Below are 60948 nucleotides of genomic sequence, written 5' to 3'. Positions count from 1 at the left end.
TTTTGTTGAACTTTCTTCAAATTGATCGATCACTGTGAAGTACGTTTTAAAAGCATGATACTGTTTTGATGATAAGTATGTGATGTGATTTTCAATTGCAACTGCATTGACAATAGAGCCCTCAGTACCAGGCCATTAATGACCTGATGGTTGTTAGGGAGTTGGGTACAACCAACGCATGTCCAGAGTGCATAGAAGGAGATTTCCGTGGCTTAATGTTCACGTGGAATATGACTGCGGTCACGACTCATGACTGCTGGTGTGGCAGTAATACGGTCACCGCAACAGCCCTATAAAAGATCAATGTTTTTTAAGCCCTACTGGTGCAACTAGACCCTATTGTTGCTCCCTGTGTTTCAGGTCGGACTGTGCAGTGTGGAGCTTCACCCACACACCCAGAAGTGTGCTGTTTCCCGTTAAGACGACCCCATCCAGATCTACAACCCCAAGAGGTAAGTAGCAGACTCATGGCCCCACTGTCGGTCTATTGCAATGGTGCTGTGTCATTGACTATTAAACTCTATGGGAGTTTCTCAACTCCTCCGTCCTGTTCTCTGGGGCCTGAAAATTGATGTGGTCGAGGAGAATGCTAATTCGTTAGTAGGTGAACGGAGGAATATGCTCACCTCCTCGATTACATCCTTCGGCAGAGGGTTCACAAGAGTATCCTACGGTCGGCTATCGCGGAAGAGTTTTGAAACCAGTCACACCCCCTTTGAAACAGCTGTTGTGTTCTCTGAGGAGAAAAGAATGCACATATTTGAAAACAAAACTTATCTTTAATCTATAAAATGTCTAGCACAACTATCTAATTACATTTTTCCTGAAGATATTTATTTTGGGATTCCTAAACGTGATTTACATGATGACGCGCAAGTGGAGAAGGAGAGTCATTTCATATAAGCAAAATTGTTTCCTCTCTTCGCCGCCTCTTGATTATTTTTTACCTTTTCAAAAGGTGAGGAGAGGACGTGAGGAGCCGAGCAAAACCAATTGAGAATCTTCGTATGGGTCGGTTTCCTGGATTCAGATGAAACCTATGTCCTCAAAATCATATTCAGTCAGACCAACCTAGTGTGGTGTTAAACTTGTTCTGTCTCGCTCTCTCTCTCGCTCTGTCTCTCTCTCAAACACTGTCTCTCTCCCTCAGTGCTCCTACTCCCACCCTAAAGCACCGTCTGCAGCGCAGTGTGGCAGCCCTGCAGTGGAAGCCTCTGTGTGCGTCTGCCCTGGCCGTGGCCTGTCACAACTGCCTGCTGGTCTGGCATGTGGACCCCACCTCGTTCTCTGCCAGGTATACATGCTCATTATTATACTCCTCAACTTTCTTTTTCTCCGTCCTCCCTATTTCTCAATTCAATCTCTTTCTATCTCTCCTTCCCTCCCACAGACTCTCTTCTGGCTGTGCCCAGGTCCTGTCCCACCCAGGCCACTCCGCTGTCACTTCCATGGCATGGTCACCTAACGGATCTCTCCTGGTGTCGGCCTCTCCCAGGGACACTGCCATGCTGGTAGGAACCAGCAGTCTCAACCTCTACTCAACTGTGAAAGTATTTTACTGTGATGCTGGAACATCCTTGTGACTCTGTATTTCTCTCGCTTTCGCTCTCTCTTTCTCTCTGTCTCTGTTTCTATCTCTGTCAGGTGTGGGATGTAGCTGTTGAGAGCTGTGTGCCTCTACCGTGTGGGAGGGGGAGGAGTCACGTACCTGTCCTGGTCCCCTGATGGCAGTCGCGTGCTGGCAGCTTCCCCCTCCTCCCTCTTCAGGTCAGAGACAGTAGTGCAGGAGAGCTTTATGTCGTTAAGGCCCATTATCAGCAACCAACTCACTCCTGTTTTCCAATGGCACGTTGTGTTAGCTAATCCAAGTTTATCATTTTAAAAGTCTAATTGATCACTAGAAAACCCTTTTGCAAGTATGTTAGCACAGCTGAAAACTGTTGTTCTGATTAAAGAAGCAATAAAACTGGTCTTCCATTGGAACACAGGAGTGATGGTTGCTAATAATGGGCTTGTGTAGATATTCCCTTCATCCGTTTCCAGCTAGAATAGTCATTTACAACATTAACAATGTCTACACTGCATTTCTAATTAATTTGATGTTATATTAATGGACAAAATGTGCTTTTCTTTCAAAAACAAGGACATTTCTATGTGAACCCAAACTTTAGAACAGTAGTGTATGTATTGTGTGTGTTGCTGCAGGGTTTGGGAAACCAGGATGTGGACTTGCGAGCGGTGGCCTTGTCTGAAGGGGCGCTGTCAGGTGAGACACCTGGTCTGTGTGATTGTTTGTGTGTTTGGCTAACTGTCTCTCTGTAACTGTCTAGTCTGGCAGTTGGAGTCCCGATGGGAGTCGGCTGCTCTTCAGTGTGCAAGGTGAGACTGTCATCTATGCCCTAACTTTCACTGACACCCCAGGTACAAACACAATACCATGTATGATATGAAGCACACCAACCTCTTACAGTTGTTTTACACTGTGTGCTGTGTGCTTGCGTTGTTTGTTTTGATGTAAGTCCTCCTCTTTCTCCACTAGGGATGCCCTTAGGGATGTCAGGGGGGCCGAAGGCAGCAACAGTGGTGGCCGACCTGTCTAAGACAACCTTAAATACACCAGATGGAGATATGGCGTAAGGAAAGGCCTGGGTTAACTAGTCATTCACTAAACTAGTTATTGATTAACCTTACAGATTAGCTTATTGTGTATGTGTTTTTTTCAGGGTCGGAGGAGAGATCCAGTCGCTAGCGTGGGACCCGACAGGAGAGAGACTAGCCGTGCTTCTCAAAAGTCAGGCTCCTTCCCTCCTCTTTCTCCAAGTTGGAAAGTGTTGTTTTTTTTCTTCATCTTCTCTCCTCCACTCACTTCCTCCCTCTTACCCGTTCCATCAGGAGATGCTGAAGCAGGCCACCCTGCCATGATCGCAGTGTTCAAGACTCAAATCAACCCCGCTTTTAAGCTTCTGCCATGGTAGGTGCTCTAGTATGTTATATATCCAGGAGGGTGTCTCAGTGTTGTGTATCTCTGTATGTCAGTGGTAATAACTGTCTGTCTATGTGTTCCAGTGGTTTTGTTCAGGGGAGGCCGGGACAGAGCCCAGACTGATGCAGTTCAACCCCAATTACCATCATGGAGCCCAGCTCACTGTGGTCAGTCTCTACAAACGCTATTCTTTACATGTAGGGGACCACCAGGCATTTAGATGTTTCCCCACAGTGCTGCTTAAACTGATCTTAAAGCTATATTTTACTTTCAATTTTAAAGTTTTTATTTGTTTTTAGTTTTACTCAAAAGTAGTTTATGCATTAATGTCATTTGAATGGGAAAGATGGGCAATGAGACTTCAACTAGAAATTGTACATGGTCTACACACTGATCATTCCATTTGACATGGCTGTTGACGTGCTGCAGTGAATAGAGCACAAGGTCTAGCTAGGTGGCACTCATCTCAGTGACTAGTGATGTTGTCACTCCACAGTGTTGGTCTAATGGAAAGATTACCCATATGCCTTTTTGCTTTATGAGTGCTGGGAATCCCCAGCCCGGCCTGGGAGGCAGCCCCTCTCTCCCCCTGTCCCATGGCAGGCCAGCAGACTACGCCAACCAGACACTCTACACAGAACTCCTAACCACACACACACGCAAACTAACATAGAAACCATATTTCAAGTCATGTTTGTAAGTACAATTTATAATTTTTGGAACACTTGTTAAATAAACGTGTACAAAGTGTTATGCAAATGGGTATTTGTGTCTTTTTTTTATGCCTAGTCCAAGACATGGCAAGGGGGTTGGTGGGATGAGGTAAAGGTCAAGCCATCGCCGGTTTGTTCTTGCAAAAGAGTTGAATGAGTTGATTGGGAGGCTTCAGTGTGTCTTTAATGATGTTTCTTAAATCATCTCCATGTTCTAAGGTAAAAGAGTATACTGTATCGTCCCTTATTCTATACTTGGCAATAATAAGTATTCAATCTTAGAACAATCTGGCATTAATAGGATAGTTTGGTGTTTTACCTTCCTGATTTGCCCTTCACTTTCGGTCAAGAATAATCAGAAGGATTTAAGTAAACTATAATGTGACATTAGTGATAATGTCAATGTAGGTTTGTGATAACAAGAATATTTTCCCTTTACAGAAGAATATATCACTGTTTAGTCTTTTCAGTCTAATTTTTATTGCTCAGAAGAAAGATATGGAGAGGTACAGAGAGGAGAACGGAAGTGTAGAGGATAAGGGAAACAGACAAGCGGGTCACCAAACGCTGACAAACACCTACGTGGTCATGTCTTGAAGCATCATTAAAACATTACTGTTAATGTACAAAATACTTCAATTCCATTCAGCACATTATTTTCTCTACTTTATTTATCTCTTAGTTGAAACAGAAAGAAGTCAACCATGCCTGACCCCACCCTGAAAACCGGTGAATGAATACAGTACTTTAATTCCTGTGTTATGACATTCTCTCATAGGAAAACACACTCACACATGCATACTTACACACACATGCCATGCACTCACAAACATTCAAAAAGGGTAACTGACCTCTCAACAACTACAAGAAAAACTAAGTACACAGGCCTTGGGTTCAGTTAACAGAAAAGGTTATTTAACCCCCATGCCTTTTCTGTACTTATTTCAAAGAAACTCAGTTAAAAGTCAACTTAATTGTTACTTGGTATTTCCTTTTTATTTCCAATTTACATCAATTAAAAGTGTAACAAAATAAACAAACAAAAAAAAAATGATCATGATCATAATAAAATTTAATAATAACAAAAAAATATACACACCCTCACACACACAGAGACAACCCACCCTGGTTGTTTTGGGCGGCTCTCCTTGGAGTCCCGTCATTCTATTTGTGGGGCATGAACTCCATAGGGTACTACCCAAAGTCCCTTGGTTCTCTGCCTTGCCTGGCTGCACTTGTCCTCCAGGGTGGGGTGTGTGTGTGTGGTGTGAGGCTAGTGGGAATTGGGGGGGGGGGGGGGGGGGACAATGGCAGAGACTGAATGCTAGAACTCATAGCACCTTCTGAAGACGGAGCAACCCAAAGCAAAGATGGCCGTTCAGCCCCAGTTCCACCCAAAAGCAAATTTTGGTCAGCTCAAGATTTAAGGTCAACGTTTTCACTTTGTTTTTCAGCGTGAGGTAGCTTTAAACAATCAGGATGACTACAACTTCCACCAATTTTATTAGAAAATGTAGGTTGTTTGTGAACTGAGTAAGATATTTTCCTCTAATGGACAGTGAAGGGGTAAAAGACAATGGAAAAATACATCCCAAATGAATCCTCATTTTCCAAAAAGTGTTGGTGTGCATATATCTAGACACATGTACACACGCAATGTGGAAATATATATATAAAACCATCTGGCTGTTTATAAACACACACTTTTACAACATAGAACCAAAGATTTATAATGCACAGTCAAAGTTTCGCTCCTCGTCTTGATGGTAAAAAAACATTTGGAGCACTTGGACTTGTTTATAATAACTGAAAATATGTTTTGGTCTACATTGATTCAAAATGGCATATTTGTAGCTAGGTCGGGGAGGAGACGGGGGAGGGAGGTGGAGTAGAAGTGGGAGGTTCTGGGTCTTCTGTGGTAGGATGGGCTTGTGTTGCTCTTATGGTGAAGCTCCCTAGTCCTACTGTACCTCTCCTCTGCCCATGTGAGGTTTAGACAATAAATAAGTGACATCGAGTCATGTTCCTGTTTCTTCATCACTCGTCTCTTGGCTTGGTCCCTCTTCCTCCTGGCTCATTCCCTTCAACTGTGAGCCATGGGAAACATGACTGGATCTCAGGAAGTGGGTTGACAGGGACTGCTGGAACGCCGGTGCCCTTCAGTGCTAACATCCATGGAGTACAACTTGGAGAGCACTTTGCCAGAGAAAAAGTTTCCTTTTTTTAAGTTAGTCTTCTTTTTTTGTAGAGTGTGTGTGTGTATTGTTTCATAGTTGAGTTATTTCTTTCATGTTTTAGTTTTTTTGCCGTTGTGTTTATTTCACTTTACAAAAAGCAGACTGCACCCACATCCAGACCGAACTCCTGGTCCGCTCCTCCAATGTCCATAGGAGCAATGTCCACGATGGGCAGACGGGAGGTCTTCTGTGTTTTGTACTCGAAGACAGTCTTTCCCCACTGGCCTGTGTGTTTCTGTGGGACGACAACAGAGACGTGTTGAAGCACAGTAACCCACTATATATTCCCATAGACTACAACAACAGAAAAACTGCTTCTTTTTTTTACGGTGACTGCACTGTGCCTTCCCCCATGGTCCTACTTAACTATGTCCATCCTTTCCCTGACCTAACTTGACAGTGCCTATCCCTCTCACCTTGCAGCCATCCTCCACAACGCTGTAGGTGAAGCGGCTGTTTCCCTCAGCTCTGATCTCCACGTCGTTGGAGCCCTGGAGCAGCAGACCCTTCTTCAGGTTGCTGGTGGATGCGTCCATGTAGGCCACGCTGTTCTTGCAGTGGTAGGTGAGGTTCTGAGATGCTTCCGTGGACAGCAGCCTTAGGAAGGTCAGCTGGATACTGGCAGCGTTGGTACCGTCCTCAGCGTAGCTGAACTATACAGGGAGAGGGAGGGTTAAGTGTGACATGGTAAGGACGAGTGCAGTCACAAAAATGGAGGTCATATGGAGGTCATAGGTTTATGGATGGTAGGATTTGGTGATGTCTACCAATTATCTGCGAGGCTGAAATATAGGTTGTCTAATTCATAAAAGGAAACACTGAGGAAGGGTTTGACTGATGATCAGGATATCCCTTGAAATGAAGTTCTACTAAAGGAGTAGCTATGTTTCACTCCAAGGTGCCAATGACATTATTATTCATAGAAAGAAGAGACTCACGTGGAATCCTCCATTCATAGTCTCTCCGAACCAGACGTGTTTGCGGTCCTTGCTCTTGCTTGTCCACCAGTTCTTTTGAGGCACGTTGGCTATGCTGGGGTACACACAGGTCTCGCCAGTCTCCATGTTGCAGAAGACCTTGATGGCATCAGCTGTGCTACCAATGTTAGGATCCACCCAGTAGTCACCTGAAGAACGAGAGGAGCAGAGGAAGAATTGTTCAAACCCTAGCACTGTTTGGACTGATCATGTTATACACGTGCTCTTTCCTTTCTACACTGTATATTTTTGGGGAATCTTCCTTGATGAATAAAAAACACAATTCCATAAATCCATTTCTCTTTTTTCTTTCCATTCACTCTATCTTCTCCCTCTCCTCTGCCCGTTCCCCCACTCACCGCTCTTCCACTCTGGGTGGCACAGTCTGAGGTCTCTGCAGGTGCGGGCAGGGTTCTTCTGGCTACCATCAGGGCTGCGCAGGTTCTCGATCTGGTTGTTGAGGGACTTGAGTGTGGAGTCCACCTCCACGTCGTGCTGCCTCAGGGAGCTGGACGCCTCATCAGCCCTCATGTACCTCAGGGGATCCGGAGACTTCTCAGGCTGAGACAGGCCAGCAAAGGCAGACATGTCGATGCCAGGGCCGGGAGGACCAGGTGGACCAGGGGGTCCGGGGTTACCAGGTGGACCCTGAAGGAGGAGAGGAGATGACATTTCAAATATGAAGAATTTAAGACTTTTGCAGCTACGTGTACAGTATATATAGTATATTCAGGTAAGTCTAAGGTTGACAAGCGTTACTCACAGCAGAGCCAGTTTCTCCAGAACGACCACGAGGTCCAGGGGGTCCGAGGGGTCCAGGCTGACCGTTAGATCCATCCTTACCAGCGGGGCCGACTGGGCCAGGGGGTCCCTGAGGAGATGGATAGGGTGGGTCAGTCATGGCTCATACATATGGATGCTAGCATAGCATGAATACATGTAAGTCTCCCTTTAGTGTTTGGTTTCACATTGTTTTAAACTTTTACCTGATATATTGTTTTTGTTCAATTGTTGTTGATTATGTGTGAGAGTACTCTCTCTTTAATTCAAGAACAACCTGCTTATCGGACATTACAAATTTAGCATTTATCTCACTTTGGGTAAAAATGATTCACGTTGTAGTGGCCAGCCCTTTCCTCCTCTTTATCATGTAATTCGTCTTAATGGATTATTTTAAAAGTAGTAACCTCTCCTGTCTGTCTTCTACTCTTCCATAGCATGTTGTAATCATAAAAGCATTAGCCTTCCTTGTTATCATAGAATAGGCTAATTAAAAACACAGTGGCTATTTCCGTCCTCCTCTTTATCATGGTGTTGGAGGATTATAACTAGATTATAATTGGTGTTGGTGGATTATGACTAGCCTGTGCCCCTCATTATCATAGCATGGGATAACTACTGTATAGGAGTAGTCTCTATTTGTCTCATCAGAGTATGGAGGGATTAGAGAAGTGTTCTGTCCTCTCCACCTCTTCTTCTCTTTCGTCTGGACTCACCTTAGCGCCACTCGGTCCGGCAGGTCCAGCAGCTCCCTGGTCTCCAGCGGAGCCCTGTTAAGATAATGACGACAGGAAGTCAGGGAACAGAACTTTTTCCACATTGAAAGTCAAGCATTCTAGTTCTATGCAGATAGAGCGGTATAATAACTGGTGCAGTGTGGCCAGAGGATTTGGGTGACTTACTGGAGGTCCGGGAAGACCCTGCAGACCGGTGAAGCCACGGTGTCCCTTCTGTCCCCTCTCTCCTGTCTCGCCAGCCTCTCCCTTGTCTCCACGGGGTCCTTGGGGTCCCTGATGTAGAGAGGCAGAGAGTGTAAATCAACTCAGTGTGCCAATGCAGGTACAGCTACAGTAGGTACAGTTTATTAGAGAATGGTATGTGTGTTTCACAATGAGGAACATTGACACTCACAGCCATTCCTCTAGCGCCAGCTGGTCCAGCGGGTCCGGCAGGTCCTTGAGCACCCTAAAAACAAGAGTGAGGTTCTTCCATTAGACAGGCTAACAACAACCTAAGTACTATCAATTACAAAACACCAACATTTCTCTCATTCATATTGTGTGTAGTTTTGTAGGGGTACTCACTCCCTCTCCTCTGTCTCCCTGCTTGCCCAGGGGGCCAACAGGGCCGGGGGCACCTGGAGCGCCAGGGGCACCAGGTGCACCTGCAGGACCAGTGTTACCACGCTCACCCTACAGGTGGAGAGAAGATCATAGGATATAAGGACATTTCAAGAACATTTGATATCTTATCCACCAATTGGACTGATTGGTTTGATTGGTGTATAATGCAGGTAAGTAAGCATCTCAGCAAACCAAAATTGGTTCTGTGAAAGTTCCTGAAACATTTGTTCGGATGCGGCAAATATTCTCATAACACAAAAACGGTCCAGTTGGGCTGATGATTATACGATGTTTGTATAAAACATTTGTCTGATGTTGCAAGAACGTTCCCAGAACACATTTCATTCTTTACTGGTACATTGTGTTGTTACATTACCTGGAAATCTAATGAGAACGTTTGGAGAATGTTCTGTGGTGGTTGTTACAGATGTTATGCACAACATTTTTGTGAATGTTAGAATATTTAATTTAAAACATAAAAAAACAAAAACATTTTGTGATCAAAAACATTATTTGAACGTTTTTGTGATTATCATCCTAATGTTAGATAAACCCTAACTAGAACTTAATGGGAATCTTAGCGAATGTTCGCACTTTGCTGGATTTCACTCCAAGGTCTACTACACAGTGTTTTATTTGTCACATGCACCGAATACAGCAGTTGTTGTCTATACCTGCTGTATTTGGTGCATGTGACAAATAACATTTTATAGAATAAAATACAATTTGATTTGGAGTGTCTCACCTTGACTCCGGTGGATCCATCTCTACCAGGGGGCCCATCAGATCCAGCGTTGCCCTGTGAGGTAGAGACAGAGATTTAATCAATACATGAAATGTATTGGCTTCCAGTCGTGAAGTAGCTGCCACAGCAAACGTTTGGGATCCATGGGTTAAGGGTGCTGTAGAAATACAGATGACTGTGGTTGCTGTTGGCGTTTGCAATTGACTATGGTTGTGTTTTTTGGTTTTCTGTTGTGTCATTGTTTGTTTTGGTTATTGTTACTGTTGTGGTCATTATTTACATTTTTGTTTTGTGGTTATTGTATGTGTGTGTGGAGGGGTGTTCTTGTTTTGGAAAGTTGCTGTTGTTGTTATGGTGATTATTGATGTATTTTTATGTTGTTGTTGTGGGTGTTGTTGTTTATGTTGCTGTTGTCGTTCCTATGGTTCTTGCAGTAGCTCAACCCAGAGGTGTAATTATATTGGCCAGCTGGTGGCACTATAGTGCAGCTATGGCCTTTATCCCAGTGATTGCTGCGTGCAGCTACAGTGGCCTATATTTGTTGTTGTTGTGGTTTATATTGTTGTTGTGGCTTGTGTTGTCGTGGTTTAGTTCTGACCTCTCTTCCGGGCTCGCCAGAAGGTCCCGACAGTCCAGGAGGCCCCACAGGCCCAGGGGGTCCACGGTCACCACCAGCACCAGGAGCTCCCTGCTTACCGGGCTCTCCCTGGGACACACAGATCAGTGAGTACGTGTCAGACGTCATCACTATAACCACAAGGACGTAACATTTGACTAGTCAATGGGTTAATGGACTTAACTATTGATTTGCAAGCAAAGTAGGACTTCAGCAACTGGCTGAAAGTCCCTATGTGGGAAAAAGCAGCAAAACCCCAATAGAAAGTCTGTTGTATGACGTAGTATGATGGAAATTAAAGTTCTGAATGCATCTCCCTTACAGCCAATTAGTCACTGAGTGATTTACTTCTTTGTGACAGTTTTAAGGAGGAAGTAGTCTGGATGTTGATCTGTCATATTGAACGTATGTGGATATCAGGACTCTGTGATTTAACAGTCGATCACTCCAGGCATCGCAGATATGATATTCTGGTAAATATGTTGCTTAGTTACCACTCAATGGTGCAGGACTAGTGGGAGTTATATGAACCTGGATTTAAAGAGAGCTTAACATACAACTGGACCAGTAAGAGCAATGGTTCCGTAACAATGACCTGGCTTTCAAGTTCATAGCCTACTGCAAGTGTGGTAGTACTATCGGGGGTGAGATACTCACAGAAGGACCAGGAAGGCCAGGGAAGCCCCTCTCTCCACGCTGCCCAGGCAGACCAACAATACCACGTGACCCAGCCAGACCCTGGGGACCTGAAGGACCATCAGGACCCTAGAGATAGAGAAGACGATAGGTCAGTTTAATACATTGACTTCACAACTTCAGTTCTAGCTCATTGACTTCACAACTCCAGTTCTAACTCATTGACTTCACAACTCCAGTTCTAAATCATTGACTTCACAACTCCAGTTCTAGCTCATTGATTTCACAACTCCAGCTCTAGCTCATTGACTTGACAACTCCAGTTCTAGCTCATTGACTTCACAACTTCAGTTCTAGCTCATTGACTTCACAACTCCAGTTCTAACTCATTGACTTCACAACTCCAGTTTTAGCTCATTGACTTCACAACTCCAGCTCTAGCTCATTGACTTCACAACTCCAGTTCTAGCTCATTGACTTCACAAATCCAGTTCTAGCTCATTGACATCACAACTCCAGCTCTAGCACATTGACTTCACAACTCCAACTCTAGCTCATTGACTTCACAACTCCAGCTCTAGCTCATTGACTTCACAACTCTAGCTCATTGACTTCACAACTTCAGTTCTAGCTCATTGACTTCACAACTCCAGTTCTAGCTCACTGACTTCACAACTCCAGTTCTAGCTCATTGACTTCACAACTCTAGCTCATTGACTTCACAACTCCAGTTCTAGCTCATTGACTTCACAACTCCAGTTCTAGCTCATTGACTTCACAACTCCAACTCTAGCTCATTGACTTCACAACTCCAACTCTAGCTCATTGACTTCACAACTTCAGTTCTAGCTCATTGACTTCACAACTCCAGCTCTAGCTCATTGACTTCACAACTCTAGCTCATTGACTTCACAACTTCAGTTCTAGCTCATTGACTTCACAACTCCAGTCCTAGCTCATTGACTTCACAACTCCAGTTCTAGCTCATTGACTTCACAACTCCAGTTCTAGCTCATTGACTTCACAACTCTAGCTCATTGACTTCACAACTCCAGTCCTAGCTCATTGACTTCACAACTCCAGTTCTAGCTCATTGACTTCACAACTCCAGTTCTAGCTCATTGACTTCACAACTCTAGCTCATTGACTTCACAACTTCAGTTCTAGCTCATTGACTTCACAACTCTAGCTCATTGACTTCACAACTCCAGTTCTAGCTCATTGACTTCACAACTCTAGCTCATTGACTTCACAACTTCAGTTCTAGCTCCATTGACTTCACAACTCCAGTTCTAGCTCATTGACTTCACAACTCCAGCTCTAGCTCATTGACTTCACAACTTCAGTTCTAGCTCATTGACTTCACAACTCCAGTTCTAACTCATTGACTTCACAACTGTAGCTCATTGACTTCACAACTTCAGTTCTAGCTCATTGACTTCACATCTCCAGCTCTAGCTCATTGACTTCACAACTCTAGCTCATTGACTTCACAACTCCAGTTCTAGCTCATTGACTTCACAACTCCAGTTCTAGCTCATTGACTTCACAACTCCAGTTCTAGCTCATTGACTTCACAACTCCAACTCTAGCTCATTGACTTCACAACTCCAACTCTAGCTCATTGACTTCACAACTTCAGTTCTAGCTCATTGACCTCACAACTCCAGCTCTAGCTCATTGACTTCACAACTCTAGCTCATTGACTTCACAACATCAGGTCTAGCTCATTGATTTCACAGCTCCAGCTCTAGCTCATTGACTTCACAACTCCAGTTCTAGCTCATTGACTTCACAACTTCAGTTCTAGCTCATTGACTTCACAACTCCAGTTCTAACTCATTGACTTCACAACTCCAGTTTTAGCTCATTGATTTCACAACTCCAGCTCTAGCTCATTGACTTCACAACTCCAGTTCTAGCTCATTGACTTCACAAATCCAGTTCTAGCTCATTGACATCACAACTCCAGCTCTAGCACATTGACTTCACAACTCCAACTCCTGGTCATTGACTTTACAACTCCAGTTCTAGCTCATTGACTTGACAACTCCAGTTCTAGCTCATTGACTTCACAACTTCAGTTCTAGCTCATTGACTTCACAACTCCAGTTCTAGCTCATTGACTTCACAACTCCAGTTCTAGCTCATTGACTTCACAACTCCAACTCTAGCTCATTGACTTCACAACTCCAACTCTAGCTCATTGACTTCACAACTTCAGTTCTAGCTCATTGACTTCACAACTCCAGCTCTAGCTCATTGACTTCACAACTCTAGCTCATTGACTTCACAACTTCAGTTCTAGCTCATTGACTTCACAACTCCAGTTCTAGCTCATTGACTTCACAACTCCAGTTCTAGCTCATTGACTTCACAACTCCAGTTCTAGCTCATTGACTTCACAACTCCAGTTCTAGCTCATTGACTTCACAACTCTAGCTCATTGACTTCACAACTTCAGTTCTAGCTCATTGTCTTCACAACTCTAGCTCATTGACTTCACAACTTCAGTTCTAGCTCATTGACTTCACAACTCCAGTTGTAGCTCATTGACTTCACAACTCCAACTCTAGCTCATTGACTTCACAACTTCAGTTCTAGCTCATTGACTTCACAACTCCAGTTCTAACTCATTGACTTCACAACTCTAGCTCATTGACTTCACAACTCCAGTTCTAGCTCATTGACTTCACAACTTCAGTTCTAGCTCATTGACTTCACAACTCCAGTTCTAGCTCATTGACTTCACAACTCCAGTTCTAGCTCATTGACTTCACAACTCCAACTCTAGCTCATTGACTTCACAACTCCAACTCTAGCTCATTGACTTCACAACTTCAGTTCTAGCTCATTGACTTCACAACTCCAGCTCTAGCTCATTGACTTCACAACTCTAGCTCATTGACTTCACAACTTCAGTTCTAGCTCATTGACTTCACAACTCCAGTTCTAGCTCATTGACTTCACAACTCCAGTTCTAGCTCATTGACTTCACAACTCCAGTTCTAGCTCATTGACTTCACAACTCCAGTTCTAGCTCATTGACTTCACAACTCCAACTCTAGCTCATTGACTTCACAACTTCAGTTCTAGCTCATTGACTTCACAACTCCAGTTCTAACTCATTGACTTCACAACTCTAGCTCATTGACTTCACAACTTCAGTTCTAGCTCATTGACTTCACAACTCTAGCTCATTGACTTCACAACTTCAGTTCTAGCTCATTGACTTCACAACTCCAGTTCTAACTCATTGACTTCACAACTCTAGCTCATTGACTTCACAACTCTAGCTCATTGACTTCACAACTCCAGTTATAGCTCATTGACTTCACAACTCCAGTTCTAACTCATTGACTTGACAACTCCAGTTCTAGCTCATTGACTTCACAACTTCAGTTCTAGCTCATTGACTTCACAACTCCAGCTCTAACTCATTGACTTCACAACTCCAGCTCTAGCTCATTGACTTCACAACTCCAGCTCTAGCACATTGAAATGAAGTGATAGACAATCAAGGTGGCTGAGTTGGTGTTACTAAGCCTACAAGGGGTAAAAGGCTGGGTGGCGTTTCCTCCATGAGATATCATATAAGAGTGGAGGGGGAAGACTCACAGGGAGACCATCCCCTCCAGCATCTCCCTTCTCGCCAGGGGCTCCAGCAACTCCACGCAGCCCAGCGTCTCCCTGTCTTCCTGGGGTTCCAGCATCACCACGAACTCCCTTAGGACCGTCTTTACCAGCAGGACCAGCGGGGCCAGCAGCACCAGGGTTACCCTGAGAGAGGGAAACAGAGAGATGCAGCATATTTCAGTCACACAGATATATACAGGTAATCTGAATGAAAAGGTGACTTTCTATTGTCTATGGATACTTGTGATGATGTGATACTCACGTTAGGCCCGGGAGAACCAACTCTTCCAGCAGCACCAGGGAAACCAGTAGCACCCTACCAACATGAGAGAGGGACAACACAATATTTCAGTAAAAGCAATTACAGAACATAGCATTTTATATTGTCACTTACTATTGGGTAATAATCTCTTATCATTGGAACTGTTGACTTACAGAAGCCCCCTGGGCACCACGAGCTCCTTTAGGTCCAGAAACACCAGTGGGACCCTGGAATAAAAAGCAACCAGAAACACAATTAAACAAAGAAACAAGAACAAAGAAACAAGAAGTGCATCAATTGTATTCTCAAATACTCTCCATTTTATTATAGATTATAGAATGGTAATGTCTTGGGCAATAAGACATCAGTCTCTGGGACATACAGCTATTTCATATCTCAAAGTTAATTTTGAGGGGTACCTACCACAGGTCCAGGGGCCCCAGAGGGTCCTTGAGGTCCATGGGCACCACCATCTCCCTTCTGTCCAGCCTCGCCTAACTCTCCCTTGGCTCCAGGCTGACCATCTGCACCCTGGAGGATGGAAGATGCAGGTCAATAAAGATCCAATGTTTTATATGGATTAGATTATTGTTTGCATTGAAATTGATGTGCTTAATGTGGTTCTACTCACAGGTGGCCCAGCGAAGCCAGCAGGCCCGGGAGGACCACCCTCACCACGGTCACCCTACAGGAAGAGAGAATAGAGAAGGGCTCAAAACAGATACCACAGAGGAAGACATTCTAACTGTACATGTATGTGTCCCTGTCCATCAAGTTGCAGGTGCAGTGATTTAATGTGAAGGAGGCTACAGTATACTCAAGAAGTTAAACATTTTGTGATGAAATTCATTCTGAGGGATTCAAGATGGTGTACTTGGAAATTATTTTACTATTCATAACTGTATATGCTGGGAAACTTGGATAGTGAGTGGTCTTTGAATCAATATGAACGGTATCTTCAGATCAAAATGTCTGGAGACTTTGACTAAATATTTGGATCTGTAGAGTTCTACATTGTTTCATGGCAGGGTCTGGTTCTCTAGTTTCTTCCTGCTCTCTGTGCTGTAGTGAAGGTAGTTTGCACTTTGTACATTTCAAACCTGGGCATGTTGACAACATGATTGATTTAATACAAATCTAAAAACGGACCATATGAAACCGGAGGCGGAGAGATATAACTTACAGGAGCACCACGGGCACCAGCAGCACCAGTTGGGCCAGAAGGTCCACCCTCACCCTGAGAGGGAAGGAGAGAGGAATGACAAACCCATACTGTACACATACAATACATTACAATCATCTGTCAAATAAATATTAGACCATACACCTAATAACAGGTGAATTTTGTCATTCTTATGGTAATTCTCACCTTTATGCCGTTGGGACCAGCTGGGCCAGGAGGACCAATGGGACCAGTCAAACCCTGAGGGAGAGGAGAGAAGAAAGATGGAGAGGAGAGAGATAGAGTTATTATCGACCTCACTTGGGGTCATTGGATCATTGTATTTTAATATGCTGACAGACTTGGCACAGAAGAGTGTGGCTATGTTCCCTGTTTCTGCTGAGTACTCACTCTAGAACCGTCTTTTCCAGAAGCGCCCTCAGGTCCTTTCTCTCCATTGTCACCCTGTAAGACACAGAAAACCATGGTATGTATCTAGCAGACATCATGATATAACCTTGCAATCCACCGTCTAGTTTTCTACGACTATGATTAGAGTATATTTTTTAGGGTTGTTACTCACTCTGTCACCCTTGGCGCCGGAGATTCCACCAGCTCCCCTCTCTCCTGGCATACCCTGCAGACCTGGGGGTCCCTGAGCTCCAGCACCACCAGCTGGCCCAATGGCTCCCTGTCAGAGAGGAGGAACATGGATTTAGAAGTTGGCTGATCACACTTTCTGATGTTTCTCTCTTCAGTAGTGGCATTGTGATTGCCAGACTATAGGGACTGAGAAGTTCTCCAAGTGCTCAATAAAAGCAGAAACTCTTATTGAAGATGAGGTTGGCCGAAGGGAGTGGCTCTTAACCTTCGGTCCATCACTTCCGGGAGTTCCAGGAAGTCCACGAGGTCCCTGCAGACCCTGAGGTCCACCACCGCCTCTCTCACCAGGGAAACCACGCTCGCCCTATAAGGGAACAGAGAGACTGGAAGTGTGAGGCAGAAACAGGGAGGACTACAGATGTAAAGGTTTGACAAGTAGATGGCGGTGGCTATGTAGATGATTATGGCAGTAAGAGAGAAAAACATCTATATCAGACTTATTGTAGAAATGAAAACTCACTCTAGGTCCAGTGGCACCAGCAGCACCAGCCTCTCCAGGAACACCCTACAGAGTTAGGAGAGAGACATTGTAGCTGCATATTTTTACAGTAGATAAATAATACCTTTTAGAATACAGCATGTGCTTGTGTTTGCTAGTATAACTTGATCAGGATAAAATGCTGAGGTGTGTGATAACAAATGGACATGAGTAACATGGTTAGATGTTCCTAATGTGTTCAATCAATCAGGGACCTGGACAGGCCTGGTGGGTTGCTGTGGCAGTGTGGACACTCACCGCATCACCAGGCTTGCCTCCCTCTCCTGGGGGGCCAGCAGGTCCGGGCAGACCCTGCACAACAACACAAGACAGTCAGTGACTTCCTATGACATCATAAAAAATGGACATCAATTTATTCCGAATGGAATCATTTATGTTCTAGCCAATCCAGAAAAGTAAGGTGAACTCACCTGGAAGCCTGAAGGTCCAGCAGCTCCTTGCTCTCCTCTCTCTCCAGCAGGTCCCTAGGATGGAAGCACCTCAGATGATCAAAAAAGGTGATCAAGTGACTGACACAGCATTAGCACCCTGTGGAGCTGTGTGTAAGTTTGGGAATGCCATTGCATTCTCATGCTCAAAGACAGATGCTAGCTATTACAGATACTATGGCTACACTTATATTATGGGTGCACCAAATAAACTGATTATATTACTATGGAGTGCAGTTGTCATGTCTAAAATAGATGTCTCCTTAAGAACTGTCTAAAATACTTTATATGTCTGTCAGAGGTTGAACACTTACAGGAGGGCCGAGAGGTCCAGCAGCACCAGTCTCACCATCTTTACCAGCCAGACCCTGTTCAGAGAGAGAAAATGTATCAGTTCTTCATGAACCACCACAGCAAAGGAAAGGATCGGTGTCAGATCCTCCACTGTTTAATTTCTTGAAACTTTGTGGGGGTTAAACACCAAAATTGCACAGATGTTAATAACTCAACTTCGCTAAGACCAAGGGATACAGGAAGGTCATCTAAAAGGTTAATCTACTTACTATCAGACCTTGACGACCCACAAGACCCTTCTCTCCTGCCTTGCCAGGCTCACCCTGTTGAAAGAAAAACACACTGGTCAGTCACAGAGAAGAAGCATGGACATCAAGTGCAAGGGGAATTAATGGGGACGTTTACATAGTTATTTTCCTGTACTGTCAGATACTGTCTGTATCTGGTGCTGGAGGCAAATCTACAGGCAATTTCTTTCCTCTGGGTATCAAAACATTATTGGAATCCCCTGTGACACTTACATTGGCTCCCTTTGGTCCAGGGAATCCCATCACACCAGGTTGGCCACGGGCTCCCTGAGGACCAGGTGGGCCGGGGCGACCGTCCTCACCAGCAGCACCCTACAGTACCACACACCGAGAAGAGAGGAGCAAGTCAACATCACTCGAGATTTTGTTTTTTTTTGTATTTTACCCCCCTTTTCTCCCCAATTTCGATTTTGTCTCATCGCTGCAACTCCCCAACGGGCTCGGGAGGCGAAGGTCGAGTGATGCATCCTCTGAAACATGACCCTCCTAACCGCGCTTCTTAACACCGCCTGCTTAACCCGGAAACCAGCAGCACCAATCTGTCGGAGGAAACACCGTTCACCTGACGACCGAGGTCAGCCTGCTGGCACCTGGCCCGCCACAAGGAGTCACTAGAGCGCGATGACCCAAGTAAAGCCCACCCAGCCAAACCCTCCCCTAACCCGGACGATGCTGGGCCAATTATGCACCGCCTATGGGACTCCCGATCACAGACGGTTGTGATACAGCCCGGGATAGAATCCGGGTCTGTAGTGACGCCTCTACCACTGCGATGCAGTGCCTTAGACCGCTGCGCCACTCGGGTGGTCCCTCCAGTGAGATCTTGTACATCTTATACATCTCATGGGTTTAGAAAGGAAAACTCTGTATTACTGCACCAAATCTTGGTTAATTGTATGGCAAAATGTTTGAGTGGAATACAGTATGTGGTCTAGACGGGGAAAGAGGCATACTTACACCAGGACCAACTTTGCCTTGAGGACCAGCATCTCCAGGGCGACCAGTAAGACCCTGTGAGCATCACAAACAATGAGAGAGTGTCAACCCAATACATGAAGGCTGACATGCTGAGCCACAGCTCTTGTTCTGGCTGGTTGTGATGATGGATGTGGTGGGGACCTGAGGTACTACTACTCACTCTGGCTCCAGGAAGACCAGGCTCTCCTGTGCGGCCGGGGTCACCAGTGCCTCCCTTAGGCCCACCCACGCCGGGAACACCACGGTCACCAGGGGCTCCCTGTGGAGGAAGAGTGGAGAGAAAGAGAGGTATTAGTGTTATGCATTCATCATTCAAGCTTAAACAACATTGTTTATAAACTGTGACTGGCTATTGTATTATATAGCTGCTACAACAGGATACCAGCAGTACAATATAACAGGTTTGGTTGTTTTGAAACTACTCAGCGGTCTACAACGACATCTTACAGTTAGGGACTCATTAAGTAGAATTTGTTATTGTGATTTTGCAACTACTTCTGTCCATTCCTGGATGTCATTGAGAACTGTAAAAGTGTCAAGACCCACCTTAGAACCAGCAAGACCATCCTGACCTGGGAAACCACGGTTACCAGGAGCTCCCTAGAAACAAGGACAGAGAGAAGAGAGAAGATTTCCATGATGAGGAATAGGATATGGGAAGAACTGATATGACCCAATGACTCAGAACAAAAACATAAACATCTGTGGTGAGATCTGTGATGATTCAGATTCTTACTCTCTCGCCAGGAGGTCCAAGTGGTCCAGCAGCACCGGGCTCTCCTCTTGCTCCTCTCTTGCCCTCCTCGCCAGCGGGGCCAAGGGCGCCTTGGGGACCAGCAGGGCCCTACAGGGGGTGACCAAGAAGATAGCAGATTAATTTCAAACAGTAGAATGAAAAAGTGCAGATTTGATATGAATGATATATGTTCCATCAAAACAGAACTCACAAGCTCTCCCTTGGGACCAGCCTCTCCTTTGAAGCCAGGAATACCGGGGTCTCCCTACAACATAAACAGGTGCAAAGTCAAAAACATCTGAAATAGGAGCAATGTTATCCACAGCACATTATCTGTCATGACCCCACCTCCCTATACACCCTCCAAGACTAACCAATGTAAACCAACCTACAGCACCACCAACATATAATTGGTGTGTCCAGGTTTTGGGGTGAATATAGGGGACTTACAGACTGTCCCTTGGGTCCAAGAGGTCCTGTTGCTCCCTGAGGTCCGGGGGGGCCACGGGGTCCGGGAAAACCAGGTGCACCAGCAATTCCAGAAGCTCCCTACAGAAAGAGAGATAAAGTAATTGAATATTACTGACTGAGCAGTAGACTGATAATGAACTAAGATCAGTGTTTATTTCATGCTGAGTATATAAAGAGTGTAGAGGGTACATTCTAAACCCAAATAGTGTAAGAATATGCTTACAGCAGATCCTTTAGCTCCAGGGATACCATCAGTACCAGGGTTGCCCTAAAGGAACAAAGAAGCAGAGACAAGGTGAAGAGATGAAAATAATGCATCAGTTAATTGATGAGAGATGATCAGTGTGAGATAATGCACTTCAGACTTTATCACAGATTGCCTGGATGTTACGTACTGAGGCACCAGCAGGTCCAGGAGATCCGGGTGTACCAGCCTCTCCACGGGGCCCCTGTGCACCCTCAGTTCCACGTGCACCAGTGGGGCCAGCTTCTCCCTGTGGGATGGAAGAGATTCAGAGGACCATTAGGACTGTTGTTGCTTCTCTGTGTAACTGTTATTCAAACTGTACTCAGTGATGAAGTAAAATGGTATGGTGATTGGAGCTCATTGCCTCCCAGAGACGTGATCGACAGATCTACAGTGACTGTTCAATGTGTCCTTGAGGTAGAGTGACTCTGAGAATCTCATCTCATTGCAGCTTATCATTATTGATCATCTTATTAGAGCTATTCACTAGTGTTGAGCTGTTCACTAGTGTTGTAGTGGAATTAAGTGTCTCACCTGATGATTGGGAATTCCTCAGACACACCGTTTGTCACATCAATAGGCTTCCATTGGATTCAATCAGGTTAGGACTGACATGATGCATGATAGAAACATAATTGCAAATAGTACAAACCTTGGCTCCTGGGGATCCAGGGAAACCGGGTGCTCCAGCAGGCCCAACGGGCCCCTGTAGGGATCAGAGGTCAGTTAACAAATGTACAAATTCCTGATTTTGCTATTATTGCACAAAAAATACAACATTGACTGGAAGAAACAGTCAAGCAATTCTAAATCTATTCAAAAGTATTTGAAAATGTGTACAATTGTGATTGTGTTATAATACATGAAGTGCATAATTGATCTCTGCATTGCATTGACGGTATCTTGTACAGCAGTGGTTCCCAACCTTTTTCGGCTACTGTACCACCAACTGAATTTTGCTTTCCCTGGAGTGCCCCTGAAGTACCTCCTCATGCATTATACCAGTAGGCCTACGTTCTCATGAGACTTCTCAAGTACCCCCTGTGGATAGGTCAACTACCCCAGGGGCCCTAGTCCCCCTGGTTTGAAACCACTTTTGTACAATAATAATAAAAGCTATATGTCTTTGAGACAGTGAGGAAGCAACACGAAGAGTGCAATACGTACGGGAGGACCAGCAGGGCCAGGCAAGCCATCATTACCTCGGGCACCCTGAGGAGAGAGCAGACATGGGAAACATTATGATGGTACAGTACTCTGGGTGTTTATCGATGGACACATTTACACCATTAAGAAGGTTAACCTAAACATAATTGTAATTTTGACTAATTGATTTGCTACACAGCACATATTGAGTAGGTCTTCATCAGGTGTCCACATTAACCAAAGAGATAGTCCTAAACACTGGGCTGGGATTGTCTGGTAGGCTAGTGTACAGAATATCACTGGGTCTGGTTAGGATTGATTGGGATTGGGCACATAAATCCTCAAAAATATTATGCATATCATTCAGGGCTTTGGATCATTTGGTGTGTAATTACCTGAATTGTTGAGTTCATGTATTATTCAAGAGTGCATTTATATCAGAGAGAGTTAAAGGCACATGTCTGTGTTACTCACAGCAGTTCCAGAAGGTCCGGGACGGCCCCTCTCGCCAGGCAGACCACGTGGTCCCTACAGGAGACAGAGACACAAGATGAACACTTAGCTTGGTCACGTTAAGCAAAACAGTAGGTGAATAAGAGCTTTTTACTCATATTATTCAGGTAATGCACAGGTGTACTGCTCTCTTACCATTGGTCCAGACGCACCGTTCTCTCCGGGAGCACCACCCTCACCCTATAGAGACGACACAGTCAGTCTGTCAGCCAATCAGACTGCTAATCAGACAGTCAGTCAGATAGTCAGACACAGGAATAGAAATGAAAAGATTTGATGAGTTGAAGATCTAGTTGGCAGTCTTACCTTGGCTCCAGCAGCACCGCCTTCTCCCTTAGCTCCATCCAGACCAGGATGACCCTACACACAGACAGGCAGACAGACAGACACAGAGAGACACTTAATCTACATCCGTCTCATTAGACTGATCAATTAACACTAATTAGCTCATCTTTTGTCTTGCTAATCATGTTGAACGTGTAACATCATAATATCCTTGCTGATGGAGTTGTGATTATAAATGACGCATGATGAAACTCCCACCCTGTGTCCTTTGATTCCAGGAAGACCAGGAGTTCCGGGGAATCCACGAGCTCCCTGAAATAAAGAGATAAATTAGATATTGAAGGATTCTGTGTGGGATTCATCTGTTAAAGGAACTTCTATCTTAAGATATTGAATGATTAATTGAATTTAATTAATCAGGAAATATTAAGATGTAACAAAGGCAATTGATGATAAAAACTAGAGAGCGATGATCCATGGCAATGTGCTCTAATGTTTTGGACATGGTTTTGTATACTTTTTGGGACTATGCTCTATGTCTCTCTGTTTACCTGAGGTCCTGCAGGTCCACGCTCACCAGCCTTTCCAGGTTTGCCAGCCTCACCCTAGAAATAAAGAGAGGGAGTAATGATTGATTATGATTATAGGTATGATTATCAGGAGTGTATCAACTGCATAATAAATGTCCAAGAGAACTTTTCACATTTTATATTTCAAGCAGACGAATTCAGCTCAGGAAGAGAATGCCCCCTGGTGGACATATTTGTGAACATGATGGGGGTTGGGGGGAGGTAAATATGGGACTGCAGATTGTGGACATAGAGCTGAAGATTATTTGCACTATAGATATTCAATGAGGGACAATGGTAGGCAAGTGTGGTGCTTTGTGGACTGCTTCGTGATACTGTGTCAAAGAGAATCATGCTTGTGGTTTTAAACAGTGGGGGAAAAACAAGGTCCACTCTTCATGATGGAACAAGGGGCACTGGAGTATGGCCTGGTCCCAGATCTGTTTGTCCTTTTGCCTACTCCATTCTCATTGTCAAGCATGACAATATCATAAGAAGTTGGCAGGAGAGCAGAAACAGACTGTCACTCAGGTTACTGGAGTATGGCAAGTCAATAGGTGAATGATAGTTTGGGCAGGCACTCTTTGTTAATGCGCTCTATGTACATAACACAATTGAAGTAACACAGCATATTTAGAGCTCTACATGTGATAGTGAAGCCTTTTGTCCTCGTTGTCCTCAGAGTGAAAATAACATGGTGTGTGCTTGTGCTCTACTTGAGCATGGCTTTGACAACAGAACTCAGACCTGAGCCGTGGATCTGGTTTTGTTGATGAAGATGACAATACTTACATCACTTCCTGGTTTGCCAGAAGGTCCGGGTGGTCCGTGTGGTCCCAGTGGGCCCTGTTATAGGGAGAGAGAGGTGTTTGTTATTGTTTAGGCTGGAGGTTGTAGGCTTAATTGTTGTGACTAAGAACAAACTAGTGTAAGAAGCTACCTTCCCATAGTTAACTAAAATGAAACAACGCCATTCCACATTTACATCATAACTTTAGTGCATTCAACCTTGACTCTAATGAAACTGTTATGTAGCAGACAGTTATGTTAAAAAGGAAACCCTGTCTATTTTTATTTTCCTGTTGCTAGTGGTTTGATTTTAAGGAAGGGTAATGATGTTGGTGATTTTCACTTGAACTCTGTGGGGGATGGAGGTCCATGTGATCCTCACATAGGCAGACATTCCATCCACTTCTACAGGTCAGGGATTCTAGGTCAACTTGGGTTGCATAAGGTCTTTTTATAGAAACAAAATGCTTAAAAAAACTATCAGTGCTGAGGATGAGAATGTATGAATTATATTGCCCATCTGAGTGGGTTTATTAGACACTTTCACTATAAACCCTCATTTCTCTGTTTCATGTGGTAAGTATGCAATCATATAGCGTACAATGGAAAATTACTCCCTAGATAGCTAATACTAGAATGCGCCGGTGTTGCTGCCAAGGTCTACGCATTCTAATTCTATGTTGTTATCGTGACACCGAGATTTGCGGTGCACCCTGGGATAGTTTTGGATACTCACAGCTGGGCCTGGCTCTCCAGTCTCTCCGGGGTTACCTTGGAAACCTTGTGGGCCCTGGAATTGATTAGAAGGAACATTTAGTCACAGACATCCTGATAGTCTGCATATTGTTATTGGCCTAGGGTGTCCACAATATGGATCCATACCGCATATTAGGATACAGATAAGCCATAAAATAATGTCTTAACCATCCAATACCGAAGGCTAAAGGGTCATGTACTATTCTACAGGACTGAGGCGTATGTACATAGACATCTAACACAATGTCAGTAGCTATTAAATTACAGTAGCAATTACACAACATTGTCCTTCTGTTGTGGTTATTACTAAGGCTTAGAGAGGTGTCCAGCCCGCAGTAAGGAAGGTGTGTATACTTACAGGGGCTCCAGAAGGGCCAGGTGGACCACGGGGACCCATAGGGCCCTACAGAGGGAGAGGAAATACATAATATTTATAACAATTTATAGCTCAAAAACTGTTGGGATATTTGATAATTAGTCATGTCTTAAGACAAAACCCTTTGAATTGTCAGGCAAGCCATTGTATCCAAATAGCATGGTCTATGTGTCTTATGATGTTGCACAATAAGTTCGTTCTCAGCCTGTAGTTGTATGGTGGTATGAGAACAAAGAAGGAAAATAAATACAGTACATGTCAATGGGTTGATGGATAGCATACAGTGGTTCATTTTCACCACAAGGTGGCAGTCTGGCTTCAAGTCTGTAATACAGCATGCTACTACCACCCTACAGTCACCATATACCTACCTATCTATTTAGCTTAAAACTATGATTTTATGTTTTTCATTCATTCATTTTGAAATATTTTGAACCCCTCTGGATTCTGTTATGTTCATGTACAGTAACGTCTCCTGTCCCCTTACCATAGGTCCTTGCATCACTCCCATCTGTGCACCTCCAGCTTTCTCGTCGAATCCACCAGCCATCTGAGCAGCAAAGTTCTGCAGAAAGGTAAGGGGACATTGTTACTGAATTGACAGCGTCTACAGTAGATTCACTGCCCCCTGGTGTCTACCAAAGCTTTCACAGGCTGTATTTCTGCCTCACTACTGCTCTGGCGCAACAAACAATATGGTAGCACATTTACTTAGTAGTTGTCAGGAGGGATAATAATGGTGAGATTGACTGTGGTACGGTAGCTTAGCAATGTGTCATCCATCTTTCTTTCTCGATCCTTATTCTACTAACACATAGAGCAGCACATAGGCTTATAGCTTAGTCTCTTTCACATGCACACACCACACACACACACACACACACACACACACACACATACACACACACACACACACACACACACACACACACACACACACACACACACACACACACACACACACACACACACTTCTGACAATTAGAGTATTCCCGATGCTCTACTGCCACAGTCTGTCAACATGGAGTGCAGAGTGCTTCTCTGCACCACACAGACAAAGACACAGAGTTTTGCGGTGGTGACGTCCTCCCCCACTGATCTACTGTCCTGTCCTTTGTCTCATGCCACTTACCCCACCAAGGCCTGGAGGTCCGTTAGGTCCGGGTGGGCCAGGGGGTCCGGGGTTCCCGGGGGTGCCAGGCTCGCCATCTCTGCCTCTGGGGCCAACATTTCCCTAGGGAAAATGAGAGAGGGACAAACGCATTCAACAATGAGTTCAATACCTAAGCATGTCCAGTATTATGACTGAATGTTATTCTGTTTGGAATCAATCAACAAATCAGTCAATCAATCAACCAATCAACCAGTCAATCAACTGTAATGCATCAATTAACCTTTCAATTTGCTGCATTACTAGCCTGGCCAATGGTGAATAATTGCAGAGAACATTTTGAGGTGCTTTAGGAATGCATGCCACTATGTTGTTTGAATCTTATTGTATTTTTTTGTAATTATAAAGGAGAATCTTCTCCATATTGGGGAGGTTTTACAAAATAATGCAGCATATATATCTTACTATCGTGGAGCTAAATTCAAAGTCTCATACATAATAAACTATGCAGTGATCTCTCACAGCAATTACAGATGTTGAATGGTTAGCCTTGATTTCAGTCCACACCACAGACGGATTCCTAAAAGTTACAGGGATTCTGTGTCTTACCTTATCACCCTTAGCTCCGGCTGATCCACGAGGTCCCTGCTCGCCTGAGGGGCCCTGCGCAAACAAACATATTAGGATGACCAATAGTACTTCATCAAGGATATTGTGCTGGGGCAAGATGCACATTACAACTCATGAAAGATATTCTGCAAGGCAAAATACAACACAAATAATATTTCATGGAATGTATTCAAACAATCGTCATTATAATTCATAAAACAAATGAGCAAATAAATATATGAGAGTATGTTTACCATAGGGCCTGCTGGTCCATTTGCTCCTACAACCTGGACAATGGAACATAAAGGATAGCTTGCTCAGATATCAACACTTGTTGGGATAAAAGTAGTCTTGTGAAAGGCTTGATGTCTTTGATACAGTGTTGGGTTGCACTGATTTGAATAGCCAAGATGCTGGGAAAGAACATTCCAGGACACTGTGGCCATGGACAAACAGCACAAAATAGACTTCACCAGGAAGTCTGTTGACAGACAAGTTAGTTTAGCTGAAAACATCTTCTGCTTGTCAGGGTTCGTTTTCCAAGAATCCTTGCATACCAGTGAATAAAAATGTTACTAAATGGATGTATGGTGATTGGTTTGGATCCATTATTTCAGAGGAATGTAGGCTTCCTTCCATGTTGTCATTCAAGGCCCTAAAAAAACTCCAGGTTCAAAGCATGGTAGCCAATCACTTATCAACTGGAGGCTTTGGCTTTCTTGGAATCATATCATTCCCAAAAAGAAGAAGAACAATGTGCAAATTGGTAATCCGTAACACTCAATGGAATGTTGCCTGTCCATCCACAGTCCATCCAAGATGCTGAGGAGAGTCAACCCAGATACTGACTTGGATAGCTTTACTGCATGTATGTGAGTTTTAAGTGAGGCTATTGTAACAGTCACATAGTCTTGAAAAGCTTTATATGCAGTTGTTCGCGAATGCTTGGCAATGGCATGCATGGGTACTTAAAAAGAACCTTCAGTGCCTTCACTTAGATTTGATGGACAAAATAACCTTCTGATGTCTTTCTGAGTAAGCATGAGCTATAGTGCAGCCCATAAGCTATCGTCGTATCCATGAACGATACTGAGAAGTAATCAGTGCGTGAGATAATACAAATCAAGAGATCCCCTGTGTCAAGAATAGCAGCTAAATAATTTGACTAAACTGTAAAGCTGAGGGTGCATACTTACATCTGCAATCTCGCCGGGTTCCCCCTTCTGGCCCTAATAGAGTAAATTAACAAGAAAGTCAGTGGTCATAATTTAAACGTATCTGTATTATGACATACTCACATCATGTAAGTCTGAGTGTTGTTTAGTCTGAGTGTTGTTTAGTCTGTGTGTGTGGATGCAGCGTTTAGATGATCACGTAATATGATACAGTGTGAAATATGATACATTGTCTAAAATAACACATTGCTGATCCAACAACAGAAAATATCATTCAATTGTGATTTGTCCAGAACAGCTTTCAGAATAGCTGTCATATCATCGTTGCCCATGGTCTCACCTTAGCACCAATCGCCACGTCTGTTGTTGCAGATGCATGGGATGAGGAAGAGAGAGAAAATAACATTAAAAAGGGTGAACCTGAGACTGCAGGATTGCTGTGTGAATGGGCCAAACCTCCAGGGGTTGAAAACCCCAGATTAAAAGCCACACCTGTGGAAACCAATGGAAACCAAAGACTGTACTCCAAACCCTAGAGTCTGAGAACCTTCCAGAGTGTGTTGGAGGGTAAGCTGTAGTTCCATGTTGAGGGAGATGGAGCAGAAGCAAGCAAAGCCAGAGGATGGGACAGATGTTTGGATCAAATCCTCAGTGTGTAGTGGATACCAAAGAGATTTGTCTCTATAGCGTATTTTGGAGCCTACAACTGAGAACATTGACACAGCCTATGGAGTTCAAAGCATAAATGGCCTTAGGGAGGAAAGCATCCTGTTATGAAATGTCACACTACATGGTTATTACGATAGATTGATGATACATATCCTCAAGTACTTAAAGTCATTACAATTTAGTTTTTAAAGACACTTCTACATCTTTCAAAATGCATGAAAATGATTGTTTCAGAAAAGAAAGACATAACACATAGACAATGACTGAAATATGACTATTCTACGTTGAAAGTAAACATATCTTAGAATCTTGATAGGATAATATTGAGTATTATAATATTTTACTATCTTTGCATCTCTTCTCTTTGCTAATGTTATATATTGTGTGTTGAGCCTGGGAGTAGGTTGGGTCAAGTCTGGTAATGTGAAGGACAGTAATGACTCTCCCATGTGTGTCACTGGAAATAGGATCATATCCATACATGACAGGAGTAATACGTGATAGGTGTTTAAAAAGATGATGCTATAGAAAATGTGTCTTCAAAAAAAGGGCAAAGCAGTCCAAATGTTATGTATACACACTAGTGATGGAAGAAATTCAACTTCAGAACCCCAAAGTTGGTGGGACTATCATGTGTTGTCACACATTGTCTTACTTCACCCAATAGGATCGCTTTGATGTGGTGGGAACGGAGCTTCCATTGGACAAAATGAGACAGTGATTGGCAGCTCAGGATAACACAGGCTCCCATAGGTTCTGAGGCTTCTTAGCCACCCGCCACTAAAATGAAAGCAAACTTAGAAGTGTGTCATTTTCATTGTTGACCCTTGTTGTTTCTGGTGGAAACCAGATGCCACGACTAAGGGATTAAACTCCTCATAAAGTGAACATCCATAGAGAGGGATATCCAGAGGATGTTGCAGGTTTAGTCTCCAACCCAAAACAAGCAGGGGAAAAGGTAACACTTTTGAATAGGGAACATCACAGCTAGCTACTTGTAAATACCTTTAGTATCAATTTATGAGCCACAAAATCTGTCCTGACTCCTGTCCAGACTCATGTCTGCACACCAAAGTCATGTACAGTACAATAAACTACTGGGGACCTGTTAACCCCAGTTAACATCTTAACTGCCATTTACTTCCCCATTCAAAAGTGTTGGCATGTTAAGGGCACAGTCATTTATTTATGAATGTGTGAATAAATAAATGACAACCAGTGGGGGCGCTGGCGTCCGCAGGGCAGATGGGGCAGCACTCTCCAGGTTGGATGATGGGGTTGGCACACTCTTTTATCTCCTCGCAGATGATCTCATCACACAACACTGACCCGCTGTCACACACACAGATACGACACGGCTCCGGCTTCCACACATCCTTATCATTATAACGATGGTCATCCTGGATGCAGGAGCCTGCCTCCTCTGTGGCCACCACCAGGGGGTGGTACAGAGGGCATGGGGCAGAGATGGGGTGGAGGGTGGTGGTGGTGGGGTGGGGGGTTGGCAAAGAGGGCACGACAGTGATCATAGTAGTTAGGTGAGGGGAGGGAGCATGAGGGGGTGGCATGGGTAAAAGAAAATGGCAGGATAGGTTAGAGGGCAAGCATGATGGGCATTGCGTGCAAGATGGTGGAGGAGAGGGGTGGGGGTCACAGAGAGACAGGGGTGGAGGTGAGTGGTGGCAGTTGGGAGGAAGAGGGAGAGGGAGAGAGACACAAGTTATCAGCTTATCATGAGGCCTAATTTACACCCCATGCACAGCACACATCATCACAACACCACAGCATCACAACACCACAGCATCACAGCATCACAACACCACAGCACACAGCATCACAACACTCTCACTCACATGACTTCACACACAGCTTGGGAGAGTTATCAACCACATTAAAGACAGAAGCATATCAGCATAATTAATCAAAAACGTATGGCATCAATATGTCCATCATATCCAGGTATTAGGCCTAATAGACTCATCTCAAAACTCTTCAACATGAATTGGTAGCATGAGCAGACAGGATCTGTCAAGGCATTGGTCTGGGTGGGTGCTGATTCGGGACATTGGTTTTACCTGGGGGCCTCAGTCTCACACGCTCTAACCACCAGCCTGAGGTTTATTTTCATAAAACAGCACAGCTCAGGAAGCCTCATCCAGGTTTATTTATCCTGCACGCAAACTGCTAGATTTATTAATTTAGAAGGAAGCCAAAGCACCAGAAACATCCATTCAGATTACAGTAATCATATGCAGAAAGCAGCTTCAATGCAGCCAACAAAGAGTACATTTAGCAGTGCCATTTAAAGGCAGTAGTAGGTATTTTTGTCCCAGTGGAGTGAGTATATTTAACCTGTAGGCCTGCTGCACTCTCTGGTGACCAATGGACCTGCATGAATGAGTCCCTCACATTGGGAGACTGTGCCCAATGGCAAGCTGCTGCCCTAAGTAAACAGGGGGTCCTTCATAAATTCTCCATCTGGATCGCATAGCTGTGTCAAGCACCAGTTCAGACACATTGGACAATTAAGAATGGGGAGCTTTCATGCATAGGGTCTCAGGTTTGGCCTGCTAAATATAACGAATTATAACTATTTGTTTTTCTTGCAATAGTGTAAAAGTGGTTCTTATCACATACCTGCTACCAAACTATACTATATAACATGAGTAGTCCATTTAAGCTTTCCCCACAGAAGGTGGGGTTGGTTGGTGACGTGTTGTTCCACAACTTTTCTTTGAGTTGTGGTGAGATATATATGGACACACGATCCCTAATTCATTACTAAAGGCTTAAACTACCACTACACTGAGCATGTGGCCCCTACATTCTCTTATTCGGGGTACTAAATGGATGACAAATTATAGCCTATGTAGCACAGGTCCATGAATACGTTGATTATAAAGCAGCACATTATATATTACACATTGCATGATGTAGTATAGCCCATCTCTCTAGTGACATACAGAGAGTATCCTGTTCCAAAGTTTGTTCATAAAGCACCTACTCCTCTCTCATTAAGTGACCAACTGCCATTCACTTCCTGCTACCCTTTGAGCCTGCTCGTCTGGGGTCAAGATGTGTCTGACCCTGTCTCTTTAAATGATGAACTATTTCATCTACAGTATTTCAGCCACCACCCAGAAACTCAAGCAATTTCAATCGCTCAATTCTAACAAATAGTCACCTTAAACAATATAACTATTCATTTGAAATCAGAACTGATAATGTTGTTTTCTCAGGATGGTAAATGCCACTCTGAACAACAGTAAAACTGCTCTAAATTGCCTAAAAAGCTAAGGAACTGCCAAAGCATCTCAAGAGAGCCACTGTGTCTGTCTGATGTAAATAGATTAGTGCTGTTAAATACTGGCACTAGAGAGAGTGCTTGTGCAGCGACGGGATCCACAGTGAATATCCAGTAGTGAAACAAACGCACACTTGTTCACCTGGTCCTCCATCCCACACGGATGTGCCTTGATAGCCTCACCTATGTTCCCCCAAAAAACTATTTCAATGTATAGGCCCTGTATATCTGCAAACACTTACAATGTAATTAACATGTTGTAATTAACTATGTCAATATCAAACCAGTATTAGCATATACTGTTCAATTCAATACCATTATTTAAATAGTCATTTCTTAATTTGACATCATGGACAGTATAACAGTCCAGATAAATCACATTTAATCTCTGAATTGTATCTGCAAGAATTGTAATTCATAATTGTGCAATTCCTCCAATGACTGACCAATACTTTTCTGAGTATGTGCCTTCCATCAATGTCAATGTTGATATATGTTGTATATCATATCTTGTTCTCAGCAGTTTTACATTCAATACTCGGCCTATTCATTTTGCAGGCAAGAATTGCGCAGAAACTGCACACTTTAAATACCAAGGTAGTGCCACAGACATACAGAAAGAAAAAAGATTAGTTGATAAAATGCGATCATCAGAAGAATCCAAAAGAAAATTCTACAGAAAGATGCAACTTACGGTCATCCTCTTCCTGACATCTGACAATGGATAGTAAAACAACTTGGGATGCTACAAGTAGCAGAACAGTCCGTGAATCCACAAAGCTGAACATGTCTAAATATTAGACATGCAGGACCTTGGGTGACGAAAAAGATGGGACAGAGCAGACGCAGCTCTCTTTCAGCGGTGTGTAATGTGTGTTCCCAGAGACTACAAGGGAACCATGCAGTCAACCTTCCAAAATCGAAGTGGAATCCAACGCGGGGCCCCAGCCGGCACTTTACACCCACCGCGTCAGAGCAAGAACCGTGGTTTTATGTCCACTGTGCCTTCTACGAATCTTCGTATATTCCAAAATACCAGTCCTCCCCCCGACCCCCAGTGGAGCTGAAACTCGACCCACATCTCCCTCCCCTCCACTCCTTCAGCGTCTATTCTGCCAGGGACCTCTCTCTCCCATTTCTCTCGTGACATGTGGAGATGAGGTAGGCTACCTATAAATCACACTTTTTGGTTCTCTTTCAACCCCCCCATTACAATAGTGTATGGCCACTCACCTGCCAGACTCATATAGATAGACAACTTCACAATATAGAGATTAGAATATTTGAGGTAGGCCTAGACCTATTAAGAAAGTCATCAACAACAGAATTATGATTTTACCATTTGCAGGTGGCAAGGTGCATTGGGCCTTCACTGAATAAGAGTAGGCCTACACTCATTCATTGGCTTCATTTTATTAGCATGTAAAATAGCCAAATCTCTTATGGGTGTATTAATACACATTTGCAACTCAATAACCTAATATGTGATCTGAATAACTTACTATTGATGTGGTAATGGTAGTGCAGCTCTGATTATTTCACATACAGTTGCAATTTATGTCAACCCCCTAGGACCCATACAGGTGAGAAACAGGGGTTTACAGATCAGCTCCTGTACTGAAGTTAGCTGGTTAAATCCCACACATCTTTGAAATAGTGCTTGGATAGTGCTTGGATTCACCCAAGGGGAAGCTTAGAATCAGATCTCCTCACTTGGTTTGCCTAGCCGACTGTCAATCATGTCAATCACATCTGAAAGTGAATTAAACTGCTGAGCTGTCTGCTTATACAGGCCCTCATCTCAGCATTGGTTGTGCATGGCAAATGTTGTAGGCCTAAAATTTCAACATTTGAACAGAGAACTCTCTCTCGCTCTCTCTACCTCATTCTCTCAGAATTATTAGCAATTTTGTTCCACACCTTTTTTACTAAACATGGTGTTCATCCTCTCACTGGCCCTGATACTAACCTAATCTGTAAAAAAAATATATATACAGTACCAGTCAAAGGTTTGGACACACCTACTCATTCAAGGGTTTTTTCCTTTATTTTTTGTTACATCTGCTCCTGCAACACCCTCTACTTCTCATCCTGTCTCTCCCTAACCGGCCGCCACTCCCCCAGTGCTCTCTCCCTCTTCCTCTCTGTGTGTGTGATTGTGTGGGCGGAGACAGGTGTGCTGGAGGCAGAGCAGATCCCCACCAGCTGCAATCTGTTTCATAATCAAGACCTCTACAAATACTCAGCCCTGCCACGCTGCCAGATCATAACCTCTGCTCAGTCAGTCTGCGGTTTTTAGCCGTTTGTTCCTGCTTAGATCCTGTTTTCGTGTTATGACTGTTTTCCCTTGCCTGGCACTGTTTTCCTCTCTGCTACAGTTCTACCCGCTCTGACTTAGGCCCCTGTCTCCAGTCCCATGTCTCGTCGGTCCTGCTACTCTGTCCTGGACCCCCCCCCCCCCCCCCCCACTCCACAGCGTCCTTGGATTCCTCTCCAGACCTGCTTACCCAATCCCAACTCCCCTCTCTCCAGCCTCAGCCTCCGCACCTAGCTTCCTGCAACCAGCCCGAGCTTCCCTGGCCTGCACCCCATCTTCCCCCTGTGTTTCAATAAATACCTTGGTTACCTCATCCCAGTCTCCTCGTCTGAGTCTGCTCTTGGGTTCACCTGTTCCGCTCCGCGTGACATTTTTACTATTTTCTACATTGTAGAATTAATAGTGAAGACATCAAAACTATGAAATAACACATATGGAATCATGTAATAATCAAAGTGTTAAACAAATAAAAATATATTTAATATTTTAGGTTCTTCAAAGTAGCCACCCTTTGCCTTGATGACAGCTTTCCAGCTTTGGACTGTCATTTCTCTTTGCTTATTTGAGCTGTTCTTGCCATAATATGGACTTGGTATTTTACCAAATAGGGCTATCTTCTGTATACCACCCCTACCTTGTCACAACACAACTGATTGGCTCAAGCGCATTAAGAAGGAAAGAAATTCCACAAATTTACTTTGACAAGGCACACTTGTTAATTGAAATGCATTCCAGTTGACTACCTCATGAAGCTGGTTGAGAGAATGCCAAGAGTGTCATCAAGGCAAAGGGTGGCTACTTTGAAGAATCTGAAATAGTACACAGCATTTTATGAGATGTTCAGTTTCTTGGCAATTTCTCGCATGGAATAGCCTTCATTTCTCAGAACAAGAATAGACTGATGAGTTTCAGAAGAAATAAAAAACATTCTGGCCATTTTGAGCCTGTAATCGAACCCACAAATACTGATGCTCCAGATATTCAACTATTCTAAAGAATGCCAGTTTTATTGCTTCTTTAATCAGAACAACAGTTTTTAACTGTGTTAACATAATTGCAAAAGAGTTTTCTAATGATCAATTAGCCTTTTAAAATGATAAACTTGGATTAACTAACACAACGTACCATTGAAACATAGGAGTGATGGTTGCTGATAATGGGCCTCTGTACGCCTATGTAGATATTCCGGCCAGTGTGTCTCTGAGGATTAACTACATCTAACCTGTCAGATTCTAGAAAGATTCTTGGATTATGGCTTTATGGGTATCTAATTATTGCAGGTCCTGAAGCAACCTCTGGGTGTGAAGAGCACTCCAGTCAATGACTGTGTACTAAGGGTCAGTCAGAGTTTTGACAAGAGGCCTCTGGGCAAAGACCAGTTAACATGAGGCTGTGAGAACCAGTTAGAAGAAGATGTCTGCCACCACTGTTTGCAATGGATATTAAGGGCTGGAAACTGTAGGCGTGTTGCCGGCATTTCCAGTAAATGTTGTGAATATCCAGTAATATTGTTGGCTTGAATAAAATGAAACGGTGAACAAATTATACAAACCAACTGTAATGAGCTGTAGCTACTCATCAACAGTGTTGGGTAATCTACTCTGAAAATACAGTTTGCCAAGCTACCAATTACCTCACACTGGAAGAAGGTAAGCTACACTAAAGCTACCAATGAAAAATAGTTTACTTAACTAAAGTTACTTTGAAAAAATAGTTCACTACATCCAAACTACTTTGTGAAAAATTATTATAGGTACATTTGAAATGTCATAGACTATAAATTGCAAAAATAGATCACTTCGGGGTCTTATGTAAAACAGAATGTGTAATTTAGCCTATTAAACACAAAAAACAATGTTTCAAGTGATAATTAGGCAGGTCTGATGCCGAGAAAAGGAAATGATTACCTACTTCACCCATATTTTATTTTAGCAAAAAAAGTAGTATGTAGATTTAAATGTATTTCAACGACCACCAAGCTACTGCAAAATGTACTTAAATTACTTGTTGAATTACATGTAGTTCACTACTCCCCAACCCTCTCATCAAGTACCATAAGTACTGTCTATTGTAAACCAAAAAAGTATCCCTTCACAGTCTGGCCTCAGAGCCATACGAAACATACTTTACGTATTTTTGAACACCCCCAAGTTGTATGATAGCTACTAACGGTCTAGTTGCTTTAGACAGAAACAAAAGTAGGGAGGTTGTTAATCCGTGACCATTTGCAACCTCTGGATTGCTATGTTTGAGTCGCGTTGGGGCAACTGTAGCATTGTAGCTAACCCTTCCTCTAAACCTTATTCTACATTTAACCCAAATCACTTAACCTGCTGCGTAAATTTCGCAGATTAGCATTGTTCGTCATGAATCTTGTTCTGGAGGCAGCTCTGCAGAGTGGTCAATAGCTGGCACAGCCACAAAGTCATAAAATCAGATTTGAACCCTAACCTTAACCACACTGCTAACCCTAATGCCTACCCCTAACCTTAAATTAAAGCCAAAAAGCAAATTTATGTTTTCATGAAATTGTACAATTGTACTTTTCAGCTGGCGGAAATTGCTCAGTTTTGCCTCCAGGGCAATATTCATGACAATAAAATTCAACCTGCATAAATTCCCCTAACCTTTGTTATTTTAGTTCTCCTAACCTTTTACGTAAATTATCCTAACCTTGTCGTAAGTTCCCCTAACCGCCAACATAAATTCTCCCCGTAATTCTCCTTTGTTGTTACAGTGCAACAAGCAACCTGTTCTCAGATAAGGACGTGTAATACTATACATCCTACAATATGTATGCTAAGTTACATCATCCAATTTGTATGCTATTGTACGACCGGGTAAGATGTATGACTATATGTCCTATAATTCGTATGATATTGTACGACCACAATTCCATTCATCATGTAACCTAACGTAACGTAACGTAATATATCATACTAAATGGGGTCACAGATTTACGTACAGAACAATAAGATTTGCCCTGAGACCACCGCTTCTTCTCCAGAACCTTAACATTCCTGATAGAGACAAGACAACACGTCAGACTCTCTTCATTGTGAAGCCCTGCAGTGGTGGATGGGGATAAAAGGGGATGAAATGTCTGTATGTATGATCTTTATCGTGTACCTCTCTGTGGCAGATAGGGCGGGCCAGGTGAGAAAGCCTGAATGCGGGTCTTTGTTGAGTGGAAAGGCACAGTCCTTCCAGGGTCATGACCTATTAGAGAGAGACCTCATTAATCATACAGGGAAGAAAGAGACTGAACCCTCCACCCATCTCACCCTGGGTCACTTTCTGATCTTACTGTAACAACTGATCCAGGGACAGCTTTATTGTTTAGTGAATATTGGTTAAGGTTAGGAATAGGGAACGGAGAGCTGATCGGAAATCAATTGTTATATAAGCGCATAGGAAGCATATTGTCCAATGCCTTCCTCATTTCTAACCATGCTTTTGTCTATTCTTGAAGCCACTATAGCGAGCAGCTAGCGCTGTATGTCTGTCAGAGAGACTAGCTGTTTTCTGAAAAGACCATCATGGATGCCCAATTTGCCGATGACCCCAGCAAAGTCTAGTTCACATAAACCTATCTGGAATTTAAAGTGCCTGTCCCAGCTGAACCAATAATATTGTAGTGAATTCGGGGGGTAGTCCTGACCGGGACTCAAACCCGGGTCCAGCGACTGTCAAGCCAACACCAAGAGGTCCGAACATCTTGACGAGGTCACTAGGTGTTTGGTTAAGGTTGCTACAATATGTTCTATTGAGACAATAGACCACAGCACACTCTCCTTCTCCATAACACATTCCCAGTTTACCAGGTCAATGTTGCCTGGTTACATGAATGAAGATGGAGGGTCAGCATTGGATTAAGAGGAAGGTGTCTTGATTTAAGGCCAAAAAAGGTGCTTAGCCTCAAAGCATGTTTATTCTACTTTACTTACAATATATCTCATTATACAAAATGATACATTAAATTGCTCTTATACCTTTGTAGTAATTCAGTAATTACTCTAGAAATTGTAGATAATTATAGAAAATTATAGTAAATTGTTATAGTAAATTGATAATTATAGTAAATTGTTAGGAAAACTGATAAGTTATGGAGGTAGTGATCATTTCTTACTTCATAGCAGGGTTTTATGATAAATGCAGCTGTTTTCAATCATACATACAGTTGAAGTCGGAAGTTTATATGCATCCTAGCCAAATACATTGTAACTCAGTTTTTCACAATTCCTGACATTTAATCCTAGTAAAAATGCCCTGTTTTAGGTCAGTTAGGATCACCACTTTATTTAAAGAATGTGAAATGTCAGAATAACAGTAGAGAGAATTATTTATTTCAGCTTTTATTTCTTTCATCACATTCCCAGTGGGTCAGAAGTTTACATACACTCAATTAGTATTTGGTAGCATTGACTTTAAATTGTTTAACTTGGGTCACACGTTTCGGGTAGCCTTCCACAAGCTTCCCACAATAAGTTGGGTGCATTTTGCCCCATTCCTCCTGACAGAGCTGGTGTAACTGAGTCAGGTTTGTAGGTCTCCTTGCTCGCACACACTTTCTACAGTTCTGCCCACAAATTTTATATGGGATTGAGTTCAGGGCTTTGTGATGGCCACTCCAATACCTTGACTTTGTTGTCCTTAAGCCATTTTGACACAACTTTGGAAGTATGCTTGGGGTCATTCTCCATTTGGAAGACCCATTTGCGACCACGCTTTAACTTTCTGACTGATGTCTTGAGATGTTGCTTCAATATATCCACATAATTTCCCTTCCTCATGTTTTGTGAAGTGCACCAGTCCCTCCTGCAGCAAAGCACCCCCACAACATGATGCTGCCACCCCTGTGCTTCACGGTTGGGATAGTGTTCTTTGGCTTGCAAGCCTCCCCATATTTCCTCCAAACATAACGATGGTCATTATGGCCAAACAGTCCTATTTTTGTTTCATCAGACCAGAGGACATTTCTCCAAAAAGTACGATCTTTGTCCCCATGTGCAGTTGCAAACCATAGTCTGGCTTTTTATGGAGGTTTTGGAGCAGTGGCTTCTTCCTTGCTGAGCGGCCTTTCAGGTTATGTTGATATAGGACTCGTTTTACTATGGATATAAATACTTTTGTATCCGTTTCCTCCAGCATCTTCACAAGGTCCTTTGCTGTTGTTCTGGGATTGATTTGCACTTTTCGCACCAAAGTACATTCATCTCTAGGAGACAGAACGCATCTTCTTCCTGAGCGGTATGACAGCTGCGTGGTCCCATGGTGTTTATACTTGCATACTATTGTTTGTACAGATGAACGTGGTACCTTCAGGCATTTGGAAATTGCTCCCAAGGATGAACCAGACTTCTGGAGGTCTACAATTTGTTTTCTGAGGTCTTGGCTGATTTCTTTTGATGTTCTCATGATGTCAGGCAAAGAGGCACTGAGTTTGAAGGTAAGCCTTGAAATACATCCACAGGTACACCTCCAATTGACTCAAATTATGTCAATTAGCCTATCAGAAGCTTCTAAAGCCATGACATAATTTTCTGGAATTTTCCAAGCTGTTTAAAGGCACAGTCAACTTAGTGTTTGTAAACTTCTGACCCACTGGAATTGTGATACAGTGAATTATAAGTGAAATAATCTGTCTGTAAACAATTGTTGGAAAAATTACCTGTGTCATGCACAAAGTAGATGTCCTAACCGACTTGCCAAAACAATAGTTTGTTAACAAGACATTTGTGGAGTGGTTAAAAACAAGTTTTAATGACACCAACCTAAGTGCATGTAAACTTCCCACTTCACCTGTATGTGGTGGTCCACCTACTCCGAGATCCCTTGATCACTTAATATCCCATCAATGCTATTCATAGATTGTTCTTCCTCTCAGATTCCAACCCACATCCTCACATTACCATTAGCATAGCAGGAGGTTGATAAAGACTACAAAGTTGGTAACTCAGTTGACTGTGGCCGATTTCCAAGAGAAACATCGTAGGAGAAAATGAGAGATTGGGAATGAAAGAGAAGAGGGGGTCGAAGGGAATATGGAATTCCTGCTTCTGTCCACTGCATCTTAAAGGTGATCCTGGTGATGGGGAATCAGAAGTACCTAACATAAAACTGGAATATGTAGAACTGCAATCTGCACTGAAAGCATCATTCAACTGCTTGCCTACTAGACGACCATTTTGTGGACTTGGAATGTTCAGTTTTACTGATACACACCGCTGCATTTCTCAATGTAGGCCAACTATTCTATACCTTTAGATTACAAGAACGGGTCAATTCAACTGTGCCACCACACTGGTAGCCTAGGTCCATCCATAGAACTAAACCTGTGATAGAAAAGCCTGTCCATTCTAGACATTCTATTTATCTCTTTCTCTAACTGTACGCTGCCTCCATCTCCCTGAGCACACAATAGGCCTCTGTGTGTAGGGCCCACGGAATGCTGCGATGCAGGCTAGTGGGGATAGCTGCCTGGTAAGGATGGGGGGGTGGGGGTTGGGGAAGGTAGAAGGATGGAGGGGGTGGGGTTGGGGGGGTATGGGAAGAGGTGGTGGTGATGGAAGGAGAGGGAGGGGGGTTCATCTTTCAGGACTGTACAAGCTGCACAGAGGCTCCAGGGGTCTAGAGGGTGTCTAGGTTTTCGGCACAGTGACCGCTGTGGAGGGGTGGCTGTGGTTTACTAAATACACAGAGAGCATGGGAGGGATGTCTGGACAGGGCCTGTATGCAAGTACATTCCCTGTCTATAAAATATCTTAGTTATTGTATCCTTTTCTATTATCATTTCATAAATGGTGCAGGAAGTAACATTTTGAAAGTTGGATAGGTTACCCAAATAATAGATTACCAGAGACCATGGGACCAGAAAGTTGATCCGATATAATCAAATACAGATACACAAACTATATATTTTTTCAACGCTGTACAATTGCACTGGGTTCAACTGGTGGAACTCTAACTTCTGCTGAGGGTAATGAGGAGAAACTCTGGAATACTTGGATGTCAGCGCATAGCTCTGGTGTGAAGATGTCTTGGTCAAGAAACTCCCTCTAGTGGAAGTCTGGTAGAACTGACTGACTACTGTAGCTCCTGTGTGTGTGAGTGTGTGTGTGTGTGTGTGTGTGTGTGTGTGTGTGTGTGTGTGTGTGTGTGTGTGTGTGTGTGTGTGTGTGTGTGTGTGTGTGTGTGTGTGTGTGTGTGTGTGTGTGTGTGTGTGTGTGTGTGTGTGTGTGTGTGTTTGTGTGTGTGTGTGTGTGTGTGTGTAAGTCGCTCTGGATAAGAGCATCTGCTAAAGGACTAAAATGTAAATGTGTGAGTGCACTGCTAGGCCTGTACGTCCGTGTGTGTGTGTGTGTTTCACTATGTGGAGGAATGTGGGAGAGAGTCAATTTGGCAAAGAGTGGGTATTCCATTCATGCTGGGTGGTAGATGGATTAATGGGCCATGTTATTTAATTTGATCTACGAATTAAACGATTCATTAAATCTATACAAGTATTTAACGTTCTCTAATTAGAGAGTTTTGTTTTACCACTCACAATTCTAATTTTGCTCTCGCTATGATCAATATCAAATGAACGCCTTACAAGTAATCTAAAGTTGAAAGCGGGGGGATATGTTGAGATTGGAAAGGAACAATTCCCTTCAGAAAGGAAAAGCATAAAATAAAGGTGTCACAGACACTTTTTTCTTCACTGGCTTTTTTTCAACATCATTCTAACCTTCTGCAGTGCAAAGCAAGAAGAGCATACCTCTCTTGCCCAAGAGGATTTAGGGAGGGTCAGAAAAACAAACAACATCCCCTCTTCCTCAGAGAATGACAGTGTAATTGGAGAAATATGACTGACTGTGGGCAAAACACTCCTCTTTGCTCTCTTCTTTAGCACTTCATGAAGTAGTTGTGTTTTAGGGTCGTGTGCACTCTCTGAAATGTGCTTGTGTGAAATCGTGCAATGCTATTAGCCAAGTAGATACCACAATTTGAGATACCCTGAACTGCTAAAGGAATCCCAGACAAGCTTTGGACCCAACAGAAATCTATAGCAGTTTCTCCTAAATCCAGGATATCATGAGTATGGGTCTTCACATTGTTTCCTCGTCATCTCAATCAAGGACCCTGTTTCGCTGGCCACTGTAGCCTTAGGCCCACTGCATGTTGTGTATAACACTTTCTGATAAAGAAAAAACATGGTGACGTTTGAGGTGAATCTGTTAATTACTATATTTCACCTGAATACTTTTTGACCCATATTCAAATCAAATCAAATGTATTTATAAAGCTCTTCTTAAATCAGCTGAGGTCACAAAGTGCTGTACAGAAACCCAGCCTAAAACCCCAAACAGCAAGCAATGCAGGTGTAGAAGCACGGCGGCTAGGAAAAACTCCCTAGAAAGGCCAGAACCTAGGAAGAAATCTAGAGGAACCAGGCTCTGAGGGGTGGCCAGTCCTCTTCTGGCTGTGCCGGGTGGAGATTATAACAGAACATGGCCAAGATGTTCAAATGTTCATAGATGACCAGCAGGGTCAAATAATAATAATCACAGTGGTTGTCGAGGGTGCAACAGGTCAGCACCTCAGGAGTAAATGTCAGTTGGCTTTTCATAGCCGATCATTCAGAGTATCTCGACCACTCCTGCTGTCTCTAGAGAGTTGAAACAGCAGGTCTGGGACAGGTAGCACGTCCGGTGAACAGGTCAGGGTTCCATAGTCGCAGGCAGAATAGTTGAAACTGGAGCAGCAGCACAGCCAGGTGGACTGGGGAGACCAAGGAGTCATCAGGCCAGGTAGTCCTGAGGCATGGTCCTAGGGCTCAGGTCCTCCGAGAGAGAGAAAGAGAGAAAGAAAGAGAAAAAGAGAGAAAATTAGAGAGAGTATACTTAAATTCACACAGGACACTGGATAAGACAGGAGAAATATTCCAGATATAACAGACTGACCCTAACCCCCGACACATAAACTATTGCAGCATAAATACTTGATGCTGAGACAGGAGGAGTCAGGAGACACTGTTTGGCCCTGTCCGGGGTTATCGTCGGACGGGGCCAAACAGGCAGGATATAACCCCACCCACTTTGCCAAAGCACAGCCCCCCACACCACTAGAGGGATATTTTCAACCACCAACCTACCATCCTGAGACAAGGCCGAGAATAGCCGACGAAGATCTCCGCCACGGCACAACCCAAGGGGGAGTGCCAACCCGGACAGGAAGATCACGTCAGTGACTCAACCCACTCAAGTGACGCACCCCTCCTAGGGACGGCATGGATGATCACCAGTAAGCCAGTGACTCAGCCCCTGTAATAGGGTTAGAGGCAGAGAATCCCAGTGGAGAGAGGGTAACCGGCCAGGCAGATACAGCAAGGGCGGTTCGTTGCTCCAGTGCCTTTCCGTTCACCTTCACACTTCTGGGCCAGACTACACTCAATCAATGGACCTACTGAAGAGATGAGTCTTCAATAAAGACTTAAAGGTTAAAGACTCTTAGAGTCAATCTGGACTGGAAGTGGATACCATAGCATTCTAACCACTAGGAGGAGAGTGGCAGAGTCTGAATGGTTAATGGCAGTTCAGCCTATACAGTTTAAAACCCATGTAATATAATATGGATGTGTGCAGAAACTTTTCAACTACGAGGACGGTTGGTGGGGAGTCTAGGGACCATTGGGGGCCTTGACTGTCTGCATGACAACAATCTTGTCTCCTGAAATAATGCAAATTGCCTGGAAGTGAGCTCCTCTTGTTAGAATCTTGGTAAATGTAATCCACCAATTTATGATGATCCTCTCCTTAACTAGGGTTTTCATATTGCATTAGACATAGATATCCAATAAGGTGCACACTGTAAATGTTTAGAGAAGAAAGTTGAGAAAAAGTGTATAGATGCACCTGTGTAGGTTCCTATTATCTTATGTTTACTGTAGTAGCCCGTAATGTCTTACCCAGTCAAATCATTTCCCAAGAGAGGCTATTTTACAACAATGTGTTGATCATGCTGAAGAAAACGTCCGTTAGTGTGTTGTACACAAACACTGAGCGCATAAAGGATCAAAGTGCTACAGAGAGGCCACTGGGCAAAAACCGGTTGAATCAACATTGTTTCCACATCATTTTAGCCAAATATTCAACATGATGACGTTGAATCAACGTGAAAAACTGACTGGATTTCCAAAAAGTCATCAACATAAGGGAATTTGGCCATTTTTTCACTCAACTACTAATCTACATCCAATGACAGGGTGACATTTTTGGTTGATTTCACATTGAATTCACGTTAGTTGACAACTCAACCAAATGTAAATCAGAACTAGACATTGAACTGGCATCTGTGCCCAGTGGGAGCTGAGAAGTAATGCTTGGGCAGGCTGCCCAGACAGGCTGAAGTACAAGACAGGAAGCCAGTCCCCTCACTCAAAGGCTTGTGGGTAGGTAGCAACACTGTGTGTGTGCGTGTGTGTGTGTGTGTGTGTGTGTGTGTGTGTGTGTGTGTGTGTGTGTGTGTGTGTGTGTGTGTGTGTGTGTGTGTGTGTGTGTGTGTGTGTGTGTGTGTGTGTGTGTGTGTGTGTGTGTGTGTGTGTGTGTGTGTGTGTGTGTGTGTGAAAGAGACTAAGCTATAAGCCTATGTGCTGCTCTATGTGTTAGTAGAATAAGGATCGAGAAAGAAAGATGGATGACACATTGCTAAGCTACCGTACCAGAGACCATGGGACCAGAAAGTTGATCCGATATAATCAAATACAGATACACAAACTATATTTTTTTTCAACGCTGTACAATTGCACTGGGTTCAACTGGTGGAACTCTAATGTTTGCTGAGGGTAATGAGGAGAAACTCTGGAATACTTGGATGTCAGCGCACAGCTCTGGTGTGAAGATGTCTTGGTCAAGAAACTCCCTCTAGTGGAAGTCTGGTAGAACTGACTGACTACTCTAGCTCCTGCCATCCATGGTCCTGTCACCACTTAGAGGAGCACTCGGTGCTGGTTTGGCATGTATTTGTATCAGTTTGAGTTCCACTACTGGGAATATACTGCATGAATGTTTTATGATGAGGCATTTAGTTTTCACTCATCATGGTCTGGCACGGCACAACAAAGCTTCAGTATTTACATAGTTGCCATCCTGTTGTGTGTCCACAAGAATAGTAAACAAACAAGAATTTGACAAACTGGGGACTACAAGGTTGATGTAGATTTAATTGAACAGGAAATATAAAGGAATCATTTGATAATTTGGTCCTACTTCCTCACGTGTACCGAAACCCATACTTACATGGTAGCTACTGCGGTAGTTACAGTGCAGAGCCCTGCATTACCGCAGGACCCCAACAGAGAAGTGTGCGGTGCAGTCGGAACGGTTCATGCTGCAGCGGGCAGCAGGCGACCAGAACCACAAATTCAGTATTCAAATATTATTTAATCCCGCAAATTATTTCATACTGGTCGTATCGCCGTGAGTTGTTAGAAAATCACTTATACAGTACCAGTCAAAAGTTTGGACACACCTATTCATTCCAGGGTTTTCCTTTATTTTTACTATTTTCTACATTGTAGTAATAGTGAAGACATGAAATAATACATATGGAATCATATAGTAACCAAAAAAGTGGTAAACAAAGCAAAATATATTCTATATTTGAGATACTTCAAAGTAGACACACTTTGCCTTGATGACAGCTTTGCACACTCTTGGCATTCTCACCAGTTTCATGAGGTAGTCAACTGGAATGCATTTCAATTAACAGGTGTGCCTTGTTAAAAGTTAATTTGTGGAATTTATTTCCTTCTTAATTCATTTGAGCCAATCAGTTGTGTTGTGACAAGGTAGGGATGGTATACAGAAGATAGCCCTATTTGTTAAAATACCAAGTCCATATTAAGGCAAGAACAGCTCCAATAAGCAAAGAGAAACGACAGTCCATCATTACTTTAAGAAATGAAGGTCAGTCAATCTGGAACATTTCAAGAACTTTGAAAGTTTCTTCAAGTGCAATCGCAAAAAAACATCAAGAGCTATGATGAAACTGGCTCTCGTGAGGACTGCCGCAGGAAAGGAAGACCCAGAGTTACCCCTGATGATAAGTTCATTATAGTTACCATCCTCAGAAGTCGCAGCCCAAATAAATGCTTCACAGAGTTCAAGTAACAGACACAACTCAACATCAACTGTTCAGAGGAAACTGTGTGAATCAGGCCTTCATCACTACACAGATGATAGGTTCATAGGGCCTATACTATGGCATAGTAGGCTACAAGCTAATAGTAGAATCTCAAATATATGTTGATTTGTTTAACACTTTTTTGGTTACTACATGATTCCATATGTGTTATTTCATTGTTTTGATGTCTTCACTATTATTATACAATGTAGAAAATATAACAAAATAAAGAAAAACCCTTGAATGAGTAGGTGTGTCCAAACTTTTGACTGGTACTGTATATCACATGAAGCCCTCTCTGTCATTCTGTCTGCTAGTGTCTCTCCCCTCTCCCCTACTCTAACTGGGGCTCACGTTACAGAACCGGCTCGTGCGCCTGCTTCAAACAGTACTGGTGGCAAAAACAATTATCTGATGTGAATGAGTTCATGTGGTCACTTGAGATGAATTATAAAAGCAATTATAAAAGCAATTGTCAGCTTGCAGTTCTCACTGAAAAGTATGCTGTTAATCATTTACTAAAGGTAATGAAATAATGGCTATTATGATTGGTCACTAGTCAGCCTATCAATAGCATATTTGTTGCCTTTCCTTTATCTTACTGAGAGTTCGAGTTGAGATGATTTTGGAATCGGAAAGTTTACAATGTGAACTCGTTCCAACTCGCAGGGGCTTTTTGTCTGCTTCAAATTAGTTTTTTTACACAGTTTATTTTAATAAAATTACTTTATTCCAAACAGCAAATATCTTATGAAACCATGCATTAATTGCACATTATAATGCATAAGATGGTGGTTTTGAAAATGTGTAATTTTGACGTTGCGGGACTGGGCAGGAGCTGGATGAGATCTGGTGGGAGCATGTGGGATGCCGGCAAAAAAAATCTGGAAAGGGGCAGGGTACTGTATGAAATCTCGTGGGAGCGGCGGGCACGGTATCAAAAATCAGTCCTGCTCAGACCGCTATTACAGCGAAGTACACATTGTTACTTACAACTGTAGTAGCAAACCTCTTTGTGCTTTGTGTAAAGGGGAGTATAATCATGTTCATATAAATGTAATAATACGATATGCAAACATAAAAAGTAAAAATATCCACTAATGTCATCACTACACAGATTATAGATTCATTGGGCTTATACTATGGCATAGTAGGCTACAAGCTAATAGTCGGCCCACATGTAGTGTGATACACTACCATATGGTGTCGCTACACAAGATACAAATGACTAGAAAATTCCCAATGCCATCTCTGCGCCTTATTGGTAACCTTCATTTCACTATAGCCAATGTGGCTATCAAATTGTAAGCAATTGAATTCAAATAAGTTTAGATAATAGTATTATTTATATATTCACATTTATTTACAGGTTCACAGATATTACCTTGTTCAACAGTTGTGAACAACAAACAAGATTACATAATATTACATCCTACACAGCAAGGCTTTTAAAGGTTTTGTTTCCATAGATGCATCTCAGAAAAGTAGCCTAAACTTAGATTTGTAATGTACCACTCAATCACGTCATTGAAATCATACCTGTGCCATGGATCGTACATTTCTCACCCTCTTCCCGGTCTGGACTCAGCTGTCATTGGTCACTGGTCTATTTCATCTGTCAACCAACTTCTGCCAGTCACAACTCCACCCCCCACGCGACAGTATCATGTCCTTGTGCTAGCATGCATAACAAATGATATAAAGCCTCAGAGGAACGACGCACTGGACACAGATCTGATGTCTCTACAGTTTTTATTCTATTTTAACTTTGTTAACCTAACCCAGCGCTATATATCTTTTGGTTGCGAACCACCCTTCAATAATGCATTGTCTGAAACGTCTGCGGATTACTAATGCGGGAGTTTTACAACTGCTCAAACATGCTGTCAACTCCGCACTAGTTGGGAGTGACAGCAATGTATTTTCCAGGAGCCAGCAACCCTTTCAGCTGTTCTGCACGAGCGCAGCACTGCACCACAACAGTCAGCAACCTCATCAAGCTGTCAATAATTTGGACCAAACAGAGTGCAGGTAAATACTTACTCAGTCACATTATCTACCAATAAGGGAATATGTACAGTATATACAGGTAACTGCCAAAATAATGGAAATACTTACAAAGTATAATGAAAGCTAGTGCTTCCACAAAGATGTGGTCCCTGAGTTAATTAAGCAATTAACATCCCATAGTGCTTAGGGTCATGTATAAAAAGGCTGGGCAGGCCATTCTTTTGGCTACCATGGCTATGCCCACATTGAATGACAATGCCCCATCCACAGGGCACAGTGATCACTAAATGGTTTGAGGAGTATGAAAACGATTTAAACCATATGCCATGGCCATCTCAGTCACCAGATCTCAACCCAATTGAACACTTATGGGAGATTCTGGAGTGGCGCCTGAGACAGCATTTTCCACCACCATCAACAAAAAACAGAATTATGGAATTTGTCGTGGAAGAATGGTGTCGTAGACTACGTTTAAGAACTTGGAGCTGAGTAGTCAGTGGAATTGGTTTGAAAGCAGATATTAACTACACTAGGCCTACACTACACTACCCTTCACACCCTACTACACTCTCCTTTTGGTGCTGGGGGGAAAAGAAAAACAGAACATTTGTTCATACACAGTTGTCAATGATTAAGTGCTCTTTTGCACATGTACAGAATGTCTTAAGGAAAGTTATACAGATGAGTCAACCCAATCAAAACACAGTGTAAAACGTGTATGCAGTGGTAATCTTTAACAATGTCCCTGTAAGACCTACACTAGTATTGTGACATGGTGCACTGTGTTGTCTGGTCTTCACAGGAACATCTTGATCTCTGGGATGGACCTTCTTTTCTACACCATCACAGAGGGCAAAGAGATGATCTCAGTCTCTCAGTTCGTCTCTGTGAGTCTCCATCTCATCACATCCTCTCTCACTGTGTAACACCATGCAGAACCTAACCTACAGTTGAAGTCGGAAGTTTACGTACACTTAAGTTGGAGTCATTAAAACTCGTTTTTCAACCACTCCACAAATTTCTTGTTAACAAACTATAGTTTTGGCAAGTCGGTTAGCACATCTACTTTGTGCATGACACAAGTAATTTTTCCAACAATTGTTTACAGTCAGATTATTTCACTTATAATTCACTGTATCACAAGTCCAGTGGGTCAGAAGTTTACATACACTAAGTTGACTGTGCCTTTAAACAGCTTGGAAAATTCCAGAAAATGATGTCATGGCTTTAGAAGCTTCTGATAGGCTAATTGACATAATTTGAGTCAATTGGAGGTGTACCTGTGGATGTATTTCAAGGCCTACCTTCAAACTCAGTGCCTCTTTGCTTGACATCATGAGAAAATCAAAAGAAATCAGCCAAGACCTGAGAAAACTAATTGTAGACCTCCAGAAGTCTGGTTCATCCTTGGGAGCAATTTCCAAATGCCTGAAGGTACCACGTTCATCTGTACAAACAATAGTATGCAAGTATAAACACCATGGGACCACGCAGCTGTCATACCGCTCAGGAAGGCGACGAGTCCTGTCTCCTAGAGATGAATGTACTTTGGTGCGAAAAGTGCAAATCAATCCCAGAACAACAGCAAAGTACCGTGTGAAGATGCTGGAGGAAACGGGTACAAAAGTATTTATATCCACAGTAAAACGAGTCCGATATCGACATAACCTGAAAGGCCGCTCAGCAAGGAAGAAGCCACTGCTCCAAAACCTCCATAAAAAGCCAGACTACGGTTTGCAACTGCACATGGGGACAAAGATTGTACTTTTTGGAGAAACGTCCTCTGGTCTGATGAAACAAAAATAGAACTGTTTGCCCATAATGACCATCGTTATGTTTGGAGGAAAAAGGGGGAGGCTTGCAAGCCAAAGAACGCCATCCCAACCGTGAAGCACGGGGGTGGCAGCATCATGTTGTGGGGGTGCTTTGCTGCCACTGGTGCACTTCACAAAACAGATGGCATCATGAGGGAGGAAAATTATGTGGATATATTGAAGCAACATCTCAAGACATCAGTCAGGAGGTTAAAGCTTGGTTGCAAATGGGTCTTCCAAATAGACAATGACCCCAAGCATACTTCCAAAGTTGTGGCAAAATGGCTTAAGGACAACAAAGTCAAGGTATTGGAGTGGCCATCACAAAGCCCTGACCTCAATCCAATAGAAAATGTGTGGGCAGAACTGAAAAAGTGTGTGCGAGCAAGGAGGCCTACAAACCTGACTCGGTTACACCAGATCTGTCAGGAGGAATGGGCCAACATTCACCCAACTTACTTACCAAGTACTAATTGAGTGTATGTAAACTTCTGACCCACTGGGAATGTGATGAAAGAAATAAAAGCTGAAATAAATAATTCTCTCTACTATTATTCTGACATTTCACATTCTTAAAATAAAGTGGGGATCCTAACTGACCTAAAACAGGGATTTCTTTACTCTGATGTCACGATTCCTACCGACGGTGGCGCCCCCTCCTGCTCGGGTGGCGCTCGGCGGTCGTCGTCACCGGCCTATTAGCTACCACCGATTCCCTTTTTGTTTTTCCCTTTTTTTTATGTTTTCTCACCTGCCCTGAGTTAGGTAATTAAGAGGGCTATTTAGTTCAGCTGGCCCGCACCCTATTGTGCGGGATTGTTTTTCTGTATGTCAACTGCGTTTGTTGACTGTGCTTGTCCATTGTATTTTTCCCTGTTGTTGGGAGACCTTTTATTTTGTACGGGTGGTTCCATTAAAATTACCACACAGTGTTCGCTGCTTCCTGCGCTTCTTTCCGCCACACCACAGACAAGACGTTACAGAATCCCGCACCACCAGAAGGAGCATGGAATCAGCGGGAGCAGCGGGCACTCCACTACCCTCAATGGAGGAACGTGTCCAGCACAATACATCGGTCCTGCATCGCATCGGATCCGCCATGGACCAGATGATGGAGAGGATGGAACGATGGGAGAGGAGTGGTATCCTCTCTCCACCTACACCCCCCCCGATACAACCATCTCCTCCTCCTACGACGTCTGGCTCTGGCGCGCTTCGCCTGGCACTCCCGAGGGAGTACGATGGGACGGCGGCTGGGTGCAAGGGGTTTCTTCTCCAGCTAGAGTTGTACCTGGCCACCGTCAGACCTGCTCCTACAGGAGAGGAGAGCGTAAGTGCCCTCGTTTCCTGCCTGACGGGCCGAGCTCTGGAGTGGGCTAATGCGGTCTGGAACACTCCAGACTCGGCGAGGGACCACTACCCAGAATTCACCCGCCGCTTTCGGGCTGTTTTCGACCACCCCCCCGAAGGTAAAGCGGCGGGTGAACGGCTGTTCCACCTCAGGCAGGAGACGAGGAGCGCTCAAGACTTCGCGCTGGAGTTTAGGACCTTGGCTGCTGGAGCGGGGTGGAATGACAGGGCCCTCATAGACCACTACCGGTGTAGTCTCCGGGCGGACGTCCGCAGGGAGCTGGCCTGTAGGGACACCAATCTATCCCTGGACGAACTCATTGACATGTCCATACGGTTGGACAATTTGCTGGCTGCCCGCGGGCGTTCGGAGAGGGTCCTGCCCGTTCCACCCCCGTGCACCCCCGCCCCTACCCCTATGGAGGTAGGGGGGGCCGTGCCAAGGGGCACCGGAGGAGGTGGCTCCTCCTGCACCAGCTGTGGTCGGAGAGGACACACGGCCGACCGGTGCTGGAGGAGCCAGTCTGGGAGTCGAAAAGGCAGGCAGAACACTTCTCGGTCACCTCAGGTGAGTCAGCACCAGACTCGCCCAGAACCCCCTGTTGGTCATGTGTTTTTGCCTGTTTCATTTTCTAATTTTTTCCCTCTTCCCAGCATAGGGCGCTAGTCTATTCAGGCGCAGCTGGGAACTTTATGGACCGTGGACTTGCCATTAAGCTGGGCATTCCACGGGTGCCGATAGATTCCCCCTTCCCCGTGCACTCCTTAGATAGCCGACCATTAGGGTCAGGGCTAGTCAGGGAGTCTACGGTGCCGCTGGACATGGTAACGCTGGGGAATCATAGGGAAAGCATTAACTTTTTCCTTATTGATTCACCTGCGTTTCCAGTGGTGCTGGGGGTCCCCTGGCTGGCTGGTCACAATCCCCTCATTTCATGGAAACAGGGGGTTCTCCAGGGGTGGTCGGAGGAGTGTTCAGGAAAATGTCTAGGAGTTTCCATAGGTGCCACGTCGGTGGAGAGTCCAGACCAGGTGTCCACCGTGCGCATTCCCCCTGAATACGCCGATTTGGCGATCGCTTTTTGTAAAAAGAGAGCGACTAAATTACCACCTCATCGACAAGGGGATTGTGCGATAGATCTCCAGGTTAACGCTGCGCTTCCCAGGAGTCACGTGTACCCCTTGTCACAAGAGGAGACGGCGGCTATGGAGACATACGTCACGGAATCCTTGGGACAGGGGTACATTCGGCCCTCCATCTCACCCGCTTCCTCGAGATTCTTTTTGGTGAAGAAAAAGGAGGGAGGTCTGCGTCCGTGCATTGATTATAGAGGTCTAAACGCGATCACGGTGGGGTTTAGTTACCCACTACCTCTTATCGCTACGGCGGTGGAATCATTTCACGGAGCACAGTTCTTCACAAAATTGGATCTCAGGAGCGCGTATAACCTGGTGCGTATCAAGAAGGGAGATGAGTGGAAAACCGCCTTTAGTACCACATCAGGCCATTATGAGTACCTCGTCATGCCGTATGGGTTGAAAAATGCTCCAGCCGTCTTTCAATCCTTTGTTGACGAGATTCTCAGGGACCTGCACGGGCAGGGCGTGATTGTCTATATCGATGACATTCTGATATATTCCGCCACCCGCTCCGCGCATGTGTCCCTGGTGCGCAGGGTGCTTGGTAGACTGCTGGAGCATGACCTATACGTTAAGGCTGAGAAGTGTGAGTTTTTCAAACGAGCCGTCTCCTTTCTGGGTTATCGCATTTCCACCACGGGGGTGGTGATGGAGTGTGACCGCGTTAAGGCCGTGCGTAATTGGCCGACTCCAACCACGGTGAAGGAAGTGCAGCGGTTCTTGGGCTTTGCCAACTACTACCGGAGGTTTATCCGGGGGTTTGGCCAGGTAGCGGCTCCCATTACCTCACTGCTGAAGGGGGGGCCGGCGCGTTTGAGATGGTCGACGGAGGCGGACGGAGCCTTCAAGAAGTTGAAGACCCTGTTCACCGACGCGCCCGTGTTGGCGCACCCGGACCCGTCTTTAGCGTTCGTAGTAGAGGTGGACGCATCCGAGGCTGGGGTGGGTGCCGTGCTATCACAGCGCTCGGGTGCGCCACCGAAACTCCGCCCCTGCGCTTTCTTCTCAGGGAAGCTCAGTTCGGCGGAGCGTAACTACGATGTGGGGGACAGGGAGTTGCTAGCGGTAGTCAAAGCCTTGAGGGTGTGGCGACACTGGCTTGAGGGGGCTAAGCACCCCTTTCTCATCTGGACCGACCACCGAAACCTGGAGTACATCCGGGCAGCGAGGAGACTGAATCCACGTCAGGCAAGGTGGGCCATGTTCTTCGCCCGGTTTAGGTTTACCATCTCATATAGACCGGGTTCCCTTAATACTAAAGCCGACGCGCTGTCCCGTCTGTATGACACGGATGACCGCCCCATCGATCCAACTCCCATCATTCCAGCGTCTAGGCTGGTAGCACCAGTGGTGTGGGAGGTGGACGCGGACATCGAGCGGGCACTGGTGTTGGATCCTGCGCCTGCGCAGGTGCCCGTGGGGCGCATGTATGTGCCGCTCGATGTTCGCGATCGGTTGATTCGGTGGGCGCACACGCTACCTGCGGCGGGTCATCCTGGTGTAGAGAGGACAGGGCGGAGTCTAAGGGGGAAGTATTGGTGGCCCACCTTGGCTAAGGACGTGAGGTCATATGTCTCTTCCTGTTCGGTCTGTGCCCAGAGTAAGGCTCCTAGGCATTTACCGAGAGGGAAGTTACAGCCCCTCCCCGTTCCGCAACGGCCATGGTCGCACCTGTCTATCGACTTCCTGACAGATCTTCCCCCCTCTCAGGGGAACACTGCGATTCTGGTGGTTGTGGATCGGTTTTCTAAGTCCTGCCGTCTCCTCCCCTTGCCCGGTCTCCCTACGGCCCTGCAGACTGCGGAGGCCCTATTTACCCACGTCTTCCGGCACTACGGGGTGCCGGAGGATATTGTCTCTGATCGGGGTTCCCAGTTCACATCCAGGGTCTGGAAGGCGTTTATGGAGCGGCTGGGGGTCTCGGTCAGTTTAACCTCCGGTTATCACCCCGAGAGCAATGGGCAGGCGGAGAGGGTGAACCAGGAGGTGGGCAGGTTCCTGAGGTCGTATTGCCGGGACCGGCCAGGGGAGTGGGCGAGGTATATTCCTTGGGCAGAGTTAGCCCAGAACTCACTTCGCCACTCCTCTACTAACATGTCACCCTTCCAGTGTGTGCTAGGGTACCAGCCGGTCCTGGCCCCATGGCACCAGAGCCAGACCGAGGCTCCTGCGGTGGAGGACTGGGTTCAGCACTCCAAGGAGACCTGGAAAGCAGTACAGGACTCACTGAAGGAGGCCAGTGCTAGGCAGAAAAGGAGTGCTGACCGCCACCGCAGTGAGGCGCCGGTGTTCGCACCGGGTGACAGGGTCTGGCTCTCGACCCGGAACCTGTCTCTCCGCGTGCCCTGCCGGAAGCTGGGGCCGCAGTGTGTGGGGCCCTTCAAAGTCCTGAGGAGGATAAACGAGGTGTGTTATCGGTTGCAACTCCCTTCCTATTACCGTATTAACCCCTCGTTTCATGTGTCTCTCCTCAGGCCGGTGGTGGCTGGTCCCCTACAAGAAGATGAGGTGCCGGAGGCCCCTCCACCCCCCCTGGACATCGGGGGGTCCCCGGCGTACAGCGTAAGGGCCATTCTGGACTCGAGACGCCGGGCGGGGGGCCTGCAGTACCTTGTGGACTGGGAGGGGTACGGTCCGGAGGAGAGGTGCTGGGTGCCGGCGGAGGACGTCTTGGACCCATCCATGTTGAAGGAGTTCCACCGCCTCCGTCCGGATCGCCCTGCGCCTCGTCCTCCGGGTCGGCCTCGAGGCCGGTGTCGGCGCGCTGCAGGGGCCGCGCGTCAGGAGGGGGGTACTGTCACGATTCCTACCGACGGTGGCGCCCCCTCCTGCTCGGGTGGCGCTCGGCGGTCGTCGTCACCGGCCTATTAGCTACCACCGATTCCCTTTTTGTTTTTCCCTTTTTTTTTATGTTTTCTCACCTGCCCTGAGTTAGGTAATTAAGAGGGCTATTTAGTTCAGCTGGCCCGCACCCTATTGTGCGGGATTGTTTTTCTGTATGTCAACTGCGTTTGTTGACTGTGCTTGTCCATTGTATTTTTCCCTGTTGTTGGGAGACCTTTTATTTTGTACGGGTGGTTCCATTAAAATTACCACACAGTGTTCGCTGCTTCCTGCGCTTCTTTCCGCCACACCACAGACAAGACGTTACATCTGATTAAATGTCAGGAATTGTGAAAAACTGAGTTTAAGGTGTATGTAAACTTTTTACTTCAACTGTATATACAGTACAGGTTATTTAACCTTTTTTTTAAATCTGGAATGCCCTTTTTATCTGATTGTATTGACAGTTGCCTTGACTTTCCTTGATATCCTTTTAAAGTTGACACAGTACTGCCTGTACAACAACACATTCTAGTTCCTGAAGAGACCTTTGGGCTTGCTGTTTTCACTTGAGCTAAATGCATACCGATCGAACCCCAGAGAGTGTAAGACGAGCCAGGCAGGAATCCATCACACCATGTCACCAGCCAAGTTCAGGCTCAGGTTTAAAAGTGTTGAGGAAACGCCATGTGTAACAAATTAATTTACCTCACCAATGACCACCAGCCACCCCAAGCAACAGTAGCCTCTGGAATGTTGGGTACATGAGTCGAGAAGAACATCACAGAAGTTGTAGCTCAGTTGGTGAGAATGTCATAGAAGCACATAACCTTCAGTCATTTTACGATGCGTGAAGAGACTTTGTGTTCCCTCTCCGTGCTTTTTACACCATCATTTAGAACACGTACAGAAGTCTCAGCTCAGTTGGTGAAAATATCATACAAGCACATTCGTCCATAGGCCCACTCACGCTGAACATATCATTTTACGATGTGTGAAGGAACTCTGTGTCCACGACCACTCCCAGTGCTTTTACACCATAATTCACCATACTTGGGGTGATGGAGTTTGGTCCAGTGGACTACACATTGCCCCTGGAAACGGGGGTTCAAACCCCAGGTCTGCCAATCTCTCCACCACTGAGGATATACTGGGGTTGGGTAGATGCACTGGCATTTCTAGTGGTTAGTCAGAGGTAAAGAGCATATGATATGAAAAATAACTACTTATCTGGGCACTGCATTCTCAAGCAGTTGAAAAACACGAAGTTGTACCTCAACCAGAGCATTCAGAGTACAGTATGTATGCCCAGTTTTATTTCAGAATGATGCAATGCTTGATATTCTTACATCATTCTTACCTTTTAAAGAACTGTACATGTGCTACTACACGAATGCCATCTGCTTTGACCTTAGATGGATCTCAGTTTTGAGGAGGGAGATCTGTCACTTATTGTCATTCTATGCTGTATGTGTTTGGCATGACAGGGAACAGTGACACAAATGAGTTTGACTAAAACACATTGGAAGGACTGACTGAACAGTAGCTGTGGCTACAGAATACTGTCCCAATAGATGTCAGCTAATTAGGGCTTACATCTTTCCCAGACCTACCAGGAAACAGGATCCTTTCTTTGTGTGGTGAGCTTATATTCAGTTCTCATAGAGCAATTATGTTACTTAACTAGTGTTATTGAAGTACTTCTCTCATTTGATAACTCAATGTCTCAAAAGCTCAACAATTCTGTCATCTTTGCTCCTGTCAGGAATGGAAAAACACCCAGTACTGCCCCCAGTAAACATAGCTTTGAATGCTGCTGTCCAATACAGTATGTCTGAATATCACTTCAGGCTCTCATGAAAGCCACTATCCTATGTGACCTAGGACATAAAATAACTGAACACAACAGTCCAGTCAAGCAATGTGTGTTGCTCATTAAAGCATTGCTCAGACACACAGGCTTGAAAATAACTGTCTGAACCCTCCTATGAGGCAAGTCTGCTATCAATGTACATGATACCCCAGAAATAGACACATGTTGCATATAGCTGTCGGCATGACTTGAAGTTGGCTTAGGGGAGGGATTTCAAAACACTACATACGTACCTTCCTCCTTCAGGGCTGTTTACAGGACTGCTAGAACCCTCGTTGCTGCTCACATAATGGTAAAACAGGGTTTGTGCCTGTAGTCAGATAAAATTATTTGTTCCAATTCAGGTATTGAATGTGACACACTAAAACAATTATTGTAGTCCTGTATATTTTCAGTTCTTCTATAGCTAAAGAAAAGTCACCCAAAGTGATCAATTCAATTATTATTAATAACCTATACATGTCCTTATCGTTATGTACCAAAACATGAATGAAATAAAAACTCTTTCAGTCAATCGGTTAACCCGAGTTGAGTTTTTGTAATTTTAGCATACCATTTTTTTTCCTAAATACACAAATTCTATACAATTGTATAAAATAAAATTCAAAATACACTGAAAACATCCAAAATACTGTACATAATATATAGTGCTAAAAACAACAATGCAATGTCAAAACAAGTTCACATTGAGGTAAAAGAAAGTATATTTGATTAATTTACCTGTTTTTTTGCTAACCATTACTTCGGACAATATCAAGACGTTTTTGTTATGCTTATAAAAGAAATCTTAAATTACAGCTCAATCCTGCGATTAACTCGATTTAAATGCTTTAATCATTTGACAGCCCTAGTACTCTGTTAGGACCAGCATCGGGACCAGCTTTCTTAGAGAGCTCAAATATCTATCACCCTTCCCTACAGATGCTATCTCAGTTCTGGATCAGCTCTCCATGACTCCATGCCCATTTTTCCGCTTTCCTCCCTCTCCCTTCTTTTTAATTTTCTCTAAAATAAATCTCTCACTCTTGTTTTCTAAATGTTCCTCTCTCCTTCCTCCAGGCGTTGAGGAGCACAGGTTTGTGGACATCTGATCCCAGGCTGAGGGACTGTATGCGTCATCTGCGCCAGTCCATGCGGGAATCTGCCGGAACAGTCATGGTGGACCAGAAACTCTTCAGGAAGTGAGCTATGCTCTATTTTCACTTTCATCTCGCCATATAAATCCTCTAACGTTAGTAGGATGGTATAGAGAGAATATTGACTAATACTATGATTCTTTAATTCAGAAAGTTAACATAATGTATTATGACTTTCTCTATCACACATACCGTATTCTCATTCTTCCGGCTGATTGTCAAAACACCACACACACTATCCCATTTTTACATGGCAATTTTATGAAAGTGACATTTATATGGTATTTCACTGTGCGAAGGAACTATCTTTGCTAATGCTCCTAGTGTTTACTAGAAACTTCCAAGACTTAGTGAAAAACTATCTCTGAGTGTATTTGTGTCTGCTCGGCATGCCTCTACAGTGGATTTGTTATGAAAGGTTAAGCATCAAGGATGTTTGATTGTGGTGCTATTGTAGTGTTTGTGTTGGGGTTAATGTAAGAGAAAGACAGAGTGACAGCATCTGTCGTTTTATGGCCGACAGCTGCCTCTGAACCTTACTCATGCACGCATACACATGCATGCGCACACATCTGGAGTATGACATCTGTGCAGGGCTTAAGTCTGGACGGGAGCTAATGAAAGTCCATCATAGTGGGTGAACTGCAGACGGTGCCAGTTGTATTAGGAGCTCAGTTTATCAGCACGCTCCAAGGGAATCTAGACTGCTGTCCAAACAGTATTAATTCCTAACTGGCAAACCTAACTTAAAGAATGCAGTGATGATTCGGACTCTGGCGTGCTACTCTAGTGGGTCACTGAGTCCTGTCTGGTGGACTTCTTACATTTAATAACTATGTTTCAGTGATTGAACCTTGCATATCTACAGTCCTTTTGCTCATCTTAGATTGAGACTTGGTGTTGTACTTGGTATTATTTAGAAACTAGGCCCAAATACACAAATAAAGTCCTGGAGAAAAGAATAACAATATGGTGTTGTGATTAGATATTGTCTTAACATTCTGAGGTGGTCACTGGAAAAAGGTCACTAGAAATAAAAAAACTCCCATTTCTGGTGAATGTATGAATTCTGCAATCCCTATATTCGCCTCCCCAGTGCCCCAAACTCTAAACAAGTTGTGTATTAACAAGCGACGGGGACGGACCGTTCAGCTCAACCCAGCTGAGATCAACTCAGTGCTTACTAAACATAGTGCTTTGTTTATATATAATGGTACAGGTGTGTATCTACAGTAGAGGTCGACCGATTATGATTTTTCAACACCGATACCGATTATTGGAGGACCACAAAAGCCGGTACCGATTAATCGGCCGATTTAAAATATATATATATTTATTTGTAATAATGACAATTACAACAATACTGAATGAACACTTACTTTAACTTAATACAATACATAAATACTATCAATTTAGCCTCAAATAAATAATGAAACATGTTCAATTTGGTTTAAATAATGCAAAAACAAAGTGTTGGAGAAGAAAGTAAAAGTGCAATATGTGCCATGTAAAAAAGCTAACGTTTAAGTTCCTTGCTCAGAACATTTGTAACGGTTGTCATCTGGAAAGGACCAAAACGCAGCGGATTGTATACTCATTTTCTTTTAATAGGCGAAAGAAGGAAAACCAAACAAACACGTATACAAAAATAACAACAATGATTAACGACGAAAAGACAGTCTTGTCAGGCATAGACAGCTAAACAAGAAACAACCTCCCACAATTTACAAACACAAACACACCCTAATATATAGGACTCTCAATCAAAGGCAACTAGACAACACCTGCCTTCAATTGAGTCCACACCCCAATTAACTAAACATAGAAACAGACTAACTAGAAAGAACATAGAAATAGACTAACAGAGCAGTGACCAAAAAACCCCGGAATACATAAATCAACTACCCTCTACATAATACACACACCCCGAACCACATAAACCAAATACCCTCTACCACGTCCTGACCAGCCTACACTAACAAAATAACCCTCATACTGGTCAGAACGTGATATTACCGCAGGCAGACTCCCTCGGTTCCGGGTCGCAGGCAGACTCCCTCGGTTCCGGGTCGCAGGCAGACGTCCTCGGTTCCGGGTCGCAGGCAGACGTCCTCGGTTCCGGGTCGCAGGCAGACGTCCTCGGTTCTGGGTCGCAGATCACAGGCAGTCTCCCTCGGTTCCGGACTAGACACTGTTGCCGGATACTCTGGACTGCACACTGTTGCCGGATACTCTGGACTGCACACTGTTGCCGGATACTCTGGACTGCACACTGTTGCCGGATACTCTGGACTGCACACTGTT

General features: G+C 44.2%; 2 protein-coding genes and 1 pseudogene across 3 annotated transcripts in view; 2 read left to right on the top strand and 1 right to left on the bottom strand.

The window, feature by feature from the left end:
• The first annotated feature begins 249 nt into the window (after positions 1-249).
• LOC106566710 (aladin-like) lies at positions 250-3742 on the top strand (annotated as a pseudogene). The gene is made up of 11 exons (XR_014379927.1): positions 250-267; positions 361-452; positions 1151-1294; positions 1391-1511; positions 1645-1767; positions 2206-2266; positions 2331-2379; positions 2540-2633; positions 2724-2791; positions 2893-2971; positions 3067-3742. The product of XR_014379927.1 is annotated as an aladin-like (transcript).
• A 607-nt stretch (positions 3743-4349) lies between these two features.
• LOC106566709 (uncharacterized) lies at positions 4350-33016 on the bottom strand. Its single transcript, XM_014135018.3, has 53 exons — positions 32711-33016; positions 28384-28403; positions 28065-28097; positions 27123-27155; positions 26869-26922; positions 26281-26382; positions 25636-25713; positions 25131-25175; positions 24753-24806; positions 24020-24073; positions 23210-23263; positions 22917-22970; positions 22680-22733; positions 22509-22553; positions 22335-22388; positions 21882-21926; positions 21367-21420; positions 20863-20961; positions 20691-20735; positions 20447-20545; positions 20208-20261; positions 19997-20104; positions 19807-19860; positions 19421-19519; positions 19240-19293; positions 18496-18594; positions 18244-18297; positions 17995-18048; positions 17663-17716; positions 17490-17543; positions 17214-17258; positions 16959-17057; positions 16674-16781; positions 16502-16555; positions 16298-16351; positions 16112-16165; positions 15560-15613; positions 15352-15459; positions 15102-15155; positions 14929-14982; positions 14649-14810; positions 11052-11159; positions 10377-10484; positions 9779-9832; positions 8995-9102; positions 8822-8875; positions 8593-8700; positions 8407-8460; positions 7674-7781; positions 7270-7558; positions 6872-7059; positions 6350-6586; positions 4350-6168 (listed from the first exon to the last, which is right to left on the bottom strand). Exons 1-53 carry the CDS (start codon positions 32802-32804, stop codon positions 6022-6024), a joined length of 4263 nt encoding a protein of 1420 aa, XP_013990493.1. The 5' UTR covers positions 32805-33016; the 3' UTR covers positions 4350-6021.
• A 13901-nt stretch (positions 33017-46917) lies between these two features.
• LOC106566711 (glutaminase kidney isoform, mitochondrial) overlaps positions 46918-60948 on the top strand; it is a 30261-nt gene continuing 16230 nt past the window's right edge. Inside the window, exons 1-3 of the mRNA XM_014135020.3 lie at positions 46918-48529; positions 49311-49395; positions 58568-58689. Coding sequence (XP_013990495.2) covers positions 48321-48529; positions 49311-49395; positions 58568-58689 — 416 coding nt within the window. The 5' untranslated portion in view covers positions 46918-48320. The remainder of the gene's footprint in view (positions 48530-49310; positions 49396-58567; positions 58690-60948) is intronic.

This window comes from Salmo salar, chromosome 13, assembly GCF_965601325.2.
Source record: "Salmo salar chromosome 13, fSalSal1, whole genome shotgun sequence".
Classification (NCBI taxonomy): Eukaryota; Metazoa; Chordata; class Actinopteri; order Salmoniformes; family Salmonidae; genus Salmo; species Salmo salar.
This window is presented reverse-complemented; position numbering and strand designations above follow the sequence as displayed.

What these genes read in the sequence shown, in the direction of transcription:
- LOC106566709 (XM_014135018.3), bottom strand. Translation starts at nt 32,804, where the DNA reads ATGTTCAGCTTTGTGGATTCACGGACTGTTCTGCTACTTGTAGCATCC. An exon ending in AACCCGGCGAGATTGCAGAT is followed by an intron (nt 27,156 to 28,064) that starts GTAAGTATGCAC and finishes TCCATTGTCCAG; the next exon opens with GTTGTAGGAGCAAATGGACC. An exon ending in CCGGACCTTCTGGAACTGCT is followed by an intron (nt 21,927 to 22,334) that starts GTGAGTAACACA and finishes CTCTCTCCTCAG; the next exon opens with GGTGCCCGAGGTAATGATGG.